A 72,089-nucleotide genomic window follows, 5' to 3' on the forward strand; every position below is an offset into this window, starting at 1 on the left:
ACATTTATGAGATGCTTATTTGGTACCACGAAGTACCAGCTTTGTGAATATCCAATAATGAGTAAGAGAAGCAATGAATAAAAACCCTCCTGCAAACAAAACCCTCCTGCTCTCATTGGAAAGTAGGAAAAAATGATGCAATCAAATGGGAAAATTTACAGCTTCTATGGAGAGAAGTTTGGGAGGAATGCTAAAGAAGGCTGGGGCTTAGTCAGAAAGAGGGAGCTTATGAGAAGAAAGAAAGGCCTTAGGGACAAGCCTGGGTGGAGGCAAAGGTGAGGAAGCTAAGATCAGATGGCCATGATGTCCTCAGTAAGGCTGGAGGCATTTGCTGAGAGGAAAGCTTGAGAAGGAAGAGAACAAATAAGCACTGAAATACAGTAGATGTGTTCTTCATCCTAAGTCTACTGGTTTGCCTGCATTTTATCCACTGGAGGTATGTGTTCTTGCAGCAGTCTTGAATGAGCGCATGTGCACGCATTTGATAAAATGCTCATATCAGCCGGGTATTTTCACCTCGCTGAACCTTCTATGATATTCCAACAACCTGTTAAATTCTCCTTTTGGGTCTAGCAATCTGTGCACTTCCTGATCTTGCATACATTCCTCTATGAGTCCCTTTGGAATCAACTACTTTGTCTTTAGTATACTCCAACAAATGATAAATACCTGAAAAACTACACAGAAAGGTTAAATAGCAATTTTACTGGAAAATTCAGCCCTAAATACTCTACTCCTTGTGTTTCTCAAATACTCCAAGAGCGCTCTCACCTTGGGGCATTTGCACTTGCTATTTCCTCTGGATAGCCTCCTAGAGAGAAATACAAGGTACTCCTTCATCTTCTCTTCCATTAAGTGTTGCTCAAATGTTACTACTTCAGCAAGGCCAACACTGAAACCCCTTCTTAAATTGCAACCTTACAGCGTTCGCATCCTCCTTGCCCGCCTCTATTTTCTCCCCAGTACTTACCACCTTCGATATACTATATAATTTACTTTTTAAATTACATATGTCTCCCCATTCCCTGCCAAGTATGAAAGCTTTGTAGGCATGTATTTCTTTTCTTTTCCTGCTATATTCATAATCTGGAACAGTGCCTGATACTAAATAATTTGTTGAAAGAATGAATGATAGCTATGGCTCATTCTATCTCTCAAAAAGGGAGTCTGAAAAAGCCCCTCTTAGTAGCATATCTGTCTTCCAAAATCTTTGGTAATGGGTTCTAGATTACCATGCTTATTGCTATGTTATAAGCAACATAGCCAATCTGTATTGAATTTGTTTATTGAGAACTCTCATGAAAGCAACAAAAGGCAGCATATAAAATAAAGAAAAGAGAGTGAAAGAAAGGAAGAGGAAGTAGAAAAAGGAGATGAAAGAGGAGGAAAAGAGGAGGAGGAAAAGAGGAGGAGGAGGAGAAGAAAGAAGAGTGAGGGAAAGAAATAGACGAAGCCAAGGGAGGAGTCAGCCTGTAATGAGAAAAACAGCATGTAATGAAAACAAAAGAAGACTCAGCATGTGAGAAAGTGGCAAACTGGCTGTCCTTTGCCATTTTCCTGCCCTTCATGTGCCTGAGGACAATGGGATAAGGGGGCATGCTCCAGCTGGGCCCCAAGCCTCCATTTGCTAACCTTGTTTGCCACTTTCACTGTGGCAAGGACTGTCTGTGCTCTTGCAGCTGTGCTTTAATTGAACTGGGCAAGATCAGGTAGATTGATTACCCATTTAGCAAAATGCTCACAGGGATTTCCTCAGAAAATTAAATGCACTGTAGACTACATATTGACAGAGACAAAATTCTCCTTTGAAGTGCATGTTAGGATGCTTAAGAGTTGTTTTTATTGGGTCTTGTATTCAAGACCCTGAATTTCAGTGCATGTGTTTTCCTAATCGGAGTAAAGCTTCACAATTGTATCAAGAGATTCGATATACAAATAGTAGCTTTATATTCAACTTAATGCATCCGGTGCACAAAGCAAGGACAACTTTTACTTTTCTGGAGATGTTTTAAATTCCGTAGGCCTCATTACCTTCCAAAAAAACACAAACTGGAAAGTCTACAGTTGTTTTATTGTATACAACCCTCCTGCTGCCACCTTACTCCACCAAAACAAAACAAAATAAAAAAATCTTATTTGAAGTTCTAAAGAGATTTTATCCCACTTCACATCAGAGGAGATTTTAAATCCTGTGGTTGAAGATGAGTGTTAATATGTTTGCTTAATCCATACTCCAGTTGACACCACCATTTGACACCATACCAATGCAATGGTATATGGCTATCTACTTTACTTTGGGGGCTGTGTACAGACTTTATGTAGTGCTAAGAAATGAGCTTTCATATCTCATTGCACAGCTGACTACAACCTTGGATATACTCAACTCTAAAATGGATAAAATAATCTATATCACATAATGTTAGGAATAGCAAAGAGTACATGAAGTACCTAACATGGTCTTGTCATATTGTTGGGTCTCAACAAGAAATAATTTCGTTCTACCTTTCCGTACCTGACCTTCTCATTTTTATAATTTTTTTCTCTTATTCAAGGTCATCATAGATACCAGGTTCTATACATTCCTACCTCTTTTCCACCTTAGGCTGATCTCACTCAATGTAATAAATGGGACTGGGATGCTGGGGTCAGCACAGGTCTGCAAAAATGCCCTCATCAGACGGTAAGCAACTGGTCTACAATTTAGGAGAAGATTGCCTCATCCAAGTAAAAATAGTCCCTGTTTTGTTTCCATTTTGAAGGGAATGCAGCCTTACAAATGTTTTTTACTTTATCCAGTAAAAACTGTAAAATATTCACCTGTTGATCTCTACCCGGTTAAAATTTCCCCCACATAAATACCAATGACAATACTTTATATCAATTACTTTTAACTAGAAACTTATAGAAACCTTCACAGGAAGTATCAGGAAAGTGTTCATAATAATTAGAATGAATGCCATCTATTTATTACTGTGCACCAGAAAACATGTTATCATTTAATTCTTACTTTAAAAATTGAGGTCTGTCTATTCCTAACCTTTACCACTGAAAAGATAAGACACATGTTAATAAGGTTATGATAGAAGGAAATAAAAATGAGAATACAGAATAGAAAATTAACAATAGGAAAAAAATGACAAGGCCAAAGTTAGTGTTAGAAAAGACCAGCAAAATTGTCTGGTCTTGACTACATGAAAAAAGAAAAGAGAGATAACACAAATTACCAATATCAGGAACAAAAAGGAGGCTTTCATTAAAGGTTGTACACACATTTAAAAACATAAGAGGGTAATATTATAAACAGCTTTATGCTAACAAATTCTACAGCTTAAATGAAATCAACAAATTTCTCAAAATATACCCTTATTAAACTGACACAAGATAAAACAGAAAATTGGAAGACCCATATACCTGCTGGTAAAGAAATTGAATTTATTATCAAAAACTTTTTCACACAGAAAACTCTAGGCTCAGGTGGTTCTACTGATGAATTCTATCAGACATCTAAGGAGGAAATAAAACCAAACGTACACAACCTTTTTGAGAAAAAAAGAAGCCACTTTCCAATTAACTTTATGAGTTCAGAATAAAACTAATAGCAAAACCTGAATAAAACATTACATAGAGAGAGGGAACAGTACCTTTAATGAACAAAATGTAGACACACTTAACAAAAATGTTAACTAAAATGGGTCTGGTTATATGTAAATAGGATATTGAATTATGATATAGTGGTATGTATTCTAAGAATGCAATGTAAGTATAACATTTAAAAATAAATGCTATTCAATACATTAACAAAATGGTTGAGAAAAGCTATTTTATTACATCAATAGATGCACAGAAAACACTTGACTAAATTTCTCTTCTTGAGTTTCTTTCATTTGTTTTTGGGTACACACACTTCCAGGTTTGTCTGTTTGTTTTTATTTTTCCCAACTTTATAAAACTATAATTGATAAAAATTGTATATCTTTACGGTGTGCAATGTGATGTTTTGATACGTGTATATATTATGAAATGGCTAAATCAAGCTAGTTAACATACTTCGTTTTGTGTGATGAGAATATTTAAGATTTACTACTTCCAGAATTTTCAAGTATACAATATATTATTATTTCTATAGACACCATGCTGCATAGCATATCTCCAGAACTTATTCATTTTTTATAAATGAAACTGTGTACCCTTTGGCAAATATCTTCCAATTCTCCCCCCAAAAAATTTGACAAATTTTAAGGGCAATTCATATTTTTAAATCTAATAAAATGAAGAATTGAAGAAAATTCAGTAGAATAATCAATGGTTTTGATAAAAATGAAAAATTGTCATCATACTTAATGATGATTAAATACTTTTCCCATAAGATACAAACAAGGCAAGGATGTCCACTTTCACCCTTCCGATTCAACATTTTACTTAGGTCATGGCCAGGGCAAGTGAAGAAAAAGAAATAAATAAAAGGCTCAAAAATGTAAAAAGAAGTAAAGCTGTCTAACCGCAAATGACATGATTGTTGTTGTTGTTTTGAGATGGAGTGTCACTCTGTCACCTAGGCTGGAATGCAGTGGCATGACCTCAGCTCACTGCAACCTCTGCCTCCCAGATTCAAGCAATTCTCCTGCCTCAGACACCTGAGTAGCTGGGATTACAGGTGCACACCACCTTGCCCACCTAATTTTTGTATTTTCAGTAGAGACAAGGCTTTACCATTTTGGCCAGGCTGGTCTTGAACTCCTGACATAAAGAGATCCACCCACCTCAGCCTTCTGAAGTACTGGGATGACAGGCATGAGCCACTATGCCCAGAGACATGATTGTTAACACAGAAAATTCTAATACATTTGCAAAACATTTAATATAAGTCATAAGTGCACTTAGCAAAATTGTAGAATATAAAGCTAATATACAAAATTAATTGTATTTTACATAGTAATAGCAATTATAAAATTTAATGAAAAACAACTCTACTTCCAATGGCATCAAAAATCACAAAATACTTTAATAAGTTTAACATAATACCTGTAAAATGAAAACTACAAACACTGCAGAAAAATTTAAAATGTAAGTAAGAGAAAAGATATACCATGCTCATTGATTATAAAACTAATATTTTTAAGGTGTCAATTATTGGCAAACTGATATCCACAATTCTTCACAAATTATTTGAAAGCAATTCCAATAGTAATCCCAACAGACTTACTTGTAGAAACTGTTAATCTCATCCTAAAGTGTATATGGAAATGCAAGACCTGAAAATCCAAAGCCAATATTGAAAAAAAAATTAAGTTACAGAATTTTTACCACATGATTTCAGAATTATAAAGCTCTTGTAACCAAGGAAGCTGTTACTGCCATAAGAGTCAGTAAATTGATGATTGCATCATGGGGCAGAATATAAATCAGAAATATACCCACACTTATATGGTCATTTAATTTTTGGTAAAAATCAAAGTAACCTAATATGGTAAGGAATCTCTACTTAACAAATGATGAAACACTAGATATGAATATATGAAAAAAACTTTGACCCTGACCTCACACAATACATAAACATTAATTTATAATAACTCCTAGTCCCAAAAGTGAAAACTAAAACTAATAAGACAATATCATTGTAACTTGGGAGTAAGAAAAGGTTTCTTAGACTGGACACAGAAATCAATAATCATAAAAAGAAAAAAATGACAAATTAGGCTTTATCAAAATTGAAAATTTCTGCTCATTCAGAAAACATTAAGAAAAAAAAATAGGCAAGCCATGAGGTGGAGGAAAATATTTGTAAAACTTTTGGCAGACTGATATCTAGTTAATATAAAACATTCCTACAACTCATTAATAAAAAGATAACTCTTGCTTCTGTCTTCTAAGGCTCAAGCACATCTTCACTGTTCCACATCCTATGTTTAATGAGGCCCACATGGCTCTGCCATAGCTTCTGTTGTCTTGTTACTTACAGGTACTGAGAGATCTACAGGGAGGGCTCCAGGACATTCTAGAATCCAGGAAATACATTTAAAACCAAAGATAGTAAATGCCTGCATGGAGACTGGCACCCTTGCACCTCTCAGGGCCCCACTTCAGTCAATAAGCATGTGCTGTGCTGCTGCTGCTGCTGCTAGAACATGGAAATGACCATGAATTCTGCTGCCACCACCTGATGAAGTGCCTTGGCTGGCACCACCCATCATAGTGTTGTAAGGTCTGCAAACACCTTGGCTACTCCAGCACAGCAGGTTTCTAACCTCAAGTGTCCAGAAAAAAAATCTGGCAGGCCCTCAGAATTAGAGCACACAGCATAGGAGTCCTGAACTGATATTTGTCCCCCTAATCTTCAGCCAGTTGACTGAACTCAACTTAGACCAAAATCAAAGCCCCTAAAACATCCAAGAGGATAAAAGGGGGGGGGGGTGGAAAGCCTATGCAAATGACACCAACTTCAAAGACTGAAGGAACATCAGCCCACAAAGATGAGAAAGAATCAGCACAATAACTCCGGCAACTCAATAAACCAGAGTGTCCTCTTACCTCCAAACAACCACACTAGTTCCCCAGCAATGATTCTTAGCCAGGCTGAAATAGCTGAAATGATAGAAAAAGAATTCAGAACATGAATAGGAATGAAGATTGTATAAATCTGTTCTCACACTGCTATAAAGAAATACCTGAAACTGGGTAAATTGTAAAGAAAAGAGGTTTAATTGGCTCATGGTTCCACAGGCTGTACAGGCTTCTGCTTCTGGGGAGGCCTCAGAAAACTTACAATCATGGTGGAAGGTAAAGGTGAAGCTGGCACATCTTACATGGCTGAAGCAGGAGGAAGAGAATAAAGAGGGAGGGGCTATACACTTTTAAACACCCAGATCTTGTGAGAACTCACTCACTATCACATCAACAGCAAAGGGGAAGTCTGTCCCCATGATCCAATCACATCCTACTAGTCCCCACCTCCAACATAACAGATTACAATTTGACATGAGATTTAGGCAGGGACACAAATCCAATCCATATCATTCTGCCCCAGCTTCTCCCAAATCTCATGTCCTTCTCACATTGAAAAATACAATTGCCTCTTCTCAACAGTCCCCCAAAGTCTTCACTCATTTCAGCATTAACTCAAAAGTCCACAGTCCAAAGTCTAATCTGACACAAGGCAAGTCCTTTCTGCCTATAAACCTGTAAAATCAAAAACAAGTTAGTAACTTCCAAGATACAATGGGAGTACAGGCATTGAATAAATATGCCTGTTCCAAAAGGAAGAAATCAACCAAAACAAAGCAGCTACAGGCCCCAAGCAAGTTCAAAACCCAGCAAGGCAGTTATTATATCTTAAAGCTTGAAAATAATGTCCTTTGACTTCATGTCTCACCTCCAGGCCACACTGATACAAGGGATGGGCTCCCAAGGCCTGGGCAGCTCTGCCCCTGCAGCTTCTCTCAAGGGTTGACATTGAGTGCTTATGGCTTTTCAAGGCACACAGTGCAAGCTGTCAGTGGATTTACCATTCTGAGGTCTGGAGGATGGTGGCCCTCTTCTCACAGTTCCACTAGGCAGTGTCCTAGTGGGGACTCTTGGTGGGGTCTCTAACCCCACGTTTCCCCCTCCACACTGCCTTAGTAAAGGTTCTCCATGAGGCCGTCCTTGTAGCAGACTTCTGCCTGAACATCCAGGCATTTCCATACATCCTCAGAAATCTAGAGGGAGGCTCCCAAGCCTCAGTTCTTGCCCTCTGTGCACCCACAGGCTGAATGCCACAGGCAGTGTCCTGAGACATAGCTGGGGCCCTTTTAGCCATGCTGGAGCTGGAATGGCTGGGATGCAAGAATCAGTGTCCCAAGGTTGCACAGGGGAGCAGGGCCCTGGGCTGGGTCCATGAAACCATTCTTTCCTCCTAGACCTCTGGGCATGTGATTGGAGGGGCTACCACGAAGGTGTCTGAAATGCCTTCAAGGCATTTTCCCCATTGTTGTGACTATTAACATTCCACTCATCTTTACATGCCTCCCCATAAAATGAGATTTTATTTTCTACCACATGGTCAGGCTGCAAATTTTCCAAACTTTTATGCTCTGCTTCCCTTTTAATTTCCAGTTGCAGATCATCTGTTTGCTCGTGCATAGGAGCATATGCTGTTAGAAGCAGCCAGGCTATTTTTTGAAGGTTTTGCTGTTTAGAAATTTCTTCCACCAGATGCCTGCATTATCCCTCTAAAGTTCAAAGTTCCACAGATCCCTGGAGCAGGGGAACAATGCCACCAGTCTCTTTGCTAGAGCATGGAAGGAGTGACCCTTACTTTAGTTCCCAATAAGTTCCTCATCTCCATATGAGACCACCTCAGCCTGGACTTCATTGTCCATATCACTATCAGGATTTTGGTCAGAACAATTTCACAATTCTCTAGGAAGTTTCAAACTTCCCCTCATCTTCCTGTCTTCTTCTGAGCCCTCCAAACTCTTCCAACCTCTGCCCATTACCCAGTTCCAAAGCTGCCTCCACATTTTCAGGTATCTTTATAGCAATGCCCCACTTCCCAGTACTAATTTGCTGTATTAGTCTGTTCTCACACTGCTATAAAAAAAAATACCAGAAATTGGGTAATTTATAAAGAAAAGAGGTTTAATTGGCTCATGGTTCTGTAGAATGTACAGGCTTCTGCTTCTGGGGAGACCTCAGGAAACTAACAACCATGGTGGAAGGTGAAGGAGAAGCTGACACATCTTTCATGGCCAGAACAGAAAGAAGAGCATGAAGGGGGAGGTGTTACACACTTTTAAACAACCAGATCTCATGAGAACTCACTCACTCTAACAAGAACAGCAAGGGGGAGGCCCACCTCCATGATCCAATCACATCCCACCAGGCCCTGTCTCCATCAGTGAAGATTACAATTTGACATGCAATTTGGGCAGAAACACAAATCCAAACCATATCAAAGATCATTGAGATTCAATAGAAAGTAAAATCATAGCCAAGGATTCTAAGAAATGTAATAAAATAATACAGGAGATGAAAGATGAAATGGCCATTTTAAGAAAGAACCAGGCCAGGAATGGTGGCTCACACCTGTAATCCCAGCACTTTGGGAGGCCAAGATGGGCAGATCACTTGAGGTCACGAGTCTGATACAAGCCTGGCCAACACGGCAAAACTCCATTTCCACTAAAAATACTAAAAATTAGCCAAGCATGATGGCATGTGCCTGTAATCCCAGCTACTTGGGAGGCTGAGGCAGGAAAAGCACTTGAACCCAAGAGGCAGAGGTTGCAGTGAGCCAAGATCATGCCACTGCACTCTAGCCTGGGTAACAGAGGGAGACTCTGTCTCAAAAAAAAAAAAAAAAACAAAAACCAAAAAGAACCAAACTGATCTGATAGATCAGGAAATGCAAAGCTCACATCAAGAATTTCAGCATACAATCCCAAGTATTAACAGTAGAATAGATCAAGCTGAGAAAAGAATCTCCGAGTGTGGACAAAAATAAATAAATGAAGAATAAATAAAATCTCTGAGAAATATGGGATTATGTGAAGAGACCAAATCTGTGATTCACTGGCATCCCTGAAAGAGAGGGAGAGAAAGCAAGTAACTTGGAAAATATATTTCAGGATATCATCCATGAAAATTTCCCCAACCTTGCTAGAGAGGCCAACATTCAAAGGAAATGCAGAGAACCCCATGTGAAATACTACACAAGAATACCATCCTCAAGACAAATAGTCATCAGATTCTCCAAGGTCAAAAAGAAAAAAAAAATATGTTAAAGGCAGCTAGAGAGAAGAGGCAGGTCATCTACAAAGAGAACCCCATTAGGCTAACAGCAGATCTTTCAGCAGATCCTACAATCCAGAAGAGATGGGGACTCATATTCAGCATCCTTAAAGAAAATAATTTCCAGTCAATAATTTCATATTCAGCCCAACTAAGCTTCATAAACAAAGGAGAAATAAGATCCTTTTCAGACAAGCAAATGCTAGGGGAATTGTTACCATCAGACCTACCCTACCTTACAAGAGATCTTGAAGGCAATGTTAAATACGGAAAGGAAACATCACTACCACCTACTACAAAAACACACTTGACTACATAGACCAGTGACACTATAAAGCAACCACAGAAACAAATCTGCAAATAAAAAGCTAAAAACATGATGACAAGATCAAATCCACACATATCAACACTAACCTTGAATGTAAATGGACTAAATAACCCAATTAAAAGGCACAGACTGGCAAGTTGAATAAAGAAGCGGACCCAATGGTATGCTGTCTTCCAGAGACCCATCTTATATGCAGTGACACACATAGTCTCCAAGTAAAGGGGTGGAGAAAAATCCACCAAGCAAAAGGAAAACAGAAAAAAAAGCAGAGGTTACTCTTCTAATTTCAGACAAAACAGACTGTAAACCAACTGAGGTAAAAAAAAAAAAAAGACAAAGAAGGACATTACATAATAGTAAAGGGCTCAATTCAACAAGAAGACATAACTATCCTTAATATACATGCACCCGACACAGGAGCACCCATATTCATAAAGCAAGTTCTTAGATATCTATGAAGAAATTTAGATAACCAGACAATAATAGTGGAAGACTTGAACACCCCATTGACAATATCAGACAGATCATCGAGGCAGAAAACTAGCAGAATTATTTGGGACCTGAACTCAACACTTGATCAAGTGGACCTAATAGACATCTACAGAATTCTCCACACAAAATACTTTCTTCTCATCTGCACTTGGCAGATGAGACCTCTATAATGAGAATTTAAAAACACAGATCCAAGAAATCAGAGAGGACATAAACAAATGGAAAAACATGCCATGCTCATGGATGGGCATAAAACAATCCTCAGCAAATTCATAAAAAACAAAATCATACTAAGGCCAGGCATGGTGGCTCACACCTGTAATCCTAGCACTTTGGGAGGCTGAGGCGGGCGGATCACAAGGTCAGGAGATCGAGACCATCCTGGCTAACACAGTGAAACCTCGTCTCTACTAAAAATACAAAAAATTAGCCGGGTGTGGTGGCAGGCACCTGTAGTCCTAGCTACTCGGGAGGCTGAGGCAGGAGAATGGCATGAACCCGGGAGGTGGAGTTTGCAGTGAGCTGAGATCACGCCACTGCACTCCAGCCTGGGTGACAGAGCGAGACTCCATCTCAAAAAATAAAAAAATAAAAATAAAAACAAAATCATACCAAACACACTCCAGACAACAGCACAACAAAAATAGAAATAAATGCTAAGAAAATTGCTAAAAACCATAAAATTACATGGAAATTAAAAAACCTGCTCTGAATGACTTTTGGGTTAATAATGAAATTAAGGCAGAAATCAAGAAATTCTATGAAACTAATGAGAATGAAGATACAATACAGAATCTCTGGGACACAACTAAAGCATTGTTAAGAGAAAGTTTATAACACTAAACGCCCACATCAAAAAGTTAGGGAGATCTCAAATTGAGAACTTAACAACTAGAAGAAGTAGAGAAACAAGAGCAAACCAACCCCAAAGCTAGCAGAAGACAAGAAATAACCAAAATCAGAACTGAACTTAAGGAAATTGAGACACAACAAACCATACAAAAGATCAGTGAATCCAGGCACTGGTTCTTTACAAGAATTAATGACTGATAGACTGCTGGCTAGACTAATAAAAGGGAGAGAATATCCAAATAAACACCAACAGAAATGACAAAAGGGATATTACCATTGACCCCACAGAAATACAAAAACTTTCAGAATCTAATATCTCTATATATACAAGCTAGATAATCTAGGAAAAAAATGATAAAATCCTGGAAACAAACAACCTCCCAAGATTGAACCATGAAGAAATTGAATGCATGAACAGATCAATGAGTTCCAAAATTGAATCTGTAATAAAAAGCCTACCAACCAGAAAAAGCCCAGGAGCAGAAGGATTGACAGCCAAATTCTACCAGATGTATAAGGAAGAGCTTGTACCATTCCTACTGAAACTATTCCAAAAAACCAAGGAGAATGGACTCCTCCCTAACTCATTCTTTGAGGCCAGAATCATACTGATAATAAAATTTGGTAGAGAAACAACAAAAAAAGAAAACTTCAGGCCAATATCCTTGATGAAAATAGGTGAAAAAATCCTCAACAAAATACTAGCAAACCAAGTTCAGCAGCACATTAGAAAGCTTATCCAATGTGATCAAGTAGGCTTTACCTGTGGGACAAAAGGTAGGTCTGATATATGCAAATTAATAAATGTGATTTACCACACAAACAAATCTAAAAAAAGAAACATAATCTTCTCAGTAGGTGCAGGAAAGGTTTCAATAAAATTCAGCATCTCTTCATGTTAAAAACTCTCAACAAACTAGGCACTGAAGGAACATACTTCAAAATAATAAGAGCCATCCAGGAAAAACACACAGCCAACATCATATTGAATGGGCAAAAGCTGGAAGCATTCCCCTTGAAAATTAGAACAAGATAAAGATTCCCACTCCCACTTCCCCAATTCAACATAGTACTAGACATCCTAGCTAGAAAAACCAGGCAAGGGAAGGAAATAAAAGGCATCCAAATAGGAAGAGAGGAAATCAAACTATCCCTTTTGGTAGAAGATATGATTCTATACCTAGAAATCCCCATAATCTCTGCCTGAAAGCTCCTTGATCTGATAAACAACGCCAGGAAAGTTTCAGGATACAAAACAAATGTGCATGCAAAAACCACTAGCATTCCTATACACCAGCAACATCCAAGCTAAGAGCTAAGTCAATAATGCAATGCCATTCACAATAGTTACAGAAAGAATAAAATGCCTAGAAATAAAGCTTTAAAAGGAGGCAAAAGACCTCTATAATGAGAATTTAAAAACACAGATCCAAGAAATCAGAGAGGACATAAACAAATGGAAAAACATGCCATGCTCATGGATGGGAAGAATAAATATTGTTAAAATGGCCATACTGCTAAGCAATTTACAGATCCAATGCTATTCCTATCAAACTACCAATGACATTCTTTACAGAATTAGAAAAACCTATTTTAAAATTCATATGAAACCAAGAAAGAACCTGAATAGCCAAGGCAATCCTAAGCAAAAAGAATAAAGTTGAAGGCATCACATTACCTGACTTCAAACTATACAAGTTAACACTAACCAAAACAGAATGGTATGGTACAAAAATGGAACCGCAGACCAATGGAACAGAATAGAGAGCCCAGAAATAAGGCTGCACATCTACAACCATCTGATCTTTGACAAAACTGACAAAAACGAGAAACGGGGAAAGGACTTCCTATTCAATAAGTGGTGCTGGGAATTGTACTCCTTCCTTACACCATATAACAAATCAACTCAAGTTGGATTAAAGACTTAAAGGGAGACTCTAACACTATCCAAATCCTGAAAGATAATCTACAAAATACCATTCTCAATATAGGACCTGGCAAAGATTTTATTGCAAACACACCAAAAGAAATTGCAACAAAACCAAAAATTGACAAATGGGATCTAATTAAACTAAAGAACTTCTGCACAGCAAAAGAAATTATCAACAAAGTGAACAGACAACCTACAGAATGGGAGAAAATTTTGCAAGCTATGCATCTGACAGAGATCTAATATCCAGAATCTATAAGGAACTTAAATTTGCAAAGCAAAAATCCAACAACCTCATTAAAAAGTGGGCAAAGGACATGAACAGGAACTTTTCCAAAGAAGACATCACTTAGCCAACAAGTATATGAGAAAATGCTCAAAATCACTAATAATTAGAGAAATGCACATCAAAACCACAGTGAGATACCATCTCAAATGAGTCAGAATGGCTACTATTAAAAAGTCAAAAAATAACAGATGGTGGCGAGGTTGTAGAGAAAAGGGAACACTTATACATTGCTGGTGAAAGTGTAAGTTAGTTCAGCCATTGTGGAAAGCAATATGGTGATTTCTCAAAGAACTTAAAAAAGGATTATCATTTGTTGCAGCAATCCCATTATTGGGTATATACCCAAGGGAATATAAATTGTCCTACCATAAAGACACATGCACACATACGTTCATCACAGCACTATTCACAAGAGGAAAGATATGGAATCAACCTAAATGCCTATCAATGGTAGACTGGATAAAGAAAATGTGGTACATATACACCATGAAATAGTATGTTGCCATAAGATAGAATGAGATCATATCCTATACAGCAACATGGATGGAGCTGGAAGCCATTATCGTAAGTGAACTGACACAGGAACAGAACACCAAATACATGTTCTCACTTATAAGTGGGAACTAAACTTTGAGTACATATGGACACAAAGAAGGGAATAACAGACACCAGGGCCTACTTCAGAGTGCAGGATGTGAGGAGGTGAAGATTGAAAAATTACGTATTGGATACTATGCTGATTACGTGGGGGATAAAATAAGCTGTACACCAAACCCCCATGACATGCAATTTGCCTATATACCAATCCTGCACATGTACCCCTGAACCTAAAATAAAAGTTTAAAAAGAGTAATAATAGTATTGGAAGTCCTGACCAGCATGAGCAGACAAGAGGAAGAAATAAAGGGTATTCAAATAGGAAGAGAGGAAGTCAAACTATCTTTGTTTGCAGGCGACATGATTCTATATCTAGAAAACCTCAGTCTCAGCCTAAAATCTCCTCCAGCTCATAAACAACCTCAGCAAAATCTCAGGATACATAATCAATGTGCAAAAATCACAAGCATTCCTATACACCACCAACAGTCAAGCCAAGAGGCAAATCAGAAATGTAGTCCCGTTCATAATTGCCACAAAAAGAATAAAATATCTAGGAATACAGCCGACGAGGGAGGGGAAAGATCTCTACAGCAAGAACTACAAAACACTGCTCAAAGAAATCACAGATTACACAAATAAATGGAAAAACATTCCATGCTAATGGATAGAATCAATATTGTAAAAATAGCCTTGCTGCCCAAAGCAATTTATAGATTCAATGCTATACCTATTAAACAACCATTGTGATTATTCACAGAACTAGCAAACTATTTTTAAATTCTATGGAACCAAAAAAAAAAAAAAAAGCCTGAATAGCCAAGGCAATCCTAAGCAAAAAGCACAAATCTGGGAGCATCACACTACTCAACTTCAAACTATGTTACAGGGCTACAGTAAACAAAACAGCATGGCTACTACAGGCTACATTAAACAAAACCAAGAACAAACACATAAACCAATGGAACAGAATAGAGAATCCACAAATAAGGCTGCACACCTATGACTATCTCATCTTTAACAAACTTGACAAAAACAAGAAATGAGGTAACTATTCCCTATTCAATAACTGGGGCTGGAATAACCAGCTAGCCATATGCAGAAGGCTGGAACTGAATCCCTTTGTTATACTATATAAAAAAATTAACTCAAGATGAATTAAAAACTTAAACGTAGAACCCAAAACTATAAAATCCCTTGAGGACAACCTAGGCACTACCATTCTGGACATAGGAACAGGAAAATATTTCATGATGAAGACGCCAAAAGCAACTGCAACAAAACCAAAAATTGACAAATGGTATCTAATTAAACTAAAGAACTTCTGCACAGCAAAGGAGACTACCAACAGAGTGAAGAGACAACCTACAGAATGGGAGAAAAATTTTGAAAACTATGCATCTGACAAAAGTCTAATATCTAGCATCTATAAGGAACTTAAATTTATAAGAAAAAAACAAGCAACCCCATTAAAAAAGTGGGCAAAACACAAAATCGGACACTTTTACATGTAGCCAACAATCATATGGAAAAAAAGCTCAATGTTACTAATCATTAGAGAAATGCAAATCAAAACCTCAATGAGATACCATCTCACACCAGTCAGATTGGCAGTTATTAAAAAGTAAAAAAAAAATAAAGAGATGCTGGCAAGGTGGTAGAGAAAAGGGACTCTTATACATTGCTGGTGGGCATGTAAATTACTTCAGCCATTGTAGAAGGCAGTGTGGCAATTCCTCAAAGACCTAAAAACAGAAATACCATTCAACCTAGCAATCCCATTATTGGATATATAACCAAAGGAATATAAATTATTCTATTATAAAGACACATGCGTGCATATGTTCACTGCAGCACTATTCACAATAGCAAAGAAATGGAATCACCCTAAATGCCCATCAATGATACTGGATAAAGAAAATGTGGTAGATATACACCATGGAATACTATGCAGCCATAAAAAAGAACAAGATCATGTTCTTTGCAGGGACACATATGGAGCTGGAGGCCATTATCCTTAGCAAACAAACAGAGGAATAGAAAACAAAATACCACGTGTTTTCTCTTATAAGTGGGAGCTAAATGATAAGAACACATGGACACATAAAGGGGCCTATTGTAGGGTGGAGACTGGGAGGAGGGACAGGATTGGGAAAAATAATTAATGGGTACTCGGCTTAATACCTGAGTGACGAAATAATCTGTACAACAAACCCCATGACACAAGTTAACCTGTATAACAAACACGCACATGTACCCCTGAACTTAAAAGTTAAAACAAACAATAAAAGAGTAATAAATTTAAAAATTAAAAAATAACACAAATTTATTAAAATGAAAACTCTCAAATAAGAAATAAGTAGATTTTAACTGACACATCACAAAGGAGGATGTACAAATGCCCAATAAATACATGATAAAGAGTTCAATCTCTTTAAGCCTCAAGAAAATGCAGTTGTAACCACCATGAAATAAAAGCATATACCACTAAAACTGTTAAATAAAGACAGACAATACCCAATATTGGCAACTCAGAACTCTTATACATTGCAGAGGGAATATTAAATGGTTCAACCAAAAGATCGAGCCATTTATGATAAAAGTAAACATACATCTATCTTATGACCCAGAAATACCATTTCTGGAACTTATCCAAAATAATAAAGTTTACAGTAGTTTTGTTCAAAAAATTTATTTTTCTTTTCCTTATGTTCACCAATGCTTAATTTTTGTTCAACATATAAATTGAATACAACTCTTGTCAGCTGCCCAACTGTCTCATCCCTAGAAATATCCTTCTCTACTAGCAATCATCAGGCAGAAAATGGAAGAAATAGACAGATTTATGGAGCCTTTGTGAAGAGCCTCTGTGAGTCTGATTGGATTGGACCTGGGTGCTGGAGTTGCTATGATTCCCACCATATTGGAGGATGTGCTAAAACTCAACTCTTATTTCAGGAGAGGCTAAAACAGCTGAGGTTATTAGGAGATGAGTAACCAGAGGTATATCCAATACTCTCTATTGACCAAACAGCTGAGGGCTAGTGAACATAGGCACTATGCACATAAAACTGTATTTCCAAACATTGTATGTGCCCAACTGTTAATGCTTTGGTAGCTGAGGTGGAAACTTCATCATTCACTTTATAGACGTTCACTTAATACCCATATGCTCTGTACAAATCTCATACCCAACCTCAGCTACACTTTGTATTCCTGAGTTCTGACTTTCTCTATTACAATCTTTTCAAAGAATAACTTCCTAGTCCTCTGCTAGGGAGTTGGGGGGAGCTTTGTCTTGTCAGCTGGAGAAAAGAGCTGGAGTTCTAAGTGTTACTTATAGTGACTTTCCAAAATTCTGGTTTCAGCCTGCACCATGCTCAGTCTTCAGATGTATCTGATGCCTCCGATTCCAAAGACTTTCTGAGTTACTGTTCTGTGAACAACATCCTTGTTTTTTATTTACTCCAGTTGCATTACTTACACTTTGCCTTTCTCATATACACTAAATTAGTTAACACTTATTTCATCTTATTTATTATTTCTCTTCATTCCTTATTTGCTGTGCATTTATCATTTTAAAATTTACTTATTCTGATTTTAGTATCTTTCAGAAATATTACATTGATCATTTTTAACTGAATATTCACTTCTCTATACTTCTTGACCTTCCTTTCAGACTTTCCAAACTTTTTTTTTTTTTTTTTTTTTTTTTTTTTTTTTTTTTTTTTTTTTTTTGAGACAGAGTCTTGCTCCGTAGCCCAGACTGGAGCAATGGCATGATCTGGGCTCACTGCAACCTCCACCTCCCAGGTTCAAGCAATTCTCATGCCTCAGCCTCCTGAGGCTGGGATTACAAGGAATGAGCCACTGTGCCTGGCCAGATTTTCAAAATTTTTCTACCCCACGGAATGTCCGTTTGCTTTTTTGCATTTCACTAGTTGTGTGTTCAACTAGGCAGGATCTTTTTATTTGCCAAAGTTGTATCTTATGTAACTATTTTTTATTTGTAAGCTTTAACTAATTCCTTTTTTAAACTGGTCTTTTTCTTTCATAGAGTCTTGTTCTATGCTTTTTTTATTTTTTGCATTAATCATTTTAGATGTATCTCTCAAATTGTTCAGTAACTCAAAATTGTTAACAATCGAATTCCCTGACGTTTGCTGTATCTGCTGATGCTTCATATGGTAGATTATTTCCTCATGTATCATGTAATTTTTTATTTAATCTTCAGTAGACCTCTATACGTGAAAATACAGAATACCCAAGGTTGAGAATGTATTCCTCAAGAATGATTTTATATTTGATTCCGTCAGTAATCCTCAGAATATCACCAGCATGAGACTGAATTTTGTGTTAATTTCTTAATGTGATATCTCTCAGGACAAGAACCTAATGTAAATTCAAAACATTACCCCTGTGATTTTAAGGCCTATGCTCACAATATATCAAGAGAGACTCTTTTTCACCCAAAAGCCAGGCAGACACTTACAGATGTCTTTGTTGTCTTCCGATGCTCCTGAGAAGATTGTTTTTATACAGTATAATTTCACTGAGGTTATAGCATTTTTAAGGCTTCCTACTTTATATGTGCATATGTATGTTGGAAGAAGATATTAATCCCAGCTATGTGACTCTTGTAAGTCCAAAACTTCATCTCTCATACTTGAATGAATATTAAAAATAAAGACTTAATCTTTCACTTTAGGACAGGTTTAAATAACTAAAATTGGACTTACCATTTCACCCTATATAACTATAAAACTGGACAAAACATATGAGGGAATTATAGACATGAACAATAGTGAGCCTTGAGAGAAGGAAAACATTCGAGTTGAATATTTGTTCACACCAACTCTGTTTTACTATGGTGCAGAGAGGTAGAGTCAAAGCATAATGAAGGTCTTACTGCTCAGAAGGCAGAGATTTATGGTAGCTGAACTAGCTGAAATTTGTGGGACAGGATATAAAAGAGGAACAAACTACACAGATGTTAGGGCCTCAAGATCTGAAAGGCGGTCCTTCTTCAGTTTATACACAAGGGCTGGACTGAACTTGCACAAGGTGAAATTCCATGAGGCCTATTACAGAGTGGCTGTTACAGAGGGAAAAAACTGCATAGTGACACCAGAAGTCATTGAGTACTGGGAAATACTGGAGTTCCAACCCACCCAGAGTAGAGAGACCTTACTGAGTACCTCTATATTCACTGGTGACTTCAAAAAGTCAACCGTTTAGATATAAGGACCAAGACCCAGAACAGGGATCACAAACATTTTCTGTAACTACTCAGATAGTATTTTAGGGACTGCAAGCCACAAATAGTCTTCTTTATCCCTCTTTTTCCTCTTCTTCTTTATTCCTCTTCCTCTTCTTCAATTTTTTTAAAAAGTAACAAAAAATATTATACATTTTGGGCCATACAAAAACAGCTTGCAGGCCAGATTAGGCCCATAAACCATAGTCTGTGGATACTTAATCTAAATTATAATCAGCCAAATGAGTCTATAATGATTGGAAGAGACATTTGCTCTATCAAATGCACACACCAATACAAGACTATGCGGAAAATAAAGAATCATGATACCACCACAAGAAAGTTCCAGTAACTAACCATAGAAAATGAAGTTCTATGAGTTGCCTGAAAAAGAGTTAGAGGAATCACATTGGGGATCTCAACGAGACACAAGAGAACACAGATAGAACACTAAATGAAATCAGAAAAACAATGTATGAACAAAATGAGATTAATAAAAATAGAAACTAAACCATTAAAAAAGAACAAAACAGAAATTCTGGAGATAAAAATATAATGACAGGAGAGAAAAACTGGAAAAAGAGTTTCAACAGCAGGCTCAATCATGTAAAAGAAAGAATTAATGAACTTCAAGACAGATAATTAAAATTATTCATTTCAAGGAATAAGAAAGAAAAAAGAATGAAAAAGTGAAGAAGGCATACAAGACTTATATGACAACATCAAGTGAACAAATATATGAATTACAGAAATTCTAGAAGAAAAAGGGATATAGAAAATGGCAGAAAGCTTATTTTTTAAAATAATGACTAAAAACATATCAAATCTTGCCTGGGATATAGACATTCACATATATGAAACTCAAAGAATCCCAAGAAAGATCAAACCAAAGATTACACTGAAGCGTACAATAATCGTCAAAAGTCAAAGACAGAGAGAAATTTTTAAAGCATCAAGGAAAAAGTGACTAATCATATTACAAGGCAATTCCTATTAGGCTACCAGTAGATTTCTCAACAGAAGCTTTGCAGGCCAGAAGGGAGTGGGAAAATATACCCAAAGTGCTGGGCGGGTGGGGGAACTTACACCCAAGAATGCTATACCCAATAAATAGCTGTCCTTCAGAAATAAAGACATTTCCAGACCACCCCTCACCCCCCGAAAATGCTGAAGGAGTTCATCTCCACCAGACCTAACTTACAAGAAATTCTAAAAAGTTCTCCAAGTTGTAACAAATGGAATCTGCTATGAACTTAATATTTGTATCCCCATCTCCCCTCACAAAATCCATATGTATAAGCTAATCCCTAGTGTAAGTGTATTAAAAGACATTGACCCCCAATGTTATAGTGTTAAGAGGAAGTGATTAAGTCATAAGGGAAAAACCCTCATAAATAAGATCTGTGCCCTTATAAAAAGAAGCCTGAAGAAAGTTGCTTATTCCTTCTGCCATGTGAAGACAAAGCTAGAGGCATCATCTATGAAGCAGATAGTAGGCATTCACTAAACACCAAATCTGCCAGTGATTCCCAGGCTTCAGAACTGTGAGGAAAACACTTTTCTTGTTTATAAGCTAATCATTTTAAGGTATTTTATAATAGCAGCCTGAACAGGCTAAGACATATGCTAGGTAACAATATAAAAACATTTAAAAGTATAAAACTCACTTGTAAAATGAAATATATGCTCAAATTTTAAATGCCCTAATATTGTAATTATGGCACATAAATCACATTTAATTCTAATATAAAAGCTAAAAGAAAAAATATTACAAATAACAATAACCAATAATTTGTTAAGGATTACACAATATATAATAAAATATGTAAAGTATGACATCAATAACACAACGTGGAATGGGGAAAATAAAAATTTATATTTTAAATACAACTAAAGTTAAGTTGTTATCAGCTTAAAATAGACTATTATATTTTCGGTAAGCCTTGTGATAATCACAAAATAAACCTCTAGTAGAGACAAAAAGAAAAAGAAATCAAAGCATAACATTACCAAAAATTAACAAATGGCAAAGGAACAAGGCAAGAGTGGAAGAAAGGAACAAAAGAACTACAAATCAGTCAGAAAATAATTAACAAAATGGCATTACCTATCAATACTTACCTATCAATAATTACTTTAAATGTTAAGGGATTAAATTCTTCAATCAAAGGACAGAGTGACTGAGTAAAAACAAGATCAAACTATCTGCTCCTATGAGATACTCACTTTACCTTTAAGGACACACATAGACTAAAAGTAAAGGGACGGACAAAGTTATTTCATGGAAATGGTAATCAAAAATGAACAGAGGTAAGCATAGTTACATCAGACAAAATAGATTTCCAGTCAAAATCTGTCACAAAAGGCAAAAATAAAGTTACTTTGTAATGATAAATTTATCGAGAGGATATAGAGTTGTAAATATCCATGCACCTAACACTGAAGCACTTAAATATATAAAGTAAATATTAACAGAACTTAAAGGAGACAAAGATAGCAGTACAATAATAGTAAGTAATTTCACAACTCCACTTTCAATAATGAATAGGTTATTCAGACAGAATATCAACAGGAAAACAGCAGATTTGAAGTACACTTCAGAGTAAATGTAAATAGCATATATACAGAAGACTGTTTCCAAGATTTGCAAAATACACATTCTTCTCAAGCACACAGAGAACATTCTCCAGGATAGATCTTATATTAGACCATAAGACAAGTCTCAAAATATAATTTAAAAGACTGAAATTATATCAAATATATTTTACAAGAATAATGTAAAATTAAAAATCAGTAACAGAAGAAAAACTGGAAAATTGTACAAATTACCTGGAAATTAAACACTGCACTCTTGAACAACCAGTGGGTCACAGAATACATTAAAACAGAAATCAAAAAATGTATTGAGATAAATATAAAGGAAAACAACATACCAAAACTTATGTAAGGCAGCAAAGGCAATTCTAAGAGGGAAGTTTATGGTGATAAACGCCTACATTTTAAAAAAGAAATATCTCAAACAACCACCTCAAGGAACTAGAAAAAGAACAAATTAACGCCACAGTTTGCATAAGGAAGAAAACAATGAATATTAGAGTAGAAATAAATGAAACGGAAATAAAATAGAAGCTAAAAGGAATAGTTTTCTAAAGAAACAGAAAGGATCATGAGAGACTACTATGAACTACTATACACCAAAAAATTGAATAACCTAGAAAAACTGAATAAATAGCTAGAAACATGCAACATACCAAGATGGAATTATGAAGAAATAGAAAATATGATCAGACCAATAAGACCAGTAAGAAGATTGAAGCAATAATCAAAAACTTCTCAACAAACAAAAGCCGTAGAACAGATGGCTTCAGAGGTGCATATTGCCAAGCATTTTTAAAAGAGTAATACCAATCCTTCTCATGCTTTTTCAGAAAACTGAAGAAAGGATACTTCCAATCTCATTTCAAAAGGCCAGAATTACCTTCACACCAAAGCCAGATAAGGACACTAAAATAAATGAAAATTACAAGTTAATATTCCCGATGACCATAGATGGAAAAATTCTCAACAAAATACTAGCAAAACCAAATTTAACAGCACATTAAAAGGATCATACACCATTACCCCCAAGTAGGGTTTGTCCCTGGAATGCAAAAATGATTACATATATACAAATCAATAACATTATATGCCACATTAACAAACGAAAGACAAAAATTATATAATCATATCTGTAGATGCAAAAAAAAAATTGAAAAAATTCAACACCCTTTCATAATAAAAACTCTTAACAAATTAGGTGTAGAAGGGAATTACCTTAACATAATAAAGACCATATATGACAAGCTCGTAGCTAACATCATACTCAATGGGGAAATGCTGAAGTCTCCAACTTTATATTTGAACTGCCTATTTCTTCCTTCAATTCTGTCCATTTTTCTTCCTGCATTTGGGAATGTGCTGTTAAGGGTATGTATGTTTATAATTGTTTTGCTCCTTGATACTTTTATCATTGTATAATGTCTTCCCTTGTCTCTAATAACAATTTTTGTTGTTTTTTTTTCAATATTACTATAGCTACTCCAGCTTTCTTTTGGATACTATTTACATGCAATATCTCTTTCTAGCCTTTCATTTTCCAACGATTTATGTATCCAAGCCTCTTGTAGACAGTATAAAATTGAATCATAATTTTTATCCATTATTTTACTTATTTTTTAATTGAAGAGTCTAATCTATATATATTTAACATAGTAATTGATAAAAAGAACTTATTTCTGACATTTTTCTATTTGTTTGCTATATATCAAATCAGTTATGTCTCTCAATTCATCCATTAGTCTTCTTTTGTGCTAAACAGATATTTTCTATCATATCATATATATATATATATATATTTTGGAGACAGAGTTTCAGAGTTTTGCTCTTGTTGCCCAGGCTGGAGTGCAGTGGTGCGATCTCGGCTGACTGCCACCTCCACCTCCCAGATTCAAGCGATTGTCCTGCCTCAGCTTCCCAAGTAGCTGGAATTACAGGCGCCCGCTGCCATACCCGGCTAATTTTTTGTATTTTTAGTAGAGATGGGGTTTCACCTTGTTGGCTAGTCTGGCCAGGCTGGTCTCAAATTTCTGACCTCAGGTGACCCACCCGTCTTGGCCTCCCAGTGTGCTGGGATTAGAGGCGTGAGCCACCAAGCTCAGCCTACTATATCATTTTAATTCCCTTTTTATTTTTTTTAGTATACAGTTCTGAGTGGTTTTGAGTGGTTGCCCTGGGAATTATAATTAACATTGTAATATAATATTAATTTATAACATCGTAAGTTATCACCTTAACTCTTAATTTAATATTTACATATTTTCCATGAAATATAAAATATTTCCTCTTACATAGTGTAAACAAAGTCTGAAATATGTCATGATGCTATAAACTAAGAAAATACTCAAAGGAACATGAAGGCTGGGTGTGGTGGCTCATGCCTGTAATCCCAGCACTTCGGGATTACAGGCCAAGTTGGGTGGATCACCTGAGGTTAGGAGTTCAAGACAAGCCTGACCAACATGATGAAACCCACTGTCTACTAAAGTACAAAAATTAGCCGGGCATGGTGACAGAAGCCTGTAATCCCAGCGACTCAGAAGGTTGAGGCAGGAGAATCGCTTGAACCCAGGAGGCGGAGATTGCAGTCAGCCGAAATCACACCACTGCACTCCAGCCTGGGCAACAGAGTGAGACTCCGTCTCAAAAAAAAAAAAAAAAAAAAAAAGGGAACATGAAGAACTATCAAAAAATCACAAGAGCAGCTGGAAAGACTCCCCCCACTGGTCAAATCTGATACAATTTGAGTATCAAAATAAATAATAATGGATTATAACACAGCAACAAAATAAAAATCTGCCATTTTTATAATGAGTCTACCATAAAAATATATAAATGGAGAGGGCAAGGAATGTTTGTCTTTATAATATAAGCTAACTAATAAATATAGAAAGAATGATGGAGTTAGAAAATCACCATTGGATGCCAAAACTGGTGGGTGAAAATTTGAGGAGAATTGTATATTTATAATTCTTAAAATATGTAACCAAAATTCTTACTCATTACAAACAGGAATATTTTATTGACACACAATTATTGTACATCTTTTTGGAGTATGTGATTTTTTATACATATATATAATGTATAATTATAAAATCAGAATATTTAGGATACCCATCACCTCAAACATTTCTTATTTCTTTATGTTGGGAATATTTCAGATTTTCTCTTCCAGATATTTTGAAATATAAAGTATTGTTAACTATAGTCATACTAGTGTGTTATTGAACACTAGAACTTATTTATTTTATCTAATTGTGTATTTGTCCTCATTAACCAGCATCTCTCCAATCTCCCCCAACACGTGCCAGCCTTTGGTAACCATCATTCTACTCTCCTCGTGAGATCAACTTTTGTAGCTCCCACACATGAGTAAGATCACGTGAAATTTCTCTTTCTGTGCCTGGCTTCTGTCACTTAATAAGACCTCCAGTTCCATTCATTCTGCTACAAATGACAGGATTTTATCCTTTTTATGGATGAATAGTATTACATTGTTTATATATACTACATTATCTTTATCCACTTATCTATTTATGGACACTGGTTGAGTCCATATCTTGACTATTGTGACTAATGCTGCAATAAACATGGTGTGTAGGTATTCTTTTGGTATACTCGTTATCTTTCCTTTGCATAAATACCCAGTAGTGAGATCACTGGATTGTATGGCAGTTCTATTTTTAGTTTTTTAACCTCCATACTGTTTTTCATAATGGCTGTACTCACTTACATTCCCACTAACAGTGCAAGTGCTCCCATTGCTTTGCATCCTTGCCAATATTTGTTATTTTTTGTCTTTTTGATAATAGCCATTCTAACTGGTGAGATACTATGTCATTGTGGTTTTGATTTACATTTTCAGGATGATTAGTGATGGTGAGCATTTTTTCATATTCTTGGTCATTTATATGTCTTTTGAGAAATGTCTATTCATAATCTTTGCCCACATTATAATGGAATTTTTTTATGTTTAGTTGTTTGAGTACCTTGTATATTATGGATATTAGTCCCTTGTTAGATGAATAGTTGGCAAATATTTTCTCCCATTCTACAGGTTTTCTCCTCACTCTATTATTTTCTCGCTGTGAAGAAGATTTTTAGTTTACTATAGTTCCATTTGTCTATTTTTCTTGTTGTTGCCTGTGTTTTGAAGTCTTAACAGTAAAATATTTGCCTAGATCAATATCTGGAAGTGCTTCCTGTATGTTTTCCTCTAACAGTTTTATAGTTTTGGGTTTTCATTTAAGTCTTTAATCTATTTTGTGTAGATTTTTGCATATGGTGAGAGATGGAGGTCTAGTTTGATCTTCTGCACATGGACATTCAGTTTTCCCCATCTCATTTATTAAAGAGGTTGTCATTTCTCCAATGTATGTTCTTGGCGCCTTTGTAAAAAAATGGCTATAAACTTGTGAACTTATTTCTGAGTTTTAGATTCTGTCTTATTGGTCTGTGTTTCCATTTTTATATCAATACCATACTGTTTTGGTTACTGTGGCTTTGTAGTATATTTTGATGCCAGGTAGTATGATCCCTCCAACCTTATTCATTTTACTCAGAATTGCTCTGGCTATTTGCCTCACAGAGAAATATTTTAAAGTGGAGAAACCGAATAAACATTATTTTATCCAAGTTATTAGGTTGGTGCAAAAGTAAATGCAGTTTTTGCCATTACTTTTAATGGGAAAAACTGATTTACTTTTGCACTAACCTAATATTAAAGGTAACAGATATTTGGAAGCAGATTTATGATGTGCCTTCTAATAAAATTCAGTGAGAAGAATATATCATCACTTCATAATATTCTTGCCAAAAATATATACTAGGTCTAATCATGAAGAAATACCAGGCAAATAAAAATTGAGAAACATTCTACAAAGCAACTGGCTTGAAATCTTCAAAAATATCAAGGTCAAGAAGCACAAATGAAGACTGAAGAGCTGTTCCAAATTAGACACTAAAAAGATGTGGCAACTAAATGTAATGCAGAATCCTGGAGTTAATCCTAGATTTTGAGAAATCAATAGTTATATAGGAATTTATTAGAACAATTGATTAAAATAAGATGACAGTATTATATTAATATCAAATTTCCTGATTTTTATAACTCTAATCTGGTTATGCAACAAAATGACCTGGTTCATATTATATACACACTGACACAGTTAGACATAAATGGCATATCTTGAACTTACTCAGAAATTTTTTTTCCAGGAAAAGAATACAAACATACACACATACACACACACATTCACACACACACATTCATACACAGAGGGACAGAGAAAATGGTAAAATATAAACAATTGGCTAAAATGAGTAAAAGGTATATGAGAGATACCTTAAAATATTTTTGAAACCTTTCTGTACAACTGAAAATATATCAAAAATATGCTGTCACCTAAGCCAACATGGAGTAACAGGGACTAGGTTTAACCTTCACCCAAAACAAACAAACAAAAATGAACAAAATATATGAAACAACAATTTTCAAGATATAGGATATCAAGCAGTATAAGACAGTAATCTATGAGAAAAAGTAAACAAATAAGGGGAGAATTACCTTAGAGAGAGTTTTTAGAATGCAGGGGAGGGGAGGGAAAACCCAGACAAAGACCAGAAATTTTCTTGGGTTAAAGAAATACAGATATGAGACTAGGGAAGCCAATGTGTCCAAGTTCAAATGGCAATGTACTAGAGAGGAGAAATATTCACTGAAAAATAAATCTAGAGAACTGCAGAGACTCCATCTCAAGTCCTCAGCTGAGTACTGATCAGAGGATCAGTAAAGAAAATACCCAAGTCTAGGGAAAGAAGCATCCAAAGCAACAGAGGGAAAATTTTCAGAATTTACATATAGCCAGACGTAGTTTATGTTCCCACCATCCAGAGTAAGAAATGTTACAATTCATGTGGACATTGCCATAGGAGGGGGGATAGCCATCCCTGGATTAAATTTTCTCTAATGCCACCTAAAAAAGCTTAAAATCATGCCTCAGAAAGATTATATGGTATTCAAATAACTTAACTGAATAAAGTTGAGAAATATTATATTTATAAATATAAATATATAATTATATTTACAAATATAAATTCTAGGTATTTTATAATACAGCATTTTATCAAAGTAAAATGCAAAATGGCTGTCATCCAATCAAAAATTAGAAGATATGCAAAGAAGCTGAAAAATAAAGCCTCTAATAAGCAAAAGAAAAAGAATCAATGGAAACAGATACATAAATAACATGAACGATACAATTAGTAGACAATGACATTAAAATAATTATTATAACTATGTTCCATTTGTTCAAATACATAGAGGAAAGATTGCAAATGACAAGTAGAAACAAGGAGGACATTTAAAAAATCTAGATTGAACTTCTACAGATAAATCTACAGTATGAGGGATGAAAAGTGCACTGGATGGGATTAAAAGCAGATTAGATTCCAGAGAAAAAGAAATTGAAAACATAGCAATAGAAACTAACTAAACTTCTCAGTGTTACACTGAGAAAGAAAACATAATAAAAATAAACAGTATCAAGCACCTTCAGCCATCTGATTTTCATGTAATTTGAGCCCTTGAAAAAAAGGTAAAATAGAGTTACATAAAAAATATTTGAAGAAATAAGGTCAGGTTTTTTCCATAAGTGATAAAAACTATCCACAGATCCAAGAAGCTCAATAAACCACAGGCATGAAAAACAAACAAAAACCCACACCAAGGCACATAATACTGAAAAAAAGAAAGACTGACAACAGATGTCTTGTTAGAAACAATATGAGAAAGAATAGTAGCAGAGTATATTTTAAAAGCTGAAAGAAAAATCTGTCAAGAGAGAATTCTATACCCAGTGAAAGTATCTGTCAAACTGAAGGCAAAACAAAGATTTTTTTCAGACACAAATAAGCTGAAATAATTTATCACAAGCAGACCTGCACTACAGGAGAGGTTAGTGATAGACTTTCAGTAAGAAAGAAAGTGGGTCTGTGAAATAAAAATAATTATTTACTTCCACAATACAATGGTGGGACAGGCATAGAATACACATTTCCAACCCAAAAGAGGAAAAGAGGCAGGAAAAAATGGGCAACTGGTCCCAAGTAAGACCAAAACCCACCAAGAAAAACAACATTATACATCAAATATCTAAAATAATCTTTCACTTCATGTGACACCTTCTGGAGGTAGGGACAATGCCTGGATTCAAACTTCAGTGTGATGGATGCCAAATCCTGCCCAGTGCACTTCCTACCAAACGTACCACATGGGGCAGGAAGGGCACTGCATTCAAAGGTGCGATGGGGAGGGGAGAAGTTGGACCCCCAAAGTCTTGGGCAGCTCTGCCTCCACGGTTTTGCTAGACTCTGCCCCACAACAGCTCACGGGCTGGAGTTTCACACCTGCAGCTCTACCAGATTAGTATACCATTCTGGCAGCTATATAATCCTGGGATCTTGATGGTGGCCCCACTCTCACAGTTTTACTAAGCATTGCCTTAGTGTGGGTTCTCGAAAGTCCTCTGACCCTACAGCAAGTTTCTGACTGGCTCCCAGCCTGTCTGCAACATTCTTTGAAATGTGTGGAGGCTACAATGGCCCCACAGGCCACACACTCTGCACCACAGAGTCAGCACCATGTGGACCCCACCAAGAACGATCACTTGCCCTCTCCAGAGTGGCAGCATAAGCTGCATCTGAGCCTACTTTAGCCACAGCTGGGGCAACCAAGGAGTCCTGCACTGGAATGGAAAGAGCAGAGTTCCAAGGTAGCTCTGGGCAGCAAACACTGAGGTCCTTGAGGTACCTCTCTGGAAACTTTGCCCTCAAGGTCCTAGTTCTGCCTTCCATAAAATTTCTAAGGCATGAACATAATTCCACCAAGTTACTTACAGCTGCATAACAAGAGTATCCTTTATTTAAGTTTGGAATACCTTATTCCTCATTTCCAACTGAGACATCAGAAAAGCCTTTACCGCCCATATTTTTACCAACATTCTGATTGCAGTCATTTAAATAATGCCTCAGAAGATGCAGGCTCTTTCTATAGCTTTTTTCTTCTGAGATCTTACCAGAATTTCCATAATACACCATTCATGGCAATCTAGGCTTTTTCTAGTATGCTTCTCCAAATTCTTCCAGCCTCTACCCATTACTCAGTTCCAAAGCTGTTCCACATTTTCAGAAATTGGTTACAGAACACCCCACTTCTGGTACCTGTTTCTGTCTTAATTTGTTTTGTGTTGCTATAACAGAATACCAAAAACTGAGGAATTTATGAACAATAGAAATTTATTTCTCACCATTGTGGAGACTGGGAAGTCCAACATCAAGGTGCCAGCATCTGGTGAGGGCCTTCTTGCTACATCATCCCCTGGCAAGGCAAGAGACGTAAAGAGCAGGGGAGCAAAAGGTCAAACTCACAGCCTCAAAACCTTTTATAATTGGCTTCATTCCATTCATGAGAGTAGAGCCTTGATGACATAAACACCTCCCATTAGTAGCTACCTCTGAACACTGTTGCACTGGGGATTAACTTTTCAATACATGCTTTGTGGGGGATAAATTCAAACCATAGCAGCTATTATAGAAAAGACAAGATACAAGTGTTGGGGCAAGGATGTGGATAAAAGTTTACCTGTTATGGTTTGAATATTTTTTCTTTCCAAAACTCATGTTGAACCTTAACTCTCAGTGTGGCAATATTGAGAGAAAGTGTCTTTAACAGATGATTTGGGCAAAGGCGTCATGAATGAATTAATTCCTTCATGGGTTAATGGGTTAATAGATTAATAGGTTATCATGGGAATGAGTCTGGTGGCTTTATAGGAAGAAGACAGACTTGAGCTGGCACATTCTTGCCCCCTCACCCTGTGATGCCTTCTGCCATGTTATTATGCAGCATGAAGCCCTCACTAGCAGCTTACCTGATGCTGCTGCCCGATTTTGAACTTCCCAACCTCCAGAACTGTGAGCCAAAATAAACCTCTTTTTAAAATAAATTACCTAGTCTCAGATATTAAGTTATAGCAACAGAAAACAGACTAAGACAGAATCCTTGTACACTATTGGTGGGAATGTAAATTGGTACAGATATTACGAAAAACGTTACGGAACTCCCTCAAGAAACTAAAAACAGAATTACCATATAATCTAGCAATCCCACTTCTGAATATTAAAACATTTGAAATCAGTTTATTGAAGAAATGTTTGCAATCCCATGTTCATTGCACACTATTCACAATAGCCAAGGCAGCTACACTATCAGGATATGCAGAAGTTCACTGTCTTTCTAGTTCCATGACTTTTCCATTTCTACTTCTACCTCTTAATTGCTACTGCACAAATATTTACAAAATAAGATATCAGGTCATGTGACTTTGCCTTTATAATTCATCAAATGTCTACTGTTGTTCTACAAAATAGTCACTTTATTTAGTGTTCTTTCACTTTAAGTCTTTCCTGATTATAGATGAGAAATAAATGTTGTCTGGACTTCCTGGAAGATCTTCTGTCATTACTTGAATGCTTAATCATCTGTGACTATTCTTGCCTCCCATAGTAAATGTCCTCAGCTAAAAATTGAAGTTAAAAATCAGTTATGTGGGACAAAATTTTGTCTTATTTCAATTTGTCAATATGTAACCAGTGCTTTTCTCTTTAACTCTTTGATGCATCATGTGTCATACTTGAGCCTAATAGTTGTCAGCTCTCTTGGCAGAAAAGAGAAAGTGTAGCAACTAGATGGATGAAAATTATTTCATAGATTTTCTTTTCTCTGACCTCACACCACAGTGAGCCTCAAGCTTCAACTGATGAAGCAAATAGAATTGACACCACCCATTCTTTTATTCAGTAAGTTTTTAAATTCCCTGTAAGTGTTTAATAAATAAACTATTAAGACATTTCCACCACAAGTTGTTTTTACCCTATAATTTGCCTGGGTTTAAAATCAGGCAATCATACTCTGTCAACTAGAATTATAGCTCTTTTGAATATAGCATTCATCACTGTGTGCCTACAAATTCTGTATGTCACATTACAGCATTAATCCCACACAGCTCTCATGTTCTACATCTAGGAGGTAGTCACACAATCACTGAAGAGAATACAAGTGTGAGATCTTGAACTTGTGAAGCATATAAGTGGCTATTTGGAAACACACATATCCTAGAAGCAACTCTGATATTAAGAAAGAATAAAGTGAGAACAAGAGTTAATAAATAAAAAGTCAAAGATAGGAAGAGGCTTAAGCAAATCTAGAAAGAGTTTATGAATAGGAACATGAATGACAAAGAAGCCACCCCAGCAACTCTCTCATAGGTCTTAGCAGAAACCAGAAAAAAATGCTGATGTCAGTACATAAAGCAGGAAAGGTCTCAAGAAAAAGCAACATTACTAATGGACTTTCAAAAGGAGCTAAAAATACTGGAGGTTACTGACTTCTGGCAAATGAAAGTGGCATGCAAATTAAATGTCCTTCCTCCATTCAGGGAGGGACAATGAATGAACAGTATGTTGTTTTTTTTTTTTTTTTATGAACAAGATGAGAGGAAAATCATCCATTAGAATTTTACCTATCTATATGATAGTAAATTAATAAATGTTTATTCAAAGAAAAAAGGAATGTTTGAGTTACATCAAGGTTAATCTTATGAATCCAAAATGGAAAGTCTTCAGGAAAGTTTAGTAAGTGTAATGCCATTTCCATTTACTCCTTGGTTTTAACTCAAGGTCAGAGGAAAACTTTTAAAAATATGCCAAAATACGCCATCACAAATGTTCATAGTTCATGACCTTTAATATTTGTCACCATCAACTGTGACAAGCCATGCTCTCTCTGTTATAGGGAAATAAGGCCCTTTCACAAAATCAATATGCAACATTATTTTAGAATAGTTGATATTCTTGATCTTGGCAATTAAAGGGGGGAAATTATGTACTTTATAAATAAGTGGTTAAAAGAAGTGCAAGTTTTATTATCATCATTGAATTTATAAATTTTCTTAGTCACCAAGAAACCAAGTCTTCTAGAACCTATCTCTCACATATGGTGAGGATCTTCTCTTGAATATTGTCTATATTTATGCCCTTATCCAAACCTCAATAGTTTAGTTTTCCTTCTCCATATCTATGTAACATACTGTATAGGCAAAAATAAGTGCTTCTACTGATTCCTCATCACTGAGACAAACAACACTGAGAGCAGATTTGAAATAAATTCCATCATAATTGTCTCTTGCTTTCAACCTTGCCTGTGTACCCAACACACATACTCCTAAATGCATCTACATTCCAGAAATGCAAATCTCTTTATGTCACTCCCCTGTTTAAAACCTTCAGAGCCTCGTAATACTTTCAAGATAAATTCAAATTTTGTACCATGGCACAGAAGAGCATTCATGATCCACACCTTTCCAGCCTCAATTTGTTGACTCTCCCCAAAGTCACTCATGTCTTTTCATTTATTGAAAGCTTTCTGTTCCCTGCACACACCATGATGCCACACACCCTTTTAGTATTCTTGTGTGATTCCCTCTACCTGTAGTACCAAGCCTAATCCTACCTTCAACACCTGAGTCAAGAGTTTATATTTATGAAGCTATATATTTCTTCTCTGTACTTTCATAGCACTTCATACATAACTCTCTTATAGCACTCATACTAGGCTGGCATTTTTTATTTTTTAATCTCTCTTTCCTTACTAGACCTCCTTGAAGCAAGGCCTATATTAGTTGATCTTCACGCCAATAGCACCTAACAGTTTAGCTCATCCACAGATGTTCAATAAATGCAGGTTAAATTTTTAAAAAAGGATGGAAGGAAGGAAGGAAAGAAAGAAAGAAAAGAGAGAAAAGATGGGTTATAAATTGAATGCTTGTCTGCCTCTCAAAATATGAATGCTGAAACCCTAACCCACAATATGATAGTATTTGGAGACAGAACCTTTGGAAGGTAGTTAGGGTTAGATAAGGTCATTAGGTTGAGGTCTTCATGATGGAATTAGTATTCTTATAAGAAGAGCCACCAGAGAAATTGCTCACATCCTTTCTCCTCACCCATTCAAGAAAGGCCACGTGAGCCTTTCTTCACAGCAAGAAGGCAATTCTCTGCGAACCAGGAAGAGAGCCCTCACCAGGAACCAAGTCAGCTGGCACCTTGACATTCTTAGTCCAGCTTTCTGAACAGTGTGAGAAAATAATTGTCTGTTATTTAACCTCCCACTCTATGGTATTTTGTTACAGCAGCCCAAGCTGACTAAGACAGATTTGGGTACCAAGAAGTAGGGTACTACTGTAATAAATACATAAAAATGTGAAGGTAGCTTTGAAACTGGGTAATGGATAGCGATTGGAAGAATTTTTAGGAGTATGCCAGAAATATAGGCATTGAAGTCTATTCTGGTGTAGTCTCAGCGAAAAAATTAAGAGTATTTTATTGGAAAATGGAGGAAAGGTGATCCTTGTTATGAGGTGGCAAAGAACTCAGCTGAACTGTGTTTTAGTGTTTTGTGGAAAGTAGAACTCATGAGTGATAAAATTGGATATTAAGCTGAGGAGATTTCTAAGCAAAGTGTTGACGGAGTAGCTTGGTTCCTTCTGACTACTAATAGTACAATGTGATAAGAGAGAGATTAATTGGAAAAAATAATTGTAATGGAAAATGAACCAGAGCTTGAAGATTAAAAAATTCTACGCCTATACATTTTGCAATATGCCTATCCATATTGCAAAAAAAAAATGAGAAATCTTGTTCTGAAGAGGACACTAAGGTTACAGATGAACAACCATTTGATAAAGAGATCATGAGTATAACTCATGAACTTAACTGGCCATTTTAACAGAAGCCAGGAATAGAGATGGGATTATACCAGCAAAGACATGGCTAGTTTAATCCAAAGGAGATAGAGAAAGCAGAATGTAATGAAGAAATTCTGTCAGATTTCCTAGATTCTACAAGACCAGACCACAGAGCTATTTGGCTGCGAACACACACTATTCTTCAAGGAAAAGGAAAACTTGATCCCAAAGATTCAGAGATCATAAGGGATGCCACTCAAAAACAGGCCCAGGAGCAAGACTGTCCTCCTTGGTTTCAAAGGGTGGGGCCACCTCTTCGGTTTTCCCAGGTCAGGATGATCCTGCCCAGTGTTTCAGAGGTGGGGGCCATCCTTGAATAAAGCTTGTGGTATTTTATTTTGTCAGCCTTTGCTAAGACAACAGGAAAGGAAGGAAAGAAGGAAGGAAGGAAGGAAGGAAGGAAGGAAGGAAGGAAGGAAGGAAGGAAGGAAGGAAGGAAGCCAGTGGATACACCCATGTCCAATGGCTCATGGCTGCAGATGATCAGCCATGTATTGAGATTAAGCCTGTGGTTTTCTCTGCAGAGGTAATTGGCTCCCCTGGGGAGTCACATTATTGACCTTGCATTTATTGGTATCCATTGATCTAATCAGAACTAACAGCACAGATAAAAAGGAAAGTGAGAACCATTAAGCAGGTGACTGTGTGGGGTAAAGACCACAAAGATTCCTTCCATCCTTTACCTGAAAGTGTCAACCTCGACTTTCAAATTCTACCATTTGGGAAATGTAGGGTCTGTAATATTCATGAAACCCTAAATCATGAAAATTCATACAAATAAAAATTCAAAATTAAATGAAACAAAAAGAAATGCCACATTACATAGTGGTATTTCAATTTCCTTATTTGCTTCCCATTCTGTCTTCCCTGCCCAAAATAGTCCATTCATTCTATCATTATTGAAACAAGCCTTCTTAAACATTTCAATGGCTCTTCATCATCCTCATGATTAAATCCAAATTTCTTACAACTCACACTTTATAAATTGGCCTCTACCATCCCAGCCATGATAAATAATGCCATGCCTTCACTCACCCCTTCACCTCTGTATATGCTTTTCTTTCTACCTAGCACACCTCTCCACCCATCACCTATCCCTAGTCATCCTCAAGGTTTTAGCATACATATCACTTTGTCTAGTAAGTTTTGTCTGACTTCCCAAATATGGATTAGATTTGCCTCCCTCATTCTTATAACACACTATTTCCCTTTAGAAAATTGTAGTACATGTAATTTACTTGTTCATATGCCCTACAGACAAGAAGCTACTATATGCGGAGAACTATTGTATTCATGTAGTCATGTATGCACCACAACTGGCATATAGTAGGTGCTCATTAAATAATTTTTGCTAAATGAGTGAACTGATAAGGTTCTAGAACTTGTAAATAGATATAAGTCTAATAACAACTCTACATGTTTATGTTATTTAAAATTTAAATGAGCACATTCACATCTCATTATCTCATTTAACTCTTAAAACAACCCAGTGTAGCAGGACAGGTACTAATCAAACACTGTCAATTGTCCACTCAATAGCCACATCATTTCTCTTCCATATTGGCAGGAGCCCTGGTTTTCTTCTGGAGCTCACTTTCCTCCAAGTAACCAGAATTAATACTGATTGGCTTGAGGTAATGTGGTGGCTGTGGCAGCCTGTTTCCATAGAAGAGAGTCTGAGGCAAGACTTAAGTGCTATTATTGGGAGGTGCATTACAAGTCCTAGGGAGTGAAGGAAGGAGGCAGTGAGACAGGTAATAATGAGAAGTAAATAAAAATTGATGCTTTTCCAGGTTGGCCAGCATTTCACAAAGTGAAACAAATTCACTCAGCTACTTCAGATGTCTCTAGACAAGCTACATCAAAAATCCAAGCTTCAGAACAGCCTATCACAGGGGAAAGAGAAAAGGAATTTTTCCACAAGTCTCTTTCCACTCTCCGTCTCCCACTGGTAAATGTTTGCCCCATTAAAAAGTAACTGCTAATATGGTGCTTCTTCTAAGTGCAGAAGTGATGGGAATAGCCAAAGACTTAGCGAAGTGGTGTTCGCTTGCACAGAACTGGCCCAGGGTGCTGCAGCTCCAGCAGCAGCTGCAATGGTGCAAACATCCAAAGGCCCAGGAGACAAGAGAATAGGAGGACATTCACGAGATAGGGCAGATACAGTGGTAATTCCAGAGATTGGCTTAAGTGCTGGCATGTGGGAAGTCTGCTGGCCGAGGGGGAATGGTATGGTAAAAGCTTACAGAGACATTCTTAAAAACACTAGTGAAATATATTGCATATTGTATTTCACTAATCAGGTAACTAAGAATGCATTTTACAACCAATAGTGTGTCATAATCTAATTGGTTGTGCTATTTCTTTCACAGTGGTCTACAAAACAATGGTGCATTTTACAGTCAATGACATCTTAGACTCTGTGAAATACAATACTCCTGTGGTGGCCTTCAGACCAATCCAACACAGCCCTTCATAACGTGTAATTATGTAATGCAAGGTAGTGCAACAGCCTTCCTGCAACCATGAAAGGATCTAACCTGACAGTCTGAGGCTAGCAGAGCAAAAATATGGAAAGTATCTGTGTCTTTTTAGTGATATTTTCCCCCATCTGACAGATTAACAAACTGACAATAGAGAGCTGATGTTCTTTTCCAGAGCCTCATACATAGGTGGTTAAACAATGGAGCTGAGACTTTAACCTAAGACCTTGGTGTTCTTTCCCATACAAGTTTGACATGATGTTCAAAGTCCTTCACAACTGGCCTGTTTACAGCCCTATCTGCTAATCTCTTCCCACAGGTCTGTCCTGTTCTCTATATACAAAACTTGAGGTTTCCTGAAAGCAGTCCATTTTCTCATGTTTCTCCAACTTCTAATGTTTTAGAAAATCTGACAAAAAAATAGTAAAGAGTACGATCTCACTAAAGATTTAATATGAAGAAAGTACAGAGATCTGGTACCTTATCTCCAATCTTTTAGGATTCAGTATATGGTATATGGAGAGTAATACCATCTTTCCTTAAAAACATCTTGCTGCCACCACCAAAACCAAAATACCAGCTGCATGCAGACGTGCTACTCAAGCAATGAAACCACATCAGGTCCACACTCATCAGAACAGGTTCAGTGGAGCCACACTAGCCAGTGTGTATAAGCTAAGCACCATTCTTCAACCAACCCTGGCTGCATATAGCTCCTGAGCCCCAATGGTGCCCACACTCATGTTCACAGCTACCCAGTGACTCTCCCTCAAGCACCTTTAACATGTTTACGTTGACTAGCTTTGGCTCATGCTACTTGCACTTTCAAGTATTTCAGCGAGGTAAATTACTAAATTTCAATGGGAGTGTGAAAACTAGAAAACAATGGCTCTATAATAATTCAGGCCCATTTTAATAGGACTTGATTGCCAACATGGTCAAGCATCAGAATAAAAATCCAAAATATCCAGAGAAATCTATGCTGAAGCAACTTAATGACACAATAGGTTACTGCTCAAATGAAAGAGGATCAAGAAAAAAGAAAACCCACTAGGGCATAAAAACAGTCTACAGAAACAAAGCAGCTGTTTTCTGCATGTGGGTGCCTCCAGCATTTGTGAATCTGCAGTCGGCTGTGAATATGCTGGGTGCCATTTCCCATCTTCACCAGAGGAGGCTGCATGGTTTAAGGTTCCCAAGTCAAGGGAGCACCCTGTAGCAGCAAATTTAATAAGACAATATACCCAACATGTCCATCATCCTCCAAGCAAGTTAGCAATCATTATGTTTTTTCTTTTTACATTCTAGCATTATGTGACAATTCTCTTTGATGGGAAGAGAAAAATTGCATACATTTAGGGATCCCCTCTCAATAAATGGCTCAGGATGGAAATTAAGCCAAAGACTTCATGTCTTAATACTCCAAATAAGCACCCTCAAGGAAGTCTGACTTAGAGAACCCAGACCATTTGACAGTTCCAGTTTTCTCTTTTCCTATGGTCCCTCTCTCTTAAGTGGGGGCCTGGGATCAGGAGGTGGCAAACATACTCTCCCTATCTTACCTTTCTCACAGTTCTCCAATGTCACACAATAAAGTAAACATTTATGCATATGTACAGGAGGTGCTGCAAGCCACCTGCAGGAAGGTTTACAAAATTCGGTCTTCCTAAGAGATAAATCGCAGGTATTTAGTTCATTATGTTCTAAGCAGAACCGAGGGGGAAAGAGTGAGAATATGATAGTGATTGTAAGTGCACCTAGGGTTCTTTGCTGTGTGGGAGCTGCCAAGTGAAGAAATATATTAGTCTTGCTTTTCTGCTAGCCTCCTCACAAAGTAATCACTTAAATGGGTTCTCAGAGTTCAGGGGAATTGGAAGACCAGCAGTAATAAGAGAAATACCTTGAATTTTCTTCCAACGCACTCCGGAGGGCTTTGCAGACATTATTACATTTACCAGCCCTCCCTGGTCTCTGTGCTTCCATCCAAAAAAGATGTCAGCTTCATGAGGAGGAAATCTGCCCTTACATACAAGAAAAAACGAAAGCAGAGTTTCTGAGACTTGTCATGTATGGTTCCCGTGGCTTCCAGGGCCCAGGATTCTGAAATACCAGTCACTCTGCATATTTCAGTATTTAGAGTACTAATTCCAGGAACCTGAAGCGGTGACAGCAGTGTTGGTCCCCAAACTCCCTCTCCAAAAGGAAAACATTTGGAGGTCAACTTAAATGCCAGCCTCCTCTTTCCCCACTCCTGCTCCCCACAGCTTTGCACACATACACCCTTGGGCAGCTCTGAGTTATTTTGGGCTTCAACCTCATCTGCCTTTCACATTAGATTCAGCATTAATTATGACGCTTCAGTGAAAACGAGCCTTCTGACAGACAGTCTCAAGCTTGGAGAATGGAAGGAGAAATAAAGGCAGCTCAATTATAGGCCGTAAGCCCTAATTAATGCCCACCTCCTGTGCTTGGTATTCTAGACACAATCACCTCACTACTAGGGGGAAGAACTCAATTCACTCTATGGCACAGGGACCAACAATATTAAGCCAGTTACTTGCTGATCCCCACGGAACATGATCTTTCTAGCAAGGAAACGATTTATATGCAATAAGCAGGAGGAACACAACACCCTGCATTTCTCCTTTTAAACTGTCTTTTGACATTCTTGTGGCACATTTTCTTTTAGGGGACAAAGAATAGACCCTTTTAGAAACCCAAAATCTATTTCCTTTGTTGGTTCTAGACCTCAAGTCAAACAACCAAATACATGTATTCACATATATACACACATATACATATATATACATATATACACACATATACATACATACATATACACACATAGACACATATGTATACACACACATATAATGTATATATATAACTTTAAGGACTCTAATTTGCTCTGTGAGAAATACGAAGGATGTAAAATCTCATTTCTCCTCTGAGAAATATGTGGTACCACAAACCTCACTAAATCAGAATGTCTTCTGGGAAAGTACTACTTCCCTGCTGCTTTCTGAAGGACTTCAGCAATTAAATTTGCAGGGAGTAAATTCAAATGAAGAACGAGACTGCCGTACAGCTCCTGACCGGAGCCCTATTTAAAGCATTAAGCTGCCCAAGTTTGCAGTGACTTCTACCCCTCTACCTCCCAGCCTGCATCCTCTTTCTTATCTGCAGCTTCTAGTCCACCCATTCCATTCAATGTGGTTCCACAAATGATCACTGAGGGCCCTGGGCCAGAAGCTGAACAAATATAAAGTAAGTCATAATCCTGCTCCCTTCACTCTGGTGCTCGATGGAATCTACTGTATATGTCTTCATATCACTCTCCATCACCAGACTGTAAATTCCTCAAAGGCAAGTATTATGTCATATTCACCTCTGGATCCTTGGATCCAAATTCAGAGCCCCATACTCATGAGCTCAACAAATGGCAAATAAATCAGGAAATGAATGAACAAATAAATTAGAGCAAATTTAGCATGCTAAATGATTTCAGCCTCCTCCTAGCATCCTCCAAGAACATCTACAGGGAATGCCCAGGCCATCTCCCTATCAGAAATTTTCTCTTAGTATTCTCTTTGAAGTGGCCTTCTTCCCCTAACTCACCCTTTAGTCCTAATTTACTTACCCACACTTAACAGTGGTCTGAAGTTAGCCTGCCTGTTCATATGCCTACTTGATTGTTCTCTATCTAACTAGAAAATAAATTTGAAGAGGTCACAGACTTGTCTGTCTGGTTTGCCTGTACCCTTGGCATTTAGCACAGTGTTTAACATAAAGAAAGAAACCAATATTTCATAAATGAATGGATGATTGAATAAGTGATTAAATGGAGAATCACACATCAAATTAATGTGTAAGGATATCAGAACTATGGGAAAAGTTAACATAGCCTAATATTTAATCCATTAAGTAATATTTGTAGGTAGGGGGGATAGGACACTGCTAAGAAAAGTGGATACAAAGATAAATAAGACATTGACTTGAACCTCAAAGAATGCACAGTTTAATAGGGACCAAAAAACAGACACACACACACACACACACACACACTCCATTTTAAGAACTCTTACAATAAAGCAAATTAAGACACTGGAGATTAAGTCACTAGGAGACATAAAATGGTTTAAATCTCAAGGGGCATATTACGCCAGTAGAGAGACTGATGGATACATGAAAAGATAACTAATAATATCTAACACCATTTGATACCAGCCATGTGAATCATAATCTCATAGATCACAAAAGGGAATGATTATCATCATCGCCTTTAAATGGTTCAAAGACTCTCTTCCTCCGCCACTGTCAAAGGGGCAGACTTGGACTACAATCAGTAAGAAGGTGGTCCTGCTGATAGCTCTGCAAGTATCAATGTGCAGGTAATATCAGGAGTAGGGAAATTATTCATCCCACTCACCTATTCAAAGGAGGCTGCTTTTTACCTTTATGTTCTTCAGAGCACTTAACATGCCACTAGTTTGCAATAAATTACAATTAGTGACAACAGCATCATTATTCTGGGTTTATTATTAGAGGCATTAATTTTTAATGTTTACTATACTCAAATATGTGTAGAAGCCTCGAAATGTATTTAATAACAACTTCCACCTTCCGAGCTCTAGTGATGGTCTAGTGGGATTTAACCAAACTCTACCACATTTAATGCTCTGAGCAGAATAAGGCAGCCAGAAAGAATAGGAAAGTGAGGGGGAAAGCTCTGAGCTGAGAAGGAATGTATGCTCCAGAGAATCTGAAGCCCATTTGGTCTTTGCCTGGAGGTCAGCAGGGTTCTCTGCAGTTTAGAAAACCTCACCTTGAGCCAGCCTGGCAACGCAGACCCTAACAACTCCCAAGGTAAACAGGCTCAGAAAGAACCACTCCATATTTGGAATTGAACATTCTCAGGGAACTAGGGAAGAAGCTTTCTGGAGTGAGGAGGTATGGAATGGAAGGAAAGAGGACTCTGCCTCACTCCTCCACATGTCTCCAGCTATAGGCTATCTTGGGGCTCTGAAGGCTCGTGACTTCCACCAGCTCCAGGTTAGGCTGACAGACCCCCTTCCTCTACTCCCTTCATCAGGCCAGAGTAGGATGAGGGGAGAGGCTTTCCTTTTATCAATATGGCAAGATGATCAGAGTGAGAATCTGGGTCCAGGTTCTACCTAACTCTCTGTGTGGTTTCGGATATGAGTTCCCTTTGTTTAAACAATACCTTCTCAACCCTGCCCAGAGGACACCGGCCCCGAACTCTTGACTCTTGATGATGGTAACTTACTCTACGCAGAAGCTGTATTGAATTTTTATAAATGGGATTAGGAAGCACCAGTCAGCCTTCAACCTTGGTGCTTCGCCAAAATCTGCTATTCAGTTTGAACTGTAGCCACTGCAAGGCTAAAAAAAACTGAAGGCCAATGTAAACACCATTTCTGGGACCCCTGGATGTAGGTGTGATCAGTAATTGTGCAATCGTCTAGGTCACTAGCTTTTCTAGTCAAGGTAACCCTGTCAGCAAAATAAATAAGCCATGTCCTTAGAATTTACTGTTAGCATCTGACTATTTATAGAAAGGCATTCCACATGGACTTTGGAGTGAAATTTTATGTGCTTTATGTGTTACAATTATGTCAGTTACATTTAAAATACACATTTATTATCACAAGAGTAAAATGCTACACAAATTAATAGTGATGGTGAAAGTTGTTAAATTTATTAACAAAACCAATTATTTAGAACTTTAAAATTGCAAAATACAAGAAAATTAATGGGGAGTTGATAGGAGTATATTATCTAGACAACTTGAGGAAGGGCATTGTATCCTTTTTGCAACCACAAATGTTTATTACAATGTAAATAACAATTCAAGCAGAGTATAATAGAGACTGGATAAAATCATATTTCTAATCTTTGCTAATTTTTTTGAAAATTTGGCATTTATAACATTAAACAAAATAATCTTGAAGAAATGTATTGGTGTTTAGTTACTTTCTTTTAGGTCATGATTCCTACTCTGCCACCCAACTCAGCAGAGTATGAGCATGGCTTTAGGATGGTAGTTGCACAACACAATCATCTCACAGCCTAGCCAGTGGGTAGCAGAGTAGAGAGTTTGTTGCTTCTGCACCATATCGTCAAACTTTTTTAAATTTGACTCCTAAAATTTTTATAAATAAAATTTTTGGGATAACTAAATTTTTTTAATAAAATCTGTTTTTTATTCTTGTAACCCAGAAGTTTATTCTCTAATGGTAAGATTTGGCCTAAGCCAATTTTTTTTTTTTAACACATGACTATTCAGCATTAGGGCAAAATGCATATTCCATGTACTTCTTGGGCTTCTCACAGTGACCTCCTCTCTCTGCAGGAACAGGTAACTGCTTGCCAAGGAAGTCTATACAAAGTGCCTAAAACAATTATTAATAAATGACCCCTTCAGTTAGGTTCCCTAAGCTGCCTTCTCACTTAATTACAATTAGTAACAACAGCATCATTATTCTGGGTTTTATTATTTATCTTTTTAAATTATATTTATCTTTTAAAATTATAATCAGTTGTTTGCTGCCATTATTTTCTGCACACATGGTCTAAGTTTATGCCTTTTCATCATGGGTGGCCACAACCCACAACATGGGAAACAGTGTGGAAGTGCCGACTCCCTTAGGCTTCTGTCCAGAGCCTTCGCCCTCTGCCCTTGCTCCTACCCAGTTCACGTGCCCAGGCTCTGCCAGCTGTTGTCTCCTCTTCCTTCATGCAGGTCTGCTGCCCACACAACAGAGAGACTCGCCCTTGTAGGGTAGTGTATTAGTCCATTCTAGCACTGTTGAACAAATATCTCAGACTGGGCAATTTACAAAGAAAAGAAGTTTAATTGGCTCACAATTCTACAGGCTGTACAGGAAGCATGATGCTGGCATCTGCTCAGCTTCTGAGGAAGCCTCAGGAAATTTACAAACATGGCCGAAGGTGAAGGGGAGGCGAGTGCATCTTACATGGCCAAAGCAGGAGGAGGTAGGGAGAAGTGCTACACTTTTAAACAACCAGATCTCATGATAACTCACACTTGCCATGACAACAGCAAGGCGGATGGTGTTAAACCATGAGAAACCACCCCCATACTTCAATAACCTCCCAACAGGCCCCACATATAACACTGGGAATTATAATTCCATGTAAGATTTGGGTGGGGATACAGATCCAAACCATATCGGGTAGCCCACACAGAAGATCCCAAAGCCTGTATTTGCCCAAGACCTGCCATGTTTTACATTTTTACTGACCTCTGGGATTCAAAAAGCAGTGTACTTGCAGAGCTCAGTGTCTTCATTTCCTTTAATCTACAATAAAAGAAAAAATAATTATTCTACATCCTGAGTCCACAGATGACCAGGAAGAAAAGGGGCAGCTCTTGACTCAGGCTCTCTTGGATAGGGCTGTGGTGCTCCACAGGAACACCTATGGCACCTGACCCACCTGTGCCTCCCATCACAGCTGTGTCTTTAGACGTGCCACAACTTGACATGGCAAAGCATTGCCTGTGCAACCTAGAGCAGTAAACATGCTAGGGTAATTAATGTCTTAACAACTTATTACAATTCTCAGATAATTAATCACAAAAGCTAAACATGCTGCCTCACCCTCCTAATGTGCTAATGCTCTAATTATTATGCCTCAATTAAGGGGAAGTCAATGCTCCTTGCTTAAAAGTGCATGCTTAATAAAGGCTCATGCATAGCTCCAGCACACAGTAGTATATGGTAGGGAGGAAGGAGAAGAAGACCTTTTTAATGCAGGCTTACAGGCAGCTTCAGGCAAGAAAGTGACAGCTCCCTTTTCTTGAATTTTATTCTTGGACAAATGCTAAGTTCTGAAAACCTTCTGGGACTTAGGGATGTCTCTAGGAGGCATGGGGTGGGGGAAGGAAATATGTTCCAGATGAGGATATGTATATGTGCTGGCACATGTGTGTGTATTTTCGGAAAGTGTAAGTTAGACAACAGCCATTCCCTTTAACAGACTCATGGGTGAGTATGGCCCATGGAGCCTGGCTACCTCCTAGGACCCCCAGGACTCAGGTGTTTGGCACACTAGGGACACAAAGGCTCCAGCAATGAAGTGCCTCCCTCTAAATTAAATCTTACATTTGCCTCCAAATTGTCTTGAATAGTGTTTTTCTTTTTTGAAATATATTTTAGATATTTTGAAATTTATTTCCCACAGTTATCTAGGACACACACAAACACACCATAAATACAAAAAAGTAAAACAAAAAGTTTCACAAAATAGGACCATGATTACTTCACGCATTTTGATGTTTTGTATTCTATTTTATTCCATTTGTTAATGCTGATTGCAACCCACTGAATTGATCTCATAACCTTGAATTGATCTCATAACCTATTAGTAAATCTCAGTAGAGTTTGAAAAAATACTAGTCTACAAGCTGAATAGCCCACAAAGAGGTTCCACTTTTTGTAAGACTATCAATTGACTCTGAGACTAGGACCTGACTCCCCAGTCCTGAGGATCATTTACCAACTAATCAACAAATACTGAGTAGTCACAAGTCCCTCACCTCCTAGAGCTTTGTCTATCTGCCTCCTTACCTGGCTATTTGGACCTGGTGGTAGATCAAAAATGACCCATCAGTCTTGAAGTCTAAGTAGACACACACACACACACACACACACACACACACAAGGTTCCAGGATAATAAATAATAACTTTCTCAAAAACAAAACTAAAAAAAGGTTGGCCCCCAAAGTTTTCAGGGACCCTTTTAAGGTAAATAGACCCTTTTAACAACCCTTAAAGCATTAAAACTAATAGAAGCTTAAAAATCACTGTAGCCCTTGCTTGGGGCCATTTTGTTGTTGTTGTTCTATTTTTATATTTTTCTCCTAATCTACCACTGCTGGAACATTCCTTGTGTAACACTGTACAAACACACCAGAATGAATTCTGGTAGGAAGTAGCCCAGGCTTTCTTGACTCTCACCTGAGAGACTGGTCTGGCTGCTGTACTTGCATGACCCTAGGTCCACTACCTTTGTATCCAGATTCAGGATTCTTCACACGTGCACACTCCCATCCCTATGACAATGACAAGCCTCCTAGGTAATAATACTAGCCCACACAATCCTGTAACAACTAATAATTAGAATATAAGTTATATTCCTTTTGTGCTACACACAGTTTCTTGAACTTTGGGAGATACTGAGAAGTACTGGACACAGTTTTGGCTCATTAACCATTTTCAGACTTCTTGGGAGCATTAAAAAAGAAAACTCGGTTCAGGGCAGTATTTGCTAAGTGGCCCATGAATGATATTTGCCTAGAAGAGAGACAGAGAGATTCCTGGAGTGCTCAAGAAAGTCTTTGTAGAGTAGGAGATGCCAAAGCTGATCCATAAGGGTGGACACATGTCATACTGTGGGTCTATAAACCCTGGGGACATTCCTAACTCTTTATTATTTCATACTTCATCAAAATTCTATGGACTCTATCTTCAAAATATATATGGAATCTGTTATTTCTCCCTACCTCCATTATGACCATTCTTGTCCAAGTCTCCATCACCTCCCACCTGGATAATTGTAATTGTCTCTTAATTAGTCTCTCAGCTTTTGAGCTTGCCCTGATAGCTAGGATGGTCCAATTACAACTTAAGTCATGCCACTCCTCTGGCTTCTCATTTCATTCCATACAGTACTCTACAAGGCTCAGATGACCTGGCCCTCTATTAATTCTCTCACCTGATCTACTACTACTTCCCTCTAACCCCTATCCACTCTGTTTCAACTTTATTCTGCCTCTTAATAGCCTCCAAACATACCAGGCACACTCTTGGAGTCCCCTCAGATATCTGCATCACTCACCCTCACCCCCTCAAGGTACTTATTCAAATGGCATCTTCTCAGTGAAGCTCTGACCACCCTATTTAAAATTGCAAATCTACCTCCCCCAACCAAGATTCTCTAATATCCTCTCTGTGTCATCTTTATAACCCTTAACATAAACTGATGCCAAAGATATGTTACTTGTTTATAGCCATTCTTTCTTCAGTTAACACAAGCTGCATACAAGGAGGGATTCTTGTCCCTTTATTTTTGCACAGCACCTAGAACAGCAGCTGGCACATAGTAGGTTCTCATTAATTGGGGTGTCTGGGAAACGACACTGGGGCAGGAGAATGGTATAAACAAAACCACAAAAGTAAGACAACACCAGGTGTGATGGAGAAGGTGCAGCGAGGAGGCTCACCTGCCAGGAGTGGGAGTTTTGCCTTGGAGGAAAATGGAAATTGAGGTGGAAAAGGTGAGGATAAAGCTGCTTTGTCTTCCATGCTCTGGAGATGCTCCTCTCATCCAGCAATTTCTACTGCAGCTATGGGGAGCTGATATTCTTCTCGTATTGTCTTTTAAAAACATCAGCCTCTTTTTTTAGAAGGAACTGTTTTCATCTGTCTGAAGTCATGGATGGATTGTATTATGATTTGGAGCATCCTGTGAACACAAATAAAAATAAAGGCTGCCCTGGGCAACAATTTAGCCACTTCTTTCTTGGCAGGAAATTCAAAGATGGCTTTAATTCTCACAGGCGGTTGATCATAAAGTGGACACACCCCTTTCAACTAAGTTTCTTCTTGAAATTCAGCATGCTCTAAAGAGAGCTACTTTAGGAAACAGAAATGTCTTTGGACTTTGATACAAAATATGTGGGATGGGTAGAAACAAAGGCTATGTGAAGCCGAGGGAAAGTTTTCCATCACCGACTTTCAAGCATTGGGTGGTTCCTCCTTAAGGTTAGAGTCAATATGCCTCCTAAACCCTGTCATTTCCCTGAACAGATTCACCCAAGCTGCAAGAGAAAAGCAGGATTTAGAAGACCAAGTGAGTATGTATACATGTGCTTGTGTGTATTTACTAACAGCCAATAAAAATACATCAACAATTAGTTATGTAAATCAGGAGCTCTAGATCGACAAGGAAACTGCTGCTTTCAGGATCTCATGAAAGCAAACTCTCTTCCTAAGTATCTGGCTTCAAGTTCTTTGATTGGCAGAGAAGAAAGCAAAGTGGTAGGTTCAAGAGGGTGAGAGACGACATAGAAGCTAATCTTTGCTCGTATTCTTGATCTCTCATGTACTAAATACATGCCTTAGGACAATTCAGAAGAAATCTCTGAGCCTCAGTTTCCCTTAGAAGTATAAAGAGTAAAATCTTCTATCTCATAAAACTACTATGAGGTTCACAGGATGCAATGTTCATGGAAGTGCTTTGCAACATGCTGCGTCAGTTAGCTATTGCTGAAAAAAATATGGCTGCATAACAAACCACCTTCAAAACTCTGCAGCTTAAGACAATAGCTTATATTCACTGATCTATGGGTTGGGTTGATCCAGGCTGAGCCTGACTGGATTTGGCAGGCAGCTCACATGATCTCAGCTGGATTCATTCACTTGTCTGATGGTCAGAATGGGATCAACTGACCTAGGTAGGGCTCAATGGGACAAATCAGCTCTAGTCCACGTGTCACTCATCCTCCTTCTGGAATCAGTAGGCTAGCCCAGACATCTTTGTCCATTGATAAATGAAAAGGTACAAGAGAGCAAACTCAGTCACTCAAGAGTTTCTCAGTCCTTTGCTCACATCATGCCATGCTAGCATCCCACTGGCCAAAATAAGTCACACTGGGGAATCTGCAGTGAATGAAACTGAAATGTTCTATGGTAAAGGACATGGATGTAGGAAGGGGTTATGAGTTAGAGTTGTTAAAGCAATCTACTATAAGTACTTTAAAAATGCAAGGCATATTGCCAGTGCTCTCCAGAGAGTTGTAGAATAAGCAGAAATATTTTTGGCTAATCAGTGTTGGATTCCTCCAGACTACAGTGGATCATTCTCTTCTGTCATCACGCCCCACCCTCCAACCAGTCAAATCCAGGAAACTTATTCACTATCAGTCATCAAAGAAGGCAGGATACTCAGGATACTATACTGGTGGAGGGCACAGGTTTGTGGTCAGATGGATCGGGATTTGAGACCCTACTCTATTACTGACTTATGATATAATCTTGGATGAGGTATTTAACTGCTTTAAATCTTAGTTTCCTTATCTCCCTTGGTGATCCAGGCTCATGGCTTTAAACACTATCCATGTCAATACCCTGGACAGATTCACCTAAGCTGTAAGAGCAAAAGCAGGATTTAGAAAATCCAGTAAACGTGTGTGTACATATGCTTGTGTATATTTACCAGCAGCCAATAAAATACGCCAACAATTAGTTATGTAAATCAGGAGCGCTAGATTGACAAGGAAACTGCTACTTTCAGGATCTCATGAAAGCAAACTCTCTTCCTTCATGTATGGCTTCAAGCTCTTTGATTGGCAGAGAAGAAAGCAAAGTGATAGATTCAAGAGGGCGAGAGATGACATGGAAGCTAATCTTTGCTTGTATTCTTGATTTCCCATGTACTAAACACATGACTTAGGGCAACTTGGGAGAACTCTCTGCCTCAGTTTTCCTTAGAAGTATAAAAAGAGTATGTGTGTGTATATGTGCTTGTGTGTATTTACCAACAGCCAATAAAAGACATCAATAATTATTTATGTAAATCAGGACCTCTAGATTGACAAGGAACTATCCATATATTGATGATGCTAAAATTTATATTTCTAATGAGAACCACTTCCTGAACTTCGTATTTGCACATTCCCCACTCCATGTCTACACCTGGATAACTCACCAGTATCTAAAAGTGAATACATCTAGAACAGAGCTCCTAATCTTTTCCCTTAAATCTGTTCCTCCATCCCATTACTGATCTTGCTAACTGGCACCTCCATTCTTCCAATGGATTAGACTTACAGCCTTTTTATCATCCTTGTCTTATACCCTATGTCCAATCTGTCAGGAAATCCTTTTGACTCTACCTTTAAAATATACCCTAAACCCAGCCTCTGTTCACCAAGTCTACTGCTAGGACCCAAGACCAAGCCACAATCATCTCTTATGCAGATAATTGCATTCATTTCCTGACTCTCTGCACAGCCTGCCATAGTCAAGTCACTAGCCAGAGTGAGTCAGATCATGTCTCCTTTCTGCTCAAACCCTCCAGCATCTTCCCATCTCACCCACTGTAAAAGCCATCTTCTTTATGGTAGCATCCAAGGCCTTTATGATGTTGCCTCCCTGAACTGTGCTCTCTACTCTTTCCACTGTAGCCATATGATGGCCTCCTTGCTGTTCTCCAGAGTTTTGCACTTTCAACTTTCTCTGTGATGCTCTTTCCTCAAATACTCTGATGGCCCATTCTTTTACCTCCTCTAGGTCTTTACTCAAAGTTCACCTTCTCTCCGAGGCTTTCCAACCACCCTGTCCTCCTTCTCTGCCATTTGTTTTCCCTTATACCTAATCATCTAACATGCTGATTATTTTACATATTTATTTTGCTTATTAGCTTTCTCAGCTGCCAAGTTATAAAATCCAGATAAGTGGAATGTTGTCCATAATATACATGTTTGTATTCTCCAGGCCTAGAATGTTGCCAGGCACATAGTAGCTGCTCAATGCATATTTGTTGAATGAATAAATGAAGGGAACAGAAATATTGTACAGATTAAATGAGATAATACATGCAAAAATTTAGCATAGTGTCTGACGTATAGTAAGTGTTCAAAAAATGATAGCTCAAAATACGCAGCAAGTAAAATCTAAAGCCCTGGTATTCTGAGTCTTAGCTCTGACTCTATACACTACGATTTTATTAATTTTCTCTGATACACCTTTTCACCAGGGCTCAAATTAGCTTTCTCTCCCCAGTACGTATGTATTAGTCCATTTTCACATGGCTATAAATAACTACCTGAGACTGGGTAACTTATAAAGGAAAGAGGTTTATCAACTCACAGTACAACATGGCTGGGGAGGCCTCAGGAAACTTACGATTATGGCAGAAGGTGAAGGGGAAGCAAGGCACCATCTTCAAGGGTGGAAGCAAGGGGAATGAACACAGAAGGAACTACCAAACACTTATGAAACCATCAGATCTCATGAGAACTCACTCACTATCATGAGAACAGCACGGGGAAACCAACCCCATGATCCAATTACCTCCACATGGTCTCTCCCTTGACACTTGGGATTATGGGGATTAAAACTCAAGATGAGATTTGGGTGGGGGCACAAAGCCTAGCCATATCAACCTGGCACACAAAAAGATACTGACTGTGTTTTTATTCAAAGTGACAGTGAATAAATCTGAATTTGCAGATGACTGGTCAAGTTGTTCCCTCTGGTGTTGATCAGGATCTAAAGGAAGCTGCTGCTCTGGAGAGTATGTGAGTTCGTGAGATTACACTGGGCTGATACCAGGTCAGCTACAGCATTTAAAACCTAGTGGGTACCACAGACATGGGACAGTTAGTTTGGTATACTAACAGTCTGCCCTACAAGTTCTCTCTCTCCAGTCTTTAGGTTTCTTCAGAAACTCTATTTCCTATGAGAGTGAAGATCTATTTATATTTCCTGCTATCCCAAGAACAATAATAAAACCACCACAGAAAAAATTGTCTATAGAGAACATTTTTTCTTAAACTCACAAAGTAGGCAAGCATGATTCATTCTCCCAATAAGAGAGAGGCAAATGGGTGTTTCTGGAGTTGTTTGGATTCCAGCTTAATTCTCTGACACCTCACTTACCAGAAAGAAAGAAGGATGGTGCATCTATGAATGACATCTCTCCTCTCAATGATGCAGAAAAGAGCCAACAGAGATGCCCCCAATACTATATCCCCAAATCTGAATTCTTATAAATGCAACTGTTTGGGGCATGCTTTCATTTCTTACACAGCCTGTACTCCTAACTTGTCTGGGCCACGGCATACATTCAACATGATATGCATTTATGGACCATCTACTACGTGCTTTGCACTGGGCCTCAGGGTACAGAGTTCAGACATGATTATAATGGAAGCTCAATAAATAATAACATGAAACAAACCAATAAATGTTTCAAGGTGATATATGATTAAACAGCCAGTAATGTCCTGTGGACAATATGTGCTGTTACAGTTTATTAGCTATAAACTCTATAGAAAAAATCACCAAGGAAGGCCTCATGGAAGAGGTAGTACTTGAGTTAGAGGCTTAGGAAAGAAAGTATTTAAATAGATAAGGAGTTTAAGGAAGAGAATCAGCATAAACACATAGTTAGAAGTGAGCAAGGCTTATGAGTTTAGGGTCCAAATTTTCCATGCATTTTATACAAAAATGTATCATTGATAAAAGGCCAAAGAGAAAATCCAGGTACTACACTAGTAATAGCTCAAATGTACATTTTGAGCTATTACTCAAATTTTACAGAAGTGTACAAATGCCCAAATGTACAAAATTTGAGCATTTGTACATTTTTATTGGTAGTAAAAAAAAAGTTATAAAATATAGTTGGGCCAACATACTTTTTCAAAAGGTACAAAACAAAACTATTTTTTTCCAAGTTGAAGGCTCTTCCTGGGTTTTTTAATCACTGTTTTCTGATATTTTATTCTTAGTCATGACTCTGATGGTACCTAGTCGCTACAGGTTCATTCTCAACAAGGGAGCCAACAGCTTTCCTTCCTTTACCTGCCATAATAACCCCAGATCACAGAGATTATTTTTTTCCCTAATCTCTGAAGATCATATGGGCTTCTTGCTTCATCTACTAAAGCCCAAAGCAGATTTACATTACTGCTCTTCCTGAAGGTCCCTGCAGCCAAACAACTACTCATCACATGTTCCCCATCCTCAAGGCCAATAACTTCTACTTCTTCCTCTACCACTGCTTGTCCTGAGCAGGGGCAGAAAGAGGCTTAAGGCTCAGCCTCTTTAAGCTTCACCATTTACGACAGACTAGAACATGCTTCATCTTTTCCAAGGGCTGAGAGATTTACAAACAAGGTCCTGGACATGCTATAATATAAAAATTTGGAGGATTTCTCAAAGAACTAAAAATAGAATTACCATTCGACCTAGAAATCCCACTACTAGGTATATACCCAAAGGAAGATAAAGCATTCTATCAAAAAGACACCTAAACTCACACGTTAATTGCAGCACTATTCACGATAGCAAAGGCTTGAAATCAACCTAAATGCCCATCAGTTATGGATCGGATCAAGAAAATGTGGTATATACACACCATGAAATACTACATAGCCATAAAAAGAATGAAATTATGTCCTTTGCAACAACATGGATACAGCTGGGGGCCATTATCCTAAACAAATTAAACCAGAAACAGAAAGCCAAATACTGCGTTTTCTCACTTATAAGTGGGAGCTAAATACTGGGTACACATGGACATAAAGATGGAAACAACAGACACCAGGCATTCCAAAAGAGAGGAGGCGGGAAGGGGGACAAGGATTGAAAAACTACCTATCGGGTGCTATGTTCACTATTTGGGTGATGGGTTTGATAAAAGCTCAAGCCCAGCATCACATGAAATATTCATGTAACAAACTTACACATGCACCCCTTGAATCTAAATTTTTTTAAAAAAATAGGTAACCATCAAAGATGAAAAAAGAATTATTTTAACAATCAATTTTCTTAGGACAAGTCTTTCACCTGTTATGTGTGGCAGAGAAATATCATTTTTATTTTCCTGAGGACAGAGAAAAGCTAAATTTTTCGGCCTCTCTTGCAATTAGGTCAGAGGCCATGCAACTAAGTTTTGACCAATGAAATGTAGATGGAAGAGACATGAGCCCCTTCTAGTCCTGGCCCTTAAAAGCATCATGCCAGTATCTTCCAGCCCTTTCTTCTCTTTCCTTTGAAACCATGCATCTCAACTGGCATAACTACAAGATGGAAGAATGTCAGATCCCTGAGTCACCTCCTAAAGGACAGCCACCTAGTCCATGTTAGACTATGACATGGGCAATGAATAAAACTTTGTCATGTAAAGCCACAAATAATTCAGGGTTTGTTTGTTAATTTAGCATACTATAATCTAACCTCATCAGAGTGTATCCTCTACACTCTGGGGAAAGAATGGCAAATTGTAGGCAGATTATTGTTTTCATTAATAATAATTGTTATTAAGCAGGTTCTCTATGCCAGGCACTGTGCTTGACACTAAGCATAATAATATAGATCCTTAGCAAAGATATTTTGATATCCTTGGTATTTTACATTCATTTTACAAATGGGAGAAGCAAGACTCAGAGGTTTCGTTGTTGTTCTTCTTGTTTATTTTTTTAAAAAAAAGCTTTTCCAAAGTCAAGCAATTCGTGATAATTTTTCTGATGCCAGAGTTTGTTATTTCAATGACTTTATATCTTTTTTTCTCATGGTTAAATATCCCCTCTTCCCATTTCTGGCAAGAAGAGATGACCCCAATTACATTCATTTTTCTTCATTAAAAGCCTGCTATTATCTCTACCAAATCCAGAGTTTTCTGCATACTGCCTCATTACTTGCTCTACAGAGTCATTGAACACATAGAGATTCCAGCACATTTTGTATTGTTAATCATTATGGAAGCCTAGTGGGAATTGTCCATCACTCTTAGTCCTTGTTCTGAATGTGAGAGCCTGTCTACAAATTTATCTGTGATCCAATTGAAATGAAGGTGCTATAGGAAAAGTCACCCAGGTGTTTTGGTCCATGTCATCACAGTCACTAAAAATGCTAATTATACCCAAACCAATCTAGATAAAATAAATCTAGTACACAATATGTATCAAGCACTCTCTATGTACAGGACACTGTACAAGCAAAAGGGTTTGATAGGTTACATTTGAGCTCTGGGTCCTCATGAGCCCCATCAAACCTAGCCTCAGGCAAAAGGCATGGTTGGCTTCCAAATCATATACATTTTTTACATCAAAGGGAAAAAATCATTTAATCTTTACTTCTAATAAAAGAAATTAAAATTTTATTCTGGTAGTGGATGACATGTATTTATACACAAGTGCTTTAAGATCTATAATTACATTTTATATTCATAGCAACCCTGTGAAATAGCTAAAATGGTTATAATTATCCCCACTTGCCTATGGTAAAATTGAGGCACAATGACTTGGCACAATGAGCTTAGAGGTAGAATAGTGGTAGAATTGAGAATGGAGCTATATTCCCCAAATCCTCATGCTGAGAAATCTGAACATTTCTTACAAAAGAGCACTTGGTATTGGATATAACTGATAGCATCCTATCCCCATCCAAATCATGCAGATCAGTAGCAGCAATTCTTTATGAGGAACTAGTACATGTAGGACAAGCTTTCAATATGTTTCAACGTAATATCTACCTCACCTTCTCCTTTCTCACTTATAAGTCCACTGAATCACATAGAGCTGATCCACTCTGCCTCTTCTCCTGACCTTTTTTCCACCAGTGAACACATTATTCACATTGAAACTTTGCCATTTTATGTGCTCCCATAAGCTATGTATATAAAAACTACAATATATTGTGTCTCCATTTAGAGTATTCTAGTCTCAGTTTTAGGAAGTAAGCTTCAATTTTCTGTAATTAATTACTTCTGCTGATATTTCCATAGTGAGCCCCTTGAGGACCGTGAAAGAAAGGTCCAGGCCAGTTATGAACAAGGTGAACGGAGAGGTCACTTGCCAAATAACTTATTTGGAAACTGTAATATTTGGTGTTTCCAAAAGAATCCCAATGGGAAATGTAATTCACCCAAATGGCTCAAGTGAAGAGACCTAGATGGAATTACCTACCAAGGGATGGGCAAGGAAGCTGAGGCACTAAGAAACTGGCAACTGATGAAAGCCACTACACTTCCAAGGCAGAAAGGCAAAGGACAAGTGCAGGAATTAGTATTATCAGAACCCAGTGAAGGCTATAATCAGCATCAGGTGTGGTGGCTGCCAGACACACCACACCAAAGCAGGGTGAGAGCAAGAAAGAAACGCCATAATCTTTCTCTTCTCCCAACCTCTGATTTCTTGCTGGTGCCTCCTACTGGCCAAACCCAATCGGGGGCCAGTAGGCAAAGGAATCCAGGTGATGCAGTGCACACTGGACAGCCTCCCAAGTACAGAGCAAGGCAGGAGAGCAAAGAATGGATCTGAGGCCAGAGTAGACGTCCATGGAGGTTGGTATAAACAGGGAATAACCAGGACATCTAGTTATTCACATGCCATTCTATCTGCAAGAGTGGGAGATGCTTATTATAATAGTGGAACCCCTTTTCAACATTCCACCATCTGACACACACATAAAATACTGGTGTAAAAATGGCTCTGGCCTGAATACACATCAATACTTTTTAATGTGTTAGTAAATACAGTCGTTAGCTGTTCCAGGAGAGAATTATGCATCATCAACTGACATAAAAGGGAGTGTAATGTCATCTTCAATTGCTGTTAGAAGAAATAGGATGAAATTATGAGCAATTAGGAAAAGAAATATTGTGTCCCTATGGCAGCTCAGGTTTTACTGAAAATCCTGTTGGACTGGTTATGCGAGCTGAAGCAGCCACATAAACGTTTGAGGCCGACGCCCAGACAAAGGAAAGAGTTATGACCTGGGAGTATGTTTCCATGGTAAAGCTTCAGGGAATTTAATGCCCTGAAGTAGCTTGAAGCACTTCAATGGCACAAGGTCAATGAAGAAACCTGTTCCAAACATGAGGAGTGTTTACAAGCCTTCTGTAAATGTGATTTAGAAAACTCTTATCTCGAAGATGCCAATATTTAAGATAACAAATGACTCCTGAGAAAAAGCAAGAGCAGGCCCCTCAAGGGACTCTTGTGCTAAGAAAATACAGATCTGAATCTAAGGGAAGGGGAATTTGGGCTGTGGCTTAGTTCTAAACAAACAGTATCTGTCTTCAGAAGAGGATTTTCAATTTTGGGTTGGCCATACGTGATAACTCTGTAATACCAATCAATTAACTTTCTCCTTGAAAAAGGATCACAGCCCCTCTAATACCCATTTGTTCTGAAATTGAGGAAGGCCTGGTATTGACCTCTGAAATATTTTGAAACAGAGCTTGAGCTCTTTGAACTATGAAATCAAATACAATCTCTCCACCCTGGCATTCAAGGCCTTAATCTGTCTTCTCAAGTTTACCTTCCAGTGTTCCCCTACAAACCATCTGAACTTAATCCCCTCTGTCACTTTGATTTTATTTTTTTTCCTATAACTAATCTCTGTCATCTCTGCTGATCAAAAATTTGTTCATTCTTCAAGACCACCTTCTCTATGAAGCATTTCCTGACGTTAGCAAACAACTAATTCTTTCATCTTTTATACGTTTGTAGCATTTGTTAATGTACATGGTACTTACTTTATTCTACCTCCTATTCTAGTCATTTACACTCTTGCTGACTGTTCTCTAAAATGTTGGAAATTCCTTCGAGAGAGGGTCCATGCCTCATAATGACTCCTGTACTAGAGGCTTGGCCAGAGTGTTGAACTGAATTGATCTGAATGGTATTAGTGAGGATGAAGGAATGAATCAGAGATTCCCTTTAGAGTTCATGAAAACAATCTCAAGATGTTCTATCCCACTGAGTCAGAGATAAAATGGATCTTTTCAATATTACCAGAAAAGATGCTTTAGACAAAGGGAACTCAATACTCTAAACTGCCTTATCAGTCTATGAGACAGTTAACTCCAGGAAGGCATTTTACAAGCCTTCTTAATACTCTCCAAAAGTGCCTTCGCTCATACCCACAGTGCACAATTCTTACATGCTGATAATTTCTAAATATAAATGTCTAGATAGCACTTCTCTCTGAAAATCCAGTCCTATATTACAACTTGTCTCCTAAATACATCCATCTTGATGTCCCAGAGGCATCTCAAATTCAACATAATGCATTTGAAATTCATGATATCCTCATCCCATTTTTCCCTTGCTCCCATCCTCACAATTCCTCTTCATTCCAAATTTCCCATCTCAGTTAATACATCTTCATCAATTTTGTTGCATCTATCCAGATGCCACCCTGCACTGTCCTGTGCAAGAAACTGGGAGGCTGCGGTGAAACAGTAGACCCTGCCTGTGTCCCCACAGACACCTGCCTCCACCTTCTCCCCTCCTTTCCATGCAGGCCTGATACTGTCGTTTGCTCCACTTAATACATTATCTGGTTCCCATCATTTAAAAATCAATTTCAAGTCCTTTAGCATGACACCAAAGCCCGTCATAACCTGGCCCCAATTCCCTTCCAGTCACACAGTTCCCATGAGTTATATTCTTTTTTTTTTTTTCCGAGACTGAGTCTTGCTTTGTCACTCAGGCTGGAGTACAGTGGTATGATCTCAGCTCACTGCAACCTCCACCTCCCGGGTTCAAACAATTCTCCTGCCTCAGCCCCCGAGCACCTGGGATTACAGGCACACACCACCACACCCAGCTATTTTTGTATTTTTGGTAGAGATGGGGTTTCATCATGTTGGCCAGGCTGGTCTTGAACTCCTGACCTTGTGATCTGCCTGCCTCAGCCTCCCAAAGTGCTGGGATTACAGGCGTGAGCCACTGCGCCCAGCCCCCATGAGTCATATTCTTACAGTATTCTGGAAGAATACTGGAGAATATTCTTATAATATTCTCCCTCTCTTCAACCTTCTCCCCAAAATAAATTCTTACACATTGCAGAGACATAGTTTAAATATAACCTCATCTGCACAGCCTTTTTTCAATCCCCTTTCTCCATAGCTATCAAAGGAAGTCTTAGACATTGTCTTCTCTATTTGCATGGCTTATTCATTCCTCTCATTTGGTGACAGTGTCTAAGTGTCACGGACCATGCCAGGCAAAGGAAGAAGAGGAATGACTAACAGACTTGATCCTTGGATGTACATTTGTAGTATAATAACATTTAACAAACACATGTCTATCTCCCCCGATCCCTCCCATCACTGATTATGATCAATAAGACAAGTTTATGTCTTGGTTATTCCTAGATCTTCAGCAGCTATTCATTGTGGTCTAGTCATTTCTTTGTGCCCTTGCCCTATAGTACCTAAAGCTTACTTTGGTATTCAGTGGTTATGCAATAAGTACTCACTCAACAAAGCAAGTAGCTGGTTCATTGTGTAATTAATTCCCTAACGCCTCACACAGAAGATAACTTGGCTTTACACAGATTATCTCTCCCTTGCATTAATTAGCAAGACAACTCTATTCTGTTGTCTTCTTGGTACCAAGCACAGAAAACTGGTTGAGATAGGCCGGGCGCGGTGGCTCACGCTTGTAATCCCAGCACTTTGGGAGGCCGAGGCGGGCGGATCACGAGGTCAGGAGATGGAGACCACGGTGAAACCCCGTCTCTATTAAAAATACAAAAAATTAGCCGGGCGTGGTGGCGGACACCTGTAGTCCCAGCTACTCGGAGAGGCTGAGGCAGGAGAATGGCGTGAACCCGGGAGGCGGAGCTTGCAGTGAGCTGAGATTGCGCCACTGCACTCCAGCCTGGGCGACAGAGCGAGACTCCGTCTCAAAAAAAAAAAAGAAAACTGGTTGAGATAAAATTCACTTAGATGCTCTGTCTCTAGGATAATGCCCCACTTTCCTCATTTCTTCATGAGAGTGAGGCTTAGCACCCCTAACCTGAGTCTCAGTAAGAGGAGGAAGAGGCAGAGGAAATGGAACTGAAAAAAATATGATGCCAGAGATTACAGGTTGCAGAAAATGAGAAAAACACAGAAGCCTCAATGTCCTAGAGGCTAGCTCCATGAATCAATGGATTAGGAACTGAAATTACAATCAAAATACCTGTATTCAAGTTCTAATTTTCTATTCTCTAATTGGATTAGTCAAGTCACCTAAATTTCCTGTAGACAGGCTAAAACTCCTTGAGTCATAGTTTGCTTATAAAATGGGCATTATAAGGGAATGATTTATGGTATAAAATAATGTATACAAAGTGTTGAGCACAGTACTTGATACAAAGCAGGCACACAACAAATAGTAATTATTTTATAACGATTAATAAAATATAAAATTCCATACAACCGCAAGGAGTATATCCTTGGGACTGACGGAGAAAGAAGGATCAACACCAGGTGCTCTGCTCATTAAGTAAACCATCAATGAGGAAAAATATAAGCATATCCAGAAAATAAACCTAAAAGCCTGTCATTAAAACTCAGAAGTAATTGATAAGTGTTTCATGAAGAAAATATTTACAAGAGGCAGGATTAAAGAATGGATGGACTAGGAAACAGAAAGGGCCAACGTGCTACAAAAAGTACAAACAAATAACATGGGGTGAGCCAGGTGATAAAATCAGAGAACAAACAACGCCAGGTTTACATGCAGGTAAGGTTACTGCTAGAACAGGCGCAAGCCCTTAAGGGAGCTAAGCCGAGCTACTGGGAGAAGGACATCCAGGCAGAAGGAACAATATGAACAAAGCTGCCGTGGCATCAAAGCATCAAAGCACTGAACATGGACCAAGGGAAGATGGATAATCACCTTCCCCAGGGGTGAGCCTGAGTTAGACGTTTCTCTGGCCTGTCGTAATCAGAAGTAAAGTACAGGGAGACTCAGCAAGCCAGGATCTGATCTTTCAGTTCTCCTTGAGAACAAAGCAAAGGAAGAACTGAAAGCATCTATGGGCTTTTATCACCAAATTCCACCACAGAACAGAGGTCTTAGAAGGACAGGATGCACCACCTCCCTTTGCCGGTGGTAAAAACAAGGCAAGTCACAGAGCAAATTCCAGCACACTGCAGGACCTCAGGGTGCAGATGGGCCACCTGGGCACCAATGCTAGATATTGCTGTCAGCCAAAGCCACCTGCAGGGGCCTGCATTTGCTGATTCACCATCTCAGGTGCTCAGCACATACATCCTCAGGGTAACCAAACTCCTGTCAGCAGATGTGCACTGTGCTCAGTGCAGTTCTGCTCAATGTCTTGCTCAAAAAGGAAGGCTGACACTTTGACATATGGGAGGGAGGCAAAAAATAAATAAATAAATAAATAAATAAATAAATAAATAAAGGTGGAGGAAACCATCCCTAGCCTCCAGCCAGTAAGCCCCAGAAAGCTCTCTAGAAAAGTCTGGGCTGGGAGTCCCTCTGTGCATTTTCTAACAAGGGAAAGAGATGTGGAGCATCATTCCTTTTCTGGCTCCAAGTGCTCAACAACTTTTTCCATAGCCCCGTGGCCTCCAACCCAGAGGAAGCATCCCTGGTAGCCACCATACCAAAAGCCCTAATGCTGGGGGAAGAAACTTCATTCCTACCCATTAAATCTTGGGACTAATGAATTTCCCATTGATCTTACTTCAACTCGGGCATAAAACCCAGGGCTCCGCACAATACAGTCACTTCTTAAAATATCCTTATAAATCATGGCCAGCATATCCATTAATTACAGCCCAGTGGGTGGCAACTTCATTTATTCCCACATTAAATGCTTTATTTCCATGGAGCTATTTCAGTCTTAATCCATTACTTAGCCTACCCACCATTAAACCTCTTCAGCCATGTCATCCAAGCAATTTTTTAAAAGGAGGTCCCCCTACCACATTATTTTAAATTTTTAGATAAAATATCCAACTTATTCTAAAACTTTGTAGTAAACAAGATAACTAAATAATAACAGGTAAACATTTAGTGAATTTTACAATGTCCCAAATGCTATATTAAGTACTTTGAATATATTAGCCCATTTAATCCACAAAACAATTCTATAAAACAAATATTATTATTATTGTCCTAATTTTATAAATTGAGGATTGGAAAGATTAAGTAACTGGCTTAAAGTTAAGTAGTTAGGGTCATCACTGAAATACAGGTTTATCTGACTCCAAAGCTCAGAGTTTTATTGGCAGAGTTGTAGTGAGGAATTCCAAAATTATAATTGCGTACCTTATTAAGCTGTAATATGAAGATATGCACTGAAAAACAAATATAGAATTTTGGGATTAAAGAGACCTTTAAAATGATTTAATTTAATTTCCATATTTAGCAGATGAGCCCAGGTCCTTTAGGGGTGAGGCAACGTGCCCAGGGTCACGAAACTCATAGAGGCAGAGCCAAGCCTCGGACCCAGGCCTCCTCACTTCTAGCCACATGCTCTCTCTGCTGTGGTCTGCTGCTGTCCAAATGCTCTATTACACTGGAATTTGTTTTCCTCTGGGTACAGATGAGAGAAGAAGGATCTGTAGAGTGGCGTTAAGTGAATTGAATGTTCCTTCTGCAAATGAAAATGAGAGGCTAATTGGATTCCATAATCACTCTCTCCGATTAAAGTCACCCTCCCTCCCCTGCCGACTTCCGCACCTCTGACATCCCTGGGTAGTGACCTGCAGCATCCCCTGCTTAGTCTAAATTTGTCTCCTCACATATCTGTTCTGATCACTAAACCCGATTTACTTCATCCTGTAAGTGCCAGTGACAATGGCAGGCCACATAGGGGTGGGGGCCTGAGATCATGCTTGTTTTAACTGCCGAAAGCTGCAGGCTCTTACTGTTTCAGGGTAAAGCTGTGGCTCCGCAGAGCACACAAACTCAAAATCTCATAGAGGCCAGGCATGGAACTGAAATAAGGAAGTCAGTAGGTATTATTAGAAACCAGTATCTGGAACGAAGGCAGAGCCATGGTATGAATCACAGGGACCACAGGCCTCCTAAAAGAGCAGCTGCTCCTCATCTCCAGCCAGTGGTTGCTGTGGATTCTCAGAAAATAAAATCCACAAGGGTGGGACTTCATCCCATTCCCTGCTGCATTTCCAGTGCATGAAGGGGACCTGGGGCATAGTGGGCACTCAATGCACATTTCCTCAGTGACTGAGCCTTCCACTTTGAAAACTCTACACTGCATTCTGTACTCACTGTCCAGGCAGGAACAGCCCCTGACCTATCATGATAGGAAAGCAGTATATTTGATTGCTGTAGAATCAGGGGAACTATGTAGGGAGGTTAATTTCAACCACAGGATATGTAAAGCCATACTGAGGGCCACATTCAAGAAAAAGGGAGTGAAGGAGGATGGCGCATGCTCATCACCTTTATCACCAGTAACGGCACTGCCAGCAGGGCACCCTGCAAGCTTAGCAAATGCCATGCAGTGGCAGAAAGAGCTCTGGGTGGGCAGATCTGACTTCGGGCACTGAGAAGTCATGAAACTTAAAAGAGATCTGGCCTCTCTCTGACACAGGTTCCCTGTCTTTAAAAGGAAGGGATTGGACCCACAGCCTGTAAGTTCTTTTCAGCTTTAATAGGCTTTGACACATGTTTTGTGACAGGAACACACCCAGGACTCTCCAGAGTCATTAATAAACAATGAAACAATCACCCACCTTGCCCAGCTGCTGTTTGAGAGACCAGGAAGCTCAGCAGGCAAGTGAAAGCATAAAAATCTGGAGCTCCAAAGTCTAATGCTACTATGGATGTCATTCCCATAGCTTGATTTCCCCAGCTTTGAGATCAGAGTAGCAATAGCAATCTAGACCCGTTGAGGCATCATAAAAAGATTTAAATGCATACGCATGTCTGAAGTGATAGATTTGATATGTGGGTATGCATATAAACCTAGCCCAGCTAATTATCATTTGTGGATTTAACTCCTCATCCACCCATTCACGCTTGTACATTTTTTATTCCATCCTGACCAACACAGGCACTATTTACAGTACATGTGGCCCCTAAGGAAGAGACCTAGTTCTGCCCTCTTCTCTTATTCTATTCCACAGGCAGTTTCTATACACATGTGTGTGCATGCATGCATGCAGGTGTGATTGTAAGTCACTTTGTAAAATGTCAAGTGTAATCTAGCCACTCATTAATAACACCTAGCTCTGCATTTCTGGGTAAATAACTAATTGCTACTTTTCTTATGTCATCTCCTCCTGCCTCTGTTGTCACTTTGGTACTTCAAGGGATCAAAATGTGGAAACTTTCAGTTCCTTAAAAATCTTATCTTCAAAGGAAAAATTCTGCGACTGACTTGAATTGACATAATTGGCTCCATATCATTATTTTTCCCTACACACGTTTTAAATTTAAAAAATGCAATTTGTTTTTGTTTCTTATTTCTGGCATCACACAAAATAACTGGTTATAATTGGGAATAAATTGCTTCTAGGAATGAATAAAGCATCCAATTGTGTTAAAAAGAAATGTGTCATTAATGTCAAGACATCCAAGAGTAACTTACTTATTTGCATTCAGTCCAGAAACCAGGGCTGAGATCTATTTGGAATGGGGCTGTCAAGGAGGAAAGATGAAGCATAGGCCAGGGATCTAAAGGCTCAGGTTCCAGGACTCATGCGGCAACATGAAACCTGGCTAAAATGAAATCCAATGTCTAGGTTTTTATTTTCTCTATTAAAAGGTAGGCTAAACCAGAGCCCTATCAATGGAAGTAATTTATGACACAGAAAACTCTAGAAATATTTGAATGAGCCCAGAACACCTTTTGCCTGGAAAGCAGGAATATTATAGCCATAGGTATTGAAACAGATGCACAATGGATCGAAGCACAAGTGAGTGAAATTGTTTACCATTATGCATACTTTAGGAGAAAAACATTCTGGGAGTTGAACCTGAGGCTATCGGGCCTAAGAATGAGGACATATGAGAAGAGATAGGGCTGAGAGACAGACAACCCAGGCATCCACAGGTGATGTTGTGAGTGAAATATCAACATTTCCTCCTGTGCCTCATACTCCATAAATCCCTAGCTAATAAGGTGCCTATGACAGGGGTGCTCTTTAATAACTACTAGGGTGTAATAATTGATGGCATAGCCAGCTGGTTGCTATGATCAGATATAAATTAAATCATCTTTATTGTTTTTTGTTTCCTCCAACTCCCTGCCCCCCACCCAGTCCAACTACGTTTTCAGCCTCTCTTAACCAATCCTGAGAGAAAAATTTTTCTGCATCACTTATCAAATGACACGAGCTGGAGGGAAAGAGACAGGAAAGATGATGAGAAACAAGTCCTAAATGATTATTGGTTCCTTGGGACAAAGATCAGTCTCTTCTTTAAAAAAAAAAAAAATGCTGGACAATTACTTCATTCCTGTACTTTCCTGCACCACAGATCTACCAATGACTAAGCATTTTTCATTTAAGAAGCATGGTTTGAGGGCTTCTGATGGGCCAGACCCTGTGCTGGACAAGATACAAGATGACTAGGACAAGTCATTCTTCTTGAGGTCATTGCCTCAAGAAGTTCACAGTCAGGGTGGAGGTGGGAAAGGCAAACAGACACACACAGGCTTGGATGAGGGGTAATAATTGCCACTGTGGAGATATTAATGGAGAACAAACGGGGGTGAGATAAATGCAAGCCCAGTGGGGAAAAACCAGGGCAGTTCTGTAGAAGCAAATGGGAAAAAAAGCTTCTTTTTAAAGGTAAGAAGCACCCTAAATCCCTTTTTCTTCTGAAAACAAGGACAGTGTCAAAGAAGATCTGAACTAACTGATTAGGATAAAATGAGGCAGAGAAGGCCTGTTCCTAAATACTGCCTCTGCCTCTATCACTCTCTCTGCCCTGAGTCAAAGGGTCCAGTTAGCAGTTAAGTACCTTAAAGCAATGGAATAATCCTGGGTGGTCTGCCCCAAGCTGCCCCCAAGTCCTTACCTGATGAACACCCATCTTTCATTCAGTCCCATGCCAAATAATTCCTGAGTTCCTGCTAGGTGCCAGGCAATCGGCCTGGAGCTGAGGATGAAGATATGCGCAAGTCTCAAGCCCTGCCTTTCAGGTTGCAACCTAATTAGAAAACAGCCACATGAACAAGTAAAGGTGACCACTGTGGGAGGGATGTGATTAAGGCCTGGATGCTGGCAGCAAACTGCCTGGATCCAGGATCTTGGCTCTGCCACTTACTAGCTGGATGATCTTGAGCAAGTTACTCTTCCTCTGTGCCTCAGTTCCCCACCTGTATAATGAGGATAGCAATAGTACCTACATTGCAGGGCTATTAGGAAGAGTAAACAGGGCTATCCAAGCAGTATTATTAAAGATATTAACATAGCACATATTATTAATACTACGGTACTAGTACTTGAACTAGAAACAATGTGCATTGCAGGCAAAGAGAAAGGAGCACTATGGCTTGGTGATAAGGAAGCTTCTCAGAGGAGGTGGTATTTAGATTCACCAACAAGGAAGTCTTTGCATTCTTTGTCCATAGGCACCTACCCAGGAGCCAGACACATGTCACTACGGGATACAATAGTATTGGGATACAATAGAGAAAAAGATCCAACAAAGAGAGAGGAGACGTTGGGCTAAGGGTGATTCAGGGATGGCTCATTTAAGCAGGAGATGTGTTTCTGAGTAGTTAATATGTGGCAAAATCCTCCCTGAAGGCACCAGAAAAGCTTGCTACCTAAATAAATGTTGGCAAGGCAGTCTCCTGCATGCAGTCTTTGCACCTCCAGTAGCCACGTAAGAATGTGTCTTGGACCTGGAACCCTTCCTTACCAGGAGATAAAGAGCTCACACAGCCTGTGCGAGCATTATTACCTTGTATGGGAATAGCTTTCACTGTTTCAAGCTCAATATATGCTTATTTGTTCTGCTTATGCCTGTAAGTCAATGGCCCTCAGGCACGCCCCCAGCTTTCAGTACTTCAGAGTACACATGGGAGGGGTACGTGTCCTTCTATTAAGATTGTGAGGACTGCTCATGACCCAATTGCCCCGCTTAGGCAGCTAGGGGGATCCACTATCCGTGGGGGACCAACGCTTACTATTGGAGCTGATCTTGTTCTTTCTCTTCTCTATGTGATTAAAGCAGTGTTCCATCCATGCTTGACTGTATTATGTTTCCTTGGTGACTACAACACCAAGAAGCAGTGGGTAAAAGTATTTGAACTTCTATTCCTGGTGGCCAACATCATGGTGATCTTTGCTACCTTCCATGTATTAACAGCTGGAGTCCTGACCTAGCGTTGGTAACATACACGGTGTTCTGCTCAACAAGAAGCCTTCTTAGTCTTGCCTAGAGTGAATTACTACCTAGAAAGCCATCTTTATTTGTATATACACATTTTAACTATTTTTCTTTATTTAATTATACAGACTTGTGGCTATTTGGTTGACTTTGACCTTGGGCAAGTTTCTAAACCTCTCAGTCTTTCTGTTTTTTAAAAATCTGTAATATGGGGATAATAACAGTATCTTCTTAAGGTGGTTGAGATTTTAAGAAGTCTATTCTCATAAAATATTTGTCAAAATGACAAAATAATAAGTATTCAATAATTGATGGCTACTATGTTAACATGATGATGGTGATGGTGGTAATGAGGGTAGTAATGGCAAGAATATGGATGCACAAGGCCATAAATGGGTCATAAAATGACATTTTACTCACTTTAGCTCTTTCAAGCGTTTTGCATCTCTAACAACTATAATCTTCCCATTCAGTTTAATATTCTCTGAAGGCTGGCAGTGCCTCTTTTCAAAGAAATGCAGATTGGACTCATTGTTGATTATGTTAAAACCTACATGGGTAAAAATTTGAGGGAGAAACAGACATGCTTGTTCACTTGGAATCCTCAAAATGTCTGGCTCTGGCTCCCCACTCATGAACTGCAGCGCAGCAGACAAGGGCAAACGGCAAAGTGATCTGGATGTGATCAGGTGGGACCATAAATCATGGTGAGGGCTGAAATTGAATCAAACTGGGGCACCTGTGACATTATTTCAAAATGCAAGCAACATGGAAAACACAGTCTTGTAAACTAAAACAAGTTGTTGGCCACTGGGCAACAATTTATTCCTTCCCTCCCTTGGAGCTTGCGCTGCTTCCTGGCTCCCAAGAGCAATTCAGAGGCTCATGCTAACATTTCACTATAGATCTTACAATGTACAGAAGTTTTCCTAGCCAACCCCTCCAACAAGAAAAGGCAGTGAATTCCTATGAAGAAAGGTAATTTAGGGAAAGCAGGTAAAGCTGAGCTGGGAGATGAGTGGGCAGCAGAGGCCAGGGTTGACTCTCTGAATAGGTGACTGCCTAATATTTGGTAATAATTTTCAGGGTTCCAGGACTCTGATAATCCTCCCTAATGCTTCTATACCCTCTGTCACAAAGCAGAATCCCACCCCAAAAGAGATAACCTCTAGACATATTAACGTGAGCAAATTTATCAGTTTCTAATTGAGAACCAGTATTGATGGTTCATGGGGCAGGAAGGGAGACAGGTTCACTGTACTGCACTGAATAATTGAAAGTCAGGAGTGCTGGGAGGGATGCACAGCAAGAACAGGGGAGTAGGCAGGCACAGCAGAGGGCAACAGAGCTACTGGGAACATTTACCTATTCTTAATTTAAGTATGGCTAGCCCTGGCCCAGGCCCCAAAGAAGGTAGAGGATTAGAAGAGAAGGTGGCAGGAAGGGGAAGTAAGGATGAGGAGAGACATGCAGGCTTCCAAGCCGGAATCTGTGCAGAGGTTTTCTGCCCACTCTTCCCCCTCCCCCATTAAACATATGCAAATGGAAATGGTAATAAACTCAGATAATGATAGAGTCAGCATTTAAACTCACCATAGAATGCACAAATTACAGAGGAGGTTGTTACAGATGCAAAGGCTGGATGCTTTATTGCTGGGTGAGAGGGTATTCTGAATTGCAGGTGTTAACTGGATATCTCAGGCCAGGCAGAGAGTCTGATAGGAGGCTGCCTACAAGACAAAGAAGTCTAAAACCAGGTTTTGCTGCTGATGAACATGAAATTTGTTCTAAGTATGTTCAGTGGGTCTTTGTATCAAAGCAGCTGGGACTTCCCCTTTGTGACACACCCACTTACTCACATCACTCTAGCTTTACAGGTCCCTTTGCTGTTTCTGGAAGCTGCCAGGAACGCTCTTCCTCTGCACTGGATGTTTTCTCTGCCTGCATCTTTCTTCCTCTAGACAGGCATGTTTTCACTCTTTCACCTTGTTCGGGTCTTTGCCCAAAGATCCCTTTCTCAGTGAGGCTTCCACTAACTACCCAATTTATAATTAAAATTCTCCATGCCTCCTTACACTTGTTCTTGTTTCTTGTCAGTAGTATTTGTCATCTTCTAATATACTATATAATTTACACTTTGCTATATACATTACTTATTAGGCTTAATGTTTATTATTTGTCTCTCTTTACTAGAATATAAACTCTATGAGAGTAGAGAAATTTTATCTTTTGTGTTTCTCCTCCACACACACATCCAAAGTATCCCAAGTGCCTAGAACAGAGCCTAGTACATAATATTAATAGGTAGTTATTAATTAAATGTTTGCTGAGCACATGATTAAAAGCAGCCTCCTTAGAAAAAGAACCTTCCTCTCAATAGAGGAATCTGAAGCCACCAAGTTGATTGTAACATCTTGGACTCTCTCCTTTCACAAAGCTATAGTTTGTTATTGACTCGGAATGGAATCCCTTTATGAATTAGTGCAACACATATAGTTGTGAAGCATATCATCTCCCAAATAAAAGGGACCAGAGAAGCCAGGGGCCTGGGGCAAATACACATTGGTTTGACTTCTCCTGTGCTCACATAAAGACCTACTTAGAAAGTCATTATGGATTATGATGTTTAGAACTTTGAATGAACTTGCATCCCATCAAATTATCTTATTTTACAAATAAGACATGGAGAGATTAAATGGCTTGCCCAGGCTCACACACCCAATTACGGGAGTAGTGAAATCAAACCCTATTTCTGTTAATTCACTGTCCAGTATGTATCTTTTTCCCCAGGTTGTCTCTTGTGCAGTTGTGCTACACTGGGTTTGTATCTAGGTGTCTCATGGAGCACTTTCTGAGCAGTTACTTTTTTTTTTTTTTGAGACAGAGTCTCACTCTATTGCCCAGGCTGGAATGCAGTGGCATGAGCTCTGCTCACTGCAAGCTCCGCCTCCCGGGTTCACGCCATTCTCCTGCCTCAGCCTCCCGAGTAGCTGGGACTACAGGCACCCGCCACCACACCCGGCTAAATTTTTTGTATTTTTTAGTAGAGGGGGGTTTCACCATGTTAGCCAGGATGGTCTCGATCTCCTGACCTCGTGATCTGCCTGCCTCGGCCTCCCAAAGTGCTGGGATTACAGGCGTGAGCCACTGCGCCCAGCCTGGGCAGTTACTTTTTAAGAGCTCTGCCAGGAATCCATTTTTAATAGCACCAGAGAGAATCTCTGTTTCAGCACCTCTCTATAATGGACAGCAGCCAATCCAGCTTATTCTAGCCAGTCTACGCTTTACCGAACATTTTATTCCTTTAATTTCTATTTACAGGATTGGCCCATACCATCCTTTGCCTTCAAAAGAGCCTTTTCAGAGGGTTTGATGATCCATGACCATTTCTCAGTAACTTGCATGTCTAGTAGTCTAGACAGGTTTCGCAGTTTGCGGACATTATAGTAGAAATGCCCAAAGCAAATTCTGAGAACTACTAATTCTTGGGAGGCTAATAAACATGTTGCTATTAAATAAACATATATATATATATATATATATATATATATATATGTACTTAAATAAGTGTAAATAACTTTCCTCTAGCACCTATTAAAAAGTGCATTACAAATTTCCAAGAAAGGTGTGTAGTATGCATCATTTCTCAATCTCAATTGACCATGAAGTCTTTTATTGTGCAGCATCTCATAGATCTGACGAGAATGGATTTGGGAAATGTTTCTCTACAAGGCCAAAATATCAAAGGGCAGGAGGAAAAGAGTTATGGGTAGCGCTGGAGAAGCAAAGCAGAAGATAAATACAAAACACACTGACAGGCTTGGAGTCAAAGAATAGTGGAGGTGAGGCTACAGCAGAGAAAAAATATAAGGATAAAAATTCACCAGACCTTTCAAAAGAACAGGTCCCTCTCCTAGATCTGTAAAGTAGAACTTCCCCATAAGATGCCCAGCCACTTATTAGCAAGGCCCAAGCCTCTGAAATTCTAAATACAAATCACCAAGGAGCTGAAATCCACCCCTAAGCCTCTGGTTTTAGTAACTTACTTATTTCCAGAAGAATTGCCTTGCCTACTGTAACAACTCTTGCCCAGAGCTGGAAGAGTCTAAATAAAACACATTTAGCTACTATCTGAAGATCTTAACTCATTGAGCTAAATGCAAAAGGCTTTTGTTAAAAATCACACTCAACTAGATATTGAGGTTTATTACACACTTTCTCCAATTTTCCTTCCTCCTTTATGTAATCTCAGCTGGGCTGATTTGCCTGCATTTTTTCCAGTGGAATCTTCTTATTACTCCCAAGACACAACAGAGAATCACCAACCCTGTGCAGAGAGGCACATGGCTGCATCTGGATTAGAAAAGGGGGGCTATTTATATTCAAATCAAAAGCATATTTTAGCATAACACTTGCAGGATTTCTGCAAAGAGAATGAAAGAAAAGAAAATGCAGTTCCTTTTACATTCTCCTTTACTGTATTATTTGCCCCATGCTATGCTTGTCACATGGCCTTGAAGCAGTGTGATCTTATAATGATAGGCCCTGTTGGCACAAAGAAGAAGAAATCCAGCTGCACTGGGGGTTTCAGGGGATGTCTTAGACAGCTGGCCCAGCCCTTCCCCCTGCGTGTTTCAGGGAAAAGAATCAGGATGTTGCTAATCTTGCTTGCATATAATTCCTTCCAGTGCTAAACCTGACTCTGGGTCATGACCATTCAGAATCTCTTGCCTCCCTA

The sequence above is a fragment of the Symphalangus syndactylus genome, chromosome 12, assembly GCF_028878055.3.
Source record: "Symphalangus syndactylus isolate Jambi chromosome 12, NHGRI_mSymSyn1-v2.1_pri, whole genome shotgun sequence".
NCBI lineage: Eukaryota > Metazoa > Chordata > Mammalia > Primates > Hylobatidae > Symphalangus > Symphalangus syndactylus.